Genomic DNA, 56,115 nt, shown 5'->3' on the forward strand with positions numbered 1-56,115 from the left:
TTGGTGATTGGCCACAGGGGAACTTCCGGTGCCCCTGCCAGACCCAGGAGGCACCAGTCACTGAGCCAAGTGGGCGGGGGGAGGGGGGGAAGGGCAGCACGCGTCCTGGCACACACGGAAGTGGACCAGAACTGCTTCCGGTCCACTTCCGAGTCTGCTGCTGAGCACGTTGGGGAGCTCCCCATGCTCCTGTGAGATACTCCATGCACCCCATCATCACAGCATTCACAAGCCCCTGCTACCTAGAGGTATGTAGAAAAAACATTTAAAGCTCTCTCTATGTCCAAATCTCTGAATCCTTCCTAATTTTTCTGAGTTGATTTGGAGGGTTCCAGTTCTATTTGGAGAGATTAAAGGGTCCTCTGATTCAATTCAGATTCGGAGATTTGGCCACTGAATAGAGCCGAATCTCTGCCAAATTGAACCAGGAACCAAAGCTTCTCACAGCCCTATAGTTCAGGACCTTCTTGGGTTGAAAGTTTAAAAAAAACCTCCACCAACCATTACTGGTATATTGGCAAAAAAATAATAAAACACAACAACAGGAAACATGTTAATTATACAAAAGCAACTTTATATTTACAGGATCTAAATCATAACTACTAAGGTTTATAACACTGCACAGTTGAGGACTGAACCCTTATAACCAAGCAGTTCAGGAGAAAGTTTTTGTACCAGCTATTTCATACAAGCACGTCTCAAAAATCCTTGTGTCTAATGTAGTAGTGTTGTACTACTAAACTACAACTGTAGTTGTGATGATCCAGGGAATATGCAAAAAACAAGGTTTGCTTGGTAATAACTTTTATTGAACCAGCTGTATAAGTGGGAGACCTGTTAGACAAGTTTTGGAGACGAAATACCCTTCTTCAGGTCTGGGAAAGAAGCAGATGCAGCTTAGGATATTTTTCTTTAACTAGGCATTTTTAATAAAAATGCTGCAATTGCTGGAAAAGTCGCTAGATGGCATGCAGTTGTGAAGTACATGGAGACTTTAGATTTCTCTGATTACTGTAGAGGAAATAAAGTGTTTTAAGAGTCTCAACTTTTTAAAACTTCAAGGCATCCTTCATTAGACTCAAGAGCCTTCAAAATGCCAGCTCTTAGCACTCAGTTTTTGACTATGGAAAAAAAAAGAATAGTTCTTCTCTTGCAAAGAACTCATAAAGACCACAACAGGTCAAAATGTTTTGAAACAATGGATTCCTATTTGAAATTACTGGGCTTATCCTTTAAATAATGTATAGAGGTGTCTACAAGAGTGCTAATATTAAAAGGTACCCTGCAACACCCTTAAAAGGACTTTGACAGGCTGCCACGATACCCTGGCTGGGAATCATTGCTTTAAAGACGACACTGAAACAAAGTAAGAGTTCAAACATTGCCATTCCTCTTTATTATGCTGTCTCAGTTGATTTAGAGCTACAGAAATACTGCACTTTTTTTATTAGTGTCCTTTTTCCAGGTTGCAAAGATTTTACATATTTCCTGGTCATGTTAAAATGGTTGCAAATAATGACACTTTTCCCTTCTCTTTCTGTGTTTATTGTCCTTTGTTCCTGGCTGTTATTGATTTCATTTGTATTATTTTCATAGTTCAAAGTTTAGAGAAAAGACAAAATATTAACACAGATATAAGAGCGAAGTGACATCCTTAACTACATCACTTGTCTTCTTGGAAACAAACACCTTCCAAATGTTTTCATTTTCTTACAATTTAATATATATTCCACTTCATGTCTAATATATTTTGAATGATATAAGCTTAGCTCCACAACTGGCATAAATCAGTAAAGGTGCTCTGACTTTATAACCCTCAGTTTGTGATTTCAGCAAATCTATGCTGACTTCAGTGGAAGATTTGGGCCAAATCTTATCATGCAGGAGTGCCTTATTATACAGAAGCTTGGTGATTTCATCTACTCAGACATCTGGTGGGATGAGCACTTAGCAAGATCTGATTGTTCACAAAGTTTCCTCACTTGCATTCTACCTGACCCAAGAAGTCTATGGGCCAACCAGAGGTAAGATATTCCTGGACTTGGTTCTGCCCAAAGGGGATGATCTAGTGAGCAACCTAAGGACTGAAGGGAAACTGGCAACAGTGACCATGAGATGATCACTTTCTCCATCCACCGTAAGACAGTGAAATCAGTCAGTAGGGTAGAAATCCTTGATTTTAGGAGGGATGACTTCCTCAAGCTTAGGAAATAGTTTATCAAGGTCCTGTGGGACCATCCGATTCAGAAGGGCATACAAGAAGAGTGTTAGTTCTTCGAGGAAGCAATCCTAGGAGCACAAATGAAGTCCATTCCTTTTCATCATGAACGACACGTGCCCCACTGGTGGCTGGGGGAACACAGTGGTGCTGGCAGCAGCGGGAGCATGGCGGCGGTAATTGGGGAGCACCTGCAGATGCTGCCAACAGCCAGGGGTGATAGCTGACCTCCCGCCCACAGACGCCGCTGGCAATATCAGTGGTGAGGGAAGGGGCAGAGGCAAGCAGCAACTGCCCTCAGGCAACCACCCACAGGCCCACAGGTACCTCCTGACATTGAAAAGAGAAGCTTATAAGGGATGGAAGTCAGAAATTACCACCAATGAAGAGTACACAGCAATAGCCCACACCTGAAGGGAGCAGATTAGAAAAGCAAAGACAGAAATAAAATTCAAATTGGCAACTGGAATCAAGGACAACAAAATGTCCTTCTTTAGTTATGTAGGAAGTTGGGGAAAAATAAAGGAAGCATAGGGGCCCCTGATAAATGAAATGGGACAGTTGATAACTATCTAATGCACCAAATGTCCTGATGAAAAATACATAGGGGAGACCTCCCCCTGTTCCCCACCTCCATCTCTCACCCATTGACTCCTCAATTTACATCTTCACTGACTGGCTTTCTTGCACACATACCAGCCTCTGTCTTCTTTACTATTCATTCCATCCAGGAAGAGCACACACCAACTGTAGATGTTTCCTCAGCCTGATGAAGGGTTTTTAAACCTGAAAGTTTGCGAAGAAAAATTTTTACAACTACTGTATTTGGCTGGTCTAATAAAAGATATCAGATTTACCCAAAGAACCTTGACAGCTGATAACCGACCCTGAAGAGAAAAACGAACTCCCAAATGAATACTTCGCATCAGTATTCCATCAGTCCAAGGTTGTTAGCCTGCTTGACAGGATACAAGATGATCAAGGTGGGGGTGATCACCCTCCCATAGTTGTTCTTGTAGGCGAACACTTAGAGAGGCTGGATATCTCCAAGTCAGCAGTATCGAATTAACTGCACCCAAGAGTGCTAAAAGAAATCGCCAATGTCATTGTGCAACCTATGGCAAAGCGATTTGAGGAATCGTGGCACTCAGGAGAGGTCCCATAAGAATGGAAGATGGCCAATGTGGTGCATATCTTCAAGGAAGGCGGAAAGGAAGACCCAGGGAATTACAGACCAATCAGTTTGACCTCAATCCCTGGTAAAATCCTGGAAAAAATGATCAAAGAATACAGGCTATCAGAAAACAATTTTCTAAAGGACACCCAACATGGCTTCACTGTGGGCAAGTCATGCCTGATCAACCTCTTTTCCTTCTATGATCAAGTAACTCGCCACCTGGATAAGGGAATTGAGGTTGATGTCATATACAGGGACTTCAGAAAGGCCTTTGATCTAGTCTCCCTTGATGTCCTTATGGTAAAATTGGAAAAATGTGGCCTCAGCTACTTTATGGTCTGGTGGCTAGGTAACTGGCTCCAAGGTAGGGCCTGGAGAGTATTAATAGACAGAACTGAGTCAACATGGCTCAAGGTGACCAGTGGCATCCCTCAGGGTTCAGTACTCGGACCAGTGCTTCAACATGTTCTTCAATGATTTGGAATCGGGTGTTAAAAGGGTACTGGCAAAGTTTGCAGATGACACCAAATTATGGGGGAGTGTGGTTACATTCGAGGACAGGCTGGGGATACAGGCTGATCTGGACAGTCTTGCGAGGTGGGAGGATCATAACTTGATGACGTTTAACCAGGAGAAATGTGAAGTGCTGGGGAGGAATAATATGGGGAGGCATAATCTGCAACATACTTACAGGCTTGCCAGACCACAATTGAAAGAAATCTGGGAGACATGTAAACCACAGAATGAACATGAGCCACCAATGCGATGTCGTAGCTAGCAGAGTGAATCAAACACTGGCATGCATCTACAGCATCTCAAGCAAGACTAAGGATGCAATCCTCCTGCTCTGCTTGGCCTTGTTGAGACCGCAGCTGAAGTACTGCATCCAGTTCTGGGTGCTGCACTTCAAGAAAGATGTGGAGAAGCTTGAGAGAGTCCAAAAGAGGGCCATGCAAATGATTAGAGGCCTGGAGAGCAGGTCATACAAGAAGAGGCTGAAGGTCTTGGAACTGTTCAGTCTGGAGAAGAGAAAACCTAGAGGGGACTCGGTGGCAGCCTATAAGTATATTAGGGGCATACATCAAGGCCTGGGGAAGTATCTGTTCACCAAGACACCCCAGTGGAAGACAAGAAACAATGGGCACAAACTGATTGAATATTGCTTCATATTGGACATAAGGAAAAACTTATTTACAATTCGTGTGCCAAGGTTTGGGAACAGACTCCCTCCAGAATTGGTATAGTCACCTATCCTGGCAATCTTCAAAAAGCGTCTTGACGCCCACCTTGCTGGGGTCATCTGACCCCATCAGTCTTTCCTGCCCAAGTGCAGGGGGACAGGACCTGATGATCTTGTAAGGCCCATTCCAGCTCCTAAAATCTATTAATCTATTAATCTATTGACTGCCTTAGATCACATAGTTACAAATGTGTCAATGTTTAAGGAACTGCTGACATCAAATATAATACTTTCTGAAATATTTCATTGAGAAACAAATGCATATACACAAAACCGTGTGCACATATTCCCTGTACTTTCCTGCTGTCTAGTTATTGATTTAACATGTAAAAGTACATTTATTGTTGTTGTAAAATGCTCAATATTTAAAGTATGTTGTGGTTAGAAATTAATCTTTTCTTGCAATTTATTCTTTAACCAAAATAATAATCCTAACCATCTGTGACTTCTAAGCTTTTACATGGATTATGATATTATAACTTATTTAACTTTCTTCATGCCTCTGTATAAAATATAACAAAGAGCAGAAAGATTTGGAAAAAACTTTACTGTTTTTAGACAAGTTTTATTCTTGTTATTTGTTGACGAGGCTTTCATTTCTTATGAAGTCCTGATACTCATTATTGCATAATGGATAACAAATGGATTGGTGACCTACAAAAATCTTAAGTAATTAAAATTTTGGTGGTAGATATTCCAAAATGAAATAACATATAAGAAGGACACCCTGGGATCCTAGAAATCTGAGGTTTATATTGGTATTTTGTTTGATAACAATGATATTTAATTAAAAGAAGTTAATCTAAACATGGTGTATGTTGCTAGTTGGCCCCTCTTACCAATGCCACAAAATCAGGGCTGTATCAACCAAGTTATGGATACCATAATCCAAAGGGTCCTGAATGCGAGAGAGAAGCCAGACTTGCTAGTGGCAATGCGGTCTCAGGATTGCCAGTGCCCGTAGCTAGGGCAACACAGATGCACCAGGTCTGCCAGAGGTAGACTGCATCATCCTTCTCCAGTGGATGGTGGCGGTCTTGGATGAGTGTACAGAGGATGCATGGGCCCAGGAGGCAGAGGATGTCACCCATGGGCATGGGATCAGGAGGAGCAGGATTTTCAGGCCAAGCTCCTGGCCCTGGAGTGTGAGAAGCTCTAGGTGCTGCAGGAGCAGAATACCATTTTGGGCCAGGCAGTACAGGCCATGGATGATGACCTCTGGGTGCTGGACACTGTTCTGGCCCTGGAGGTTCCGCTGCAGCAGGTCCCCACCAGGGCCTGGGAGGAAGTCCTGTTGTGCCTCAAGCCCCCAGGAGCCCATGGCCCAGCCCTTGCCCCAGGTCTGCTGCCACCCAGCCCCCCACCCCTCTGGCCTGGGCCCAGGCCCACCACTTGCCCAGCTTCATGTGGGTGGAGAGCCAGAGATGCCAGCAGCAGGGCTAGGACTGCATGCTGGCCCTGCTAGCCACAGGCAGTGCCTGGCAGAGGGAGAGCTGCCCATGCTGTGGGACCAGCGGTTACCATCACCCCTGAGCAAACCCCCACCTGCCACACTGGCGGCAATGTTCACACCTGCAGGGGGATACCCAGAGGCCAAGATGCTGGGCTCTGCCCCCTAGGTGCCCCCACTGCATGGCCCCACACTCTGGGGCACCACAAACATTTTGTAAATAGTTTGCACAGGTAAGAGGATTTTGTATTGTTGTTAGGTGGTGTGGGTGGTGGAGGGGCTCTGTTTGTTGTGGAGGGAGGGGAACTCTGTGTGTTGGGGAGGGATGTAGGAGGGAGGGCTTCTTTTGTTGAGGTTGGAATGGGCTCTGTTTGATGTGAGGGTAATAAAAACTTGTTCTTCTGACACATGTCTTCAGTGAACATCGTGGGCATGGGCAGGTAGGGTTGGGGGTCCATGGCCAGTGATACAGATGAGCTGGAGTGGGGAGTCCTACAGGAAGTGATTGGCCAGGGCCTCTTGTACCTGGTGCCTCAGCCACCACTGGCAGGTGCATGGCTGTCCTGGGGCCAAAGGTGGGGGGTGGGCATTGGGGCTAGCACCATGGCCAGTGGGAGTGCAGGGCACTGATTGTTGCTGCTTGGGCAGGGCTAGAGCAGCCTTGGCACAGGGAGGCAGAGTGGACAAGGAGAGCTGCCCCAGATGGGCACACTGCTCCTGGGCAGGGAAGGGGCTAGCCAGACAGCAGTGAGGGTGTGGCATCTCTAGTGGGTGTGGTGAATACTGTCCTGTTCCCCTTTACCTGAGTTCCCCCTCAACTCGCCTGCCATGACTTGCTGTTACTGGGTAAAAGGAAGAGTTCAGTGGTGCTCTTTCTCCTGGGTGACCCGGTGACAGAGACACTCACATTTTTGCCATGATATTCCTCGGGGCTCCGCCTCCCTTACACCCCGTCCACTCACCAACTGCTTGGGTGTTGCTTCCATTGTTCCACCATTCCCTGTTAGCCCTTTTACTAAGGAGTAAGGCATCAGCTTCAGTACTGGTTGGTTGCCTTGATGTTAGGGCAACTGGAGTCCCCAGACCTTGGTGCCAGAGGGCTGGGCTCCCATGATCTTGCATCTTTCTCTCTCTGAGAGAGAGAGACGCTCTTATGGAATCCAAAATTCAGGCAGCCAGGGATTGGTCTTCCCCAGCCTAATGCAAGGATGTTGCTCCCCCTGCCCCAAGTGCAGGCGCAGCGCCTGCAGCCACAGTCCTGCCAGTCTCAGGAGTCACCGCCTGCCTGGCATGCTCCCAGTTGGCTCTCTTTCCCTCTCCCCTCCACTGCCGGCTTCTGGCAGAGTTTTTAAGTTTCCCACGGCAGCGTCTCCAGCTGCCGTAATCGGCCCGGTGCTCCCCCGCCTCGGGAGCAGCTGATTAAAGAACCGGCATAATGCCGGCTCACATGGCCATGGCTCCGCCTTCAGCTGTGCTCTAAAAGGTAAGTTTTCTGAGGTGTGGGTGGCCTGTTTGTTCCCCCAACCTCCCTGGCACCTGTTGGGGCTTCTCACCGCCACAGAGGGGGCTGGCTTTTAATGGCTGCTGGGTGCTGGCAGCTGCAGCCTGGAGCCTGGAGCTCCCCCAAGTGATGGCAGGAGCCCATTGCAGGGTTGCAGGAAACTTGGTGCAAAAAACAGTAAATCTGCTCCCTAATCCTTGCATGTGTAGATGCCTGCCCAAAATTGCTTACTTCAAATTAGTTTACACCAGAGTAAATTTAGGCCAGATCAAATGCATCTTACTCACTATGTAAGATCTCTCTTCCTAGTACTGAGATAACACTTGTTTCATATCATTAAAGTGAGAAAGCAAATTTGACGAACTTATTATAACTTTAGAGTTGTGTAAATAATTCATGCCAAATAACCTGTCCTATGAATTTAGTCTTATTTTCTATCATGGAAATCTACAAGCCGATTGCAATTTCCATTAATTTGTTCAGTGTGTTAACATATTTGATGGGGGGGAGGGAGTAATTTTTTTCTCTACAAATGTTTCTTTGCTATCCGAACTATTTTGGATAGTTGTAATTGGTCAGATAAAGTGGTAGAGACAACAGTATACCTGACTGTGTATTCCCATAAGCCATGCTGAAATCAATTCTTATAATTACAATATCTGCTCAAGGGAGGGGGGAGGCCTTGGCTAGTGTTAACCAGCACGAAGCTAGTGGAGCTAGGCAAATTTATACCAGCTGAGTCTCTGAGTTCCTAGGTTTTTATTAATATTTGCATTATTAATACTAGAAATAACCAGATTTGAAAGTGAAGAAAGTGTGTGTAAAGGAGGGGGAGAGAACACAACTATATCAAATGAACTTACTGCAGTAAGATGATATAGATCTCCTTTGTATAGCACTTTTGGCCTATGCATGAAATGTGCTTCATAAGAGCTACTATTATTATTAATATTATTGACACATAAGTGGGTGTCATGCAAGAAATATTTTTGCTGCAATATCCAGCTCTGCTACTGAGGCATATCACATTGTGTGCTGCATGCACTCTTTTCTTGTCCAAGCAGAAAGAGGTGGGTGGAGAACTTAATCACATTTGCCTTAAAACATAGCCCATTGAAAAAAACAACAACCCTTAAATCTTAATCCAGAACAGCACATATTTGCAACTTAGGTTACACTAATAATGGAGTTTTGGGTGCAGTCTTGTGGTGGCAGAATATCTGTCTGGAGATCATTGGTCTGCTCAATCAAGAACCCACAAGATGGTTCAATGTAGCTCACCAGTCAACAAACTTCTCTGGCAGTGGCAGGTCTGAGGTAGGCCCCCACTCTCTGGGGTAGATCCAATAGTTTCCTGGGCTGGATTCAGCCAGGAGCCACAGGCTGCCAAGCTCTGAATGTGGCCTATAAAGTGGGGAAGGCTGGATAGGACACCGGGAGATAAAATGAGTCCACTTAATTTGCACCCTCATGTGCTGGCCAGTCTTCTATCGTGTCCAAGAAGGTAACTGCTAGACTGTCACCTGGTGGGTTGTTCCACTATCCAATGATAGGATTAAGGTCATCAAACAAAAGAGCTACAACAATGAAAAAGCCAATCAAGTACAAATAACCATTTAGAGGCTTTGCTCGTTTTGGCCATCCCACTCTCTCTCTCTCTCTCAATCTCTCTCTCTCTCTCTCTCTCTCTCTCTGTGTCTCAGAGCTGGTCTCCCTTCTTTTGTGTACCATGCCATGAGCAGCTGGATGACTACCTCAGACTTGTTAACCTCTTATCATCTTTAGTTCCTTTCCCTTCCCATGGTGCACTCAAGAGGAAATTGGAAATTATTAAAGCTCCATATAAAGCTTTAATATAAAATGGATGCATCCACATGGTGCACTATGGCAACATAGCAACACACTATGTGGCCATACAGTGAGCTATGGTGACGTAGTGATCACATGGGTTTACATGTAATCGGCAGCTACATTGCCATAGCAAGCAAAATCTAACCATGCACCATGTGCATGGCACAGGAACTACCTGTACTGTGCTGTACTTTAGTACGGGTGGTTACTGTGCCTTTTGGAAGTACTAAAGCATGGCACCATAGCAACATCGCCATACGGCAACGTAGAGGCACACAATATTTACTTAAGATGTTGTAACACAGCAAAAGAGACAGTTGTAATCATCTTTTGTAGCATGGGCTCTTACACTATTGCTAGCCCCATTTGTCACGTCAGTTCCCTCTTCCTGCTTCCCTTCACCAAATCATGCAATTGACATAAAAGTTTACGGAATTTTGTAATATTGCAGGTTGATGCTATCTTGTTCATTAAGGTTAGTTTTCAAGCTAGAAAGCTAAAAGCTAACTGTTTATAAACATAAAATGAGATTCTCTTTAACTACTGGACTCCAATTCAAAGCAACAGAAGCATCCAAGAGGTTTTTTCCCCCACAATTATGATAAATGAAACTTGGCATTATAGTAAACCTGCCAGAAATAGATCTGGCATTCCATAAAGGGCTGTAAAATGTAGGTGCAATGGATACTTGCTTAAGTTAAAGCTGAACTTATCATTCACTCCTGTCTGGAACACATGCTCCTGCATCACCAAGATTTAGGGTGCAGGCACATATGGAATACTCTCACTTTACTCCAGAGAAAAAGTAGAGCAGATATATGATGCACAGCATGTAGTCTGAATGAAATTCTGCCCTCTAGTGTAAAGCTATTTCTGAGGATGTTGCACATAAATTTTCTTTAGAGAATGTTACTCCTATACGTGGCGTGTCCACTACTACTGCTAATCTTACTTGAGGGTAGCTATATGCTCAATGCAAATTGACTCTTCTGCCTCCTGGCCAGACAGCTACTTTAGGAGAGCTGATCATCTGTCCACTCCTTATTACAGAGTAAATTTATTGCAGACTAAAATCCAGAATAAATTACTTTGGATTGGAGTAAACATATTGTGTGGGTAAGGCAGTGGGTTCCACCTCTTATGGGATTATGAGATTAACACTTGTTAATTTGTTGTTAATTTCATTCCAGGTGTATTACAGGCATATATTACCCTCTTCTTTCTTGGTGTATCAGAGGAATATTACAGTTTGAGACATTAACAATTTTATGAAATGGTACAATGGCACAATGTATTAAAAGCAGAGACCAAAGATAACAGGAATTTAATCTCTTTAACATAAATTTCCTGCCTCATCAATTCCATGATGCAGTGATAGCTTTGTATGTTGAGAATCATTTTTAGATCCCACTTTTGTGACTTGGAGCCATCTTACAGCAGTGGGGGACCCTTTTTTGGCCGGGGTGCTGCAAATTGTTATGTGTGATTCTGATCCCTGAGTGCCATTCTGGTCCCTTTCCCCTGACTGGCCTTCTGTTCCACTTTCTGCTCCTTGTCCTATGCTCCTAGTCCACTCGGTTGCTCTGTTTTCTGTTTCCTGTCCTGGGCTCCCTGCCTGATCCGATGCTCTGCTTTCTGCTCTCTGCTCTATCTGTTACTGTGCTGCCTGTCCCCTCTCCAGTCTGCCATGTGCCACACCCAGAGGCTTCCCATGCCACTTGTGACACCCACATCCAGAGCCAACCCTAGGAGTGTGCACGGCCTGGGGCAAATCAACCTGTGTGGGGCCTTAACACTGCACAGGGCTGTGGTACCCCTGCAAAAGGGGAGGGGTCTCCGTGTTTCTTCCGTGACATGGGGTTGAGCCTCCAGCTCCAGGTGGGCCATGTGGGAGGGGCTGCAGTTGCTCCACCCGGCTCCTCAGGGTCCCCACCCCAATTCAGCATACCCTAGGGACAGCTCTGTCCATGTCAAAGGCTAACCACTCCTGGCTTAAAGTATCAAAGAAAAAGACCCAGTCTTTTTGCTACATAACTATTTCTATATAGTTCCCCGATGTACTGCTTTTTGTATAAGCACCTCCTTTTGACACTGATCTCCCACATGTAAAGACTGGAATAAAGACAGCTAGGTTTCTTGCATAGTTGCTGCCTAACAGAAAATGCTTACTGAAGAATTTTATTGTTGTAAGATCAGGCATCTGTGCAGGATATTTAGAAGTGTCTCACTGCCACACTTTAATAGATTTTATGGATCATATGACAAATATGCACTTTTAGCTGTCTCTGACTTTCTGCGTGATATGTCTGTTTGGGAAATACAGTTCACTGTACAGGCTGTAACATAGGAACAGAGAGATTTCCAGCCCTTGACAGTACTAACATTTATTTCAGGGAGGCTGTTTCTCTGTTCTTTCCATATAAAGTAAAGCCAAAGAAGAGCAAGAGTAAGAAGCATAAATAATAATGGCAAGTTTATCTAATGAAGGCAGAAGGTAAGTGTCAGAACAGCAAAAAGGGGGAAATACTGAATTGCAGTGGTTCACCTAGAGTGCTTGTTATAGCCTCACAAAAGGAGACATTCAAATCCATTTGCTTCTTGGCAGTTCATCAGTTTGGACACATGACAATAAAAGGAGACTTTTTTTCTGCCTCCTCTCTTCTGAAGTTTGCTGCTGCAGAATGTGTGTGTGACAAAGCAAATATCCACTTCTTAATAATAACATCATACTATATTAATGCCTGTATGTCACTCAGACTGGGACAGCTGTTTGAATTAGGTCAGCAACTAATAAGAATGTATATTAAGAAAACTAAGATGAATCTAGCATGCGGCATTTCTTCCCCAAATGGTGACCTGACTGGAGGTAAAAACAGGATATGATGTTTGATAAAAATATAACAGAAATTTGAATCATTTGCACTTTGTTTCTTCAAGTGTGACTTGTTTTCAGATAGTCTTTCTTCCTTGGAAGGGAAAAAGTTCAGTGCAAGGATCATCACAGTCTTAGTGTTTTCTTTGAACCAATAGACAGATGATAAAGCAGCTGTATATAAAATATTATTGATCAATATGTTCTTTATACAGTAAGTTCACTTGTCATTGTGAAGTGAAAACGAAAATGAATGTGTGAGCTCAATTTAGGCCTCATGACCTGAGGGTCCTATAAATTAGACAGTCCATTGCAAAATGTGCCCTGCAATCTGGTCTCAGACATGACCTATGTCTAATCCAACATCAAGACTGTCTTGCCTCTCACAAAAAGACATCTCTTCAATGATGTTCTTTCTATGGTGTAGTGATCCATGAGTGCATCACTTTGGTCGGTGAGCATGTTGTTTTGGTCCGTGAGTGCATGGCTTTGATCCATTCCTGAATTAGTCCCACCTCCCCCTTTCGGCATGCACCACATCAGTCTGCCCCGCAGTATAACACAGTATAACAACAAAAGATGGTTATTTCTTTAACTTAAAGAAATTAACTAAAAACCAATTATTACACTTGGATTCAGCTGCAAGGCCAATAACTAGAAGTCGTCCCCGGGAAGAGCCCAGGCCCCTCCCAATGCATGCCAGATAGCTAAGTGAGGGCACATGGGTGGCCCCTGATGTTTGTGTGGGGTGAGGGTGGGCAGGTCTCCTGTTGAGTCTTACAGTGCCCACCCTGGATATCTAGAGACAGGTGAAGGCAACCTGGTGGCCTTCCATCTTCCACCCCATTCCCATCATCTTGAACTTGGAAGCAATGGGAAGATAAATGTTAACTTCCAAGTTTCTGCCCCTTGGGGAAGATGTTTACCTTGGTGCCCAGTTCTCCCTGAAATCCTGGAGGAAGGATAGGTCTCAAGCATGTACTTGGCAAATTCAGGGTCACATCTGTTCCCAAATTTGCAGGCTAGCCAAAGAAACCTTGCCTTAAATTTGCACACTGCATCAATGCCCTCTGCTCCACTCTTGCTGTGACCCCCATCTCCACACATCTTGACTCTTCTAGGGTCTCCTTAAAGCCGCACCATAAAGTCCAGTGCTCCTCAGTCACATAAATAGTGCAACCATGAAGCCTCTCATGCTCAACTGCACCTCAACAGTCTCTGCACATACTTCGACATTCCCTTGATGCAGCCTTTGAAAGCAGTGTGGCAGTGAAGAGGCACAAGGCATCAGGGCTCAGGGCAAAGCTTGCCCAAAGGGGTTGGGGAGCAGAGCAGTTCTCTGGAACTGGCAGAGCCCACGCGGTGCCCGGCTCTGGCCCAGTCCCCTGCCTTGGGGTGGAGCCGCTGCCTGCCCTGCACTGCTCTCCCTCCCCGTAGGGATGCCAGTGTGGTGAGGCGTGGAGCTGAGCAGAGTGGCCCCCCATGCAGCCGAGGTAACTTACCACCAGTAAGTGTCCTGCACTGGACCAAGTGCCTCTGCTCCAAGCTGCGCTCCATGAGCAGTGCCCAAAGCTTCCAGGAAGCCGCAGACCAGCTCCTCTCTGGGCAAATGCACAGCATTAAAATATTAGTGCGCAGAAAGACTTTTTATTGTGCACGGCCGTGCACACGTGCCGCTTAGAGAGAACCTTGTTCTTCAATTACTGTTGAGCATGGTAGAATTCTCAGTGCAGCTGGCTGCATCTTCCTGAAGCAAAAGACACAGAGCACCTCAGACTCCTCTGTTGCCAGTTCTTGAACTTTGATGATAATAAACATTTAGTGGAGGAGTTCCTTGCTGTCTCAGTGTTTCCTGTAAAGTAATTATGGTTATTATTAATAAAGAATAGTATCCAGGAACATATTAGTACCTGAAAGTAGCTAATCAGTGTTGTAACAAAATATAAAGGGAAAAACAAATTATATATGCCAGAGCATATGTCACAAAGGAGAATAAAGAGATGGGAAAGCCCGTTATACATGTGATGATATGCAAAATAAGGACAAAATATGACATACAACAGAAGACATTGATGAAACTCTAGCAAAGGCTATGGAGCTACCAACTGACACAAAGTAGAAGTTATCCTACTATGCACAAAAAGAGGTCTTCTGTTTTTTCTCTCTGGATTATATTTGTGGGCTCATCAGCAGGTCTGTTTCTACTGAATTAAATGTCAGGGCAGTCAAGAGGTAGGCCCAAAGAGATGGAGGGCACAGTTATAGTGTAGCTCAGTAGATACTACTGAGCTCAGTGGGTCATTGCTAAGTATGAAGCTCCTGGCTCCAGAGGGTAATTCAGTGTGACCGGATTAGGTACCAAGGGTCAATGAAGAGATTTCAGAGAGGCCTATGAGCAATTCAGATTTAGACATGCTACATAAAAGATGAGACACCACAGTAATGAGTTATTCAGAAAGCCCTGAAGTGGCCAACAAAAAAAATGTTAATTCATGTTTGTCTGAACTGTCTTCCATCTCAGGAGCACAGGCACCTGGCTCAAGTTGTTAATTAGGCATAGCGATTCACTCGTGATTGACAATACCTGGTTCCATATCTGAGATGGGGTACTGTGGTAGGGCCTGCATTCAGTCCAGGGCTTAATTAGAGAATTCACCCAGAACATGGATGGTCTGGATATTGTCACCTTCTTATGATAATAAAATAATGCATTTAAACATACATACAAGAGGACTAGAAAGGGCCTTTCAGTAAAGGCATACAATGTTACCCAGGGTTGGAATGATCTGCTTGTGAGTAAGTCAGAAATTCATTAGAATGATTTACTTGAATCAAAGTTACTTTTCTCCCAATAACTACCATGCCCACCAAATTCTACATACATATCATTTTTATCTACTATTATATCCAGTTAACTTGTAAAGATAATACTGTAAATCATTTCCAAAGAACTTGTTCATTAATCCAAGGGTGCCAGATCATGCATTCATTGAGCAACTAAAACTTGCAAAAAGTCCATAAGAATTTCAGGTACACAAGGAATGCAAGACTGGGTCCAAGATGAGAACTGGACTACATTTAATTGCTGATTTATTCTTGCTCACATAGATTGATAGATTTTTTTTTCCTGACAAGGTATGAGTTTGATTCCTGTTAATTATTTTGCAAACACCTAAAGCTGTGGCAGAAGTTTGGTTTCCTTGACTGCACTGAGTATTGAGAATGCAAAGAATAGTGGCTGGATGTCTGATTTTGGCAAGAAAAGTGAAGGACAATCCAAATTCCCAACCATTTCATTACAAACATTTATCTGCACTCCTAGTCCGAGAATTCTCAGTGCTGCCTAATGGAACTGAACATGCAAATCCCCGTCTCAAACTCTACAGATATAATCTATTAATGATTTGAGAGCTCCAGCAATGCAAAGCATCTATAAACCCAGCTTAGAGTATATAGCTGCTTTGTGTTGGTGACACAGTATAAAAGGTCATAAAGGTAGCTTACTGACTGGGGGCCCCTTCCAGTCCAATGTTCCTAAAGCAGTAGTAGGATGTTCCAAAGACTGAGTAGAGATTTGTGGAAGGGCTGAGGTTGCAGGTACTTAGCAATTGCTCAGCATAGAATTAGCTATTGCCATTTTCACTGGCTGTGTCTACATGAGGCACTTACTGCGCAGTAGCTCATTACTACTGCACAGTAGTGTTGCTGGGCAAGAACCACAATGCATTACAATTGTGCAGTAGTAATGATCTACTGTGCAGTAGTAATAAGCTACTGCACAATAAGCATCACTAAGCAACCATGCTGGGATGCTACTGAGCAGTAATGCCAGTTACTGCATAGTCATTTAGTACTTGGTTATCCAGGTACTAAATGACTACATAGTAACAACCAGGCAGTGGGCATCTTGTGTAGGCACACCCACTGTTATCTAGAGAAGGGAATATTCTATCCCTTACCAAATAGTTACTGTGGAAATTAAGTGCGAAGCTGCTATCCTGTCAAAGTGAGAAGCAAAAATACCAGTTTGGTTTATTGGAATAAGCTGGAAACAGCCCTTGGGTCTTTCTTCCTCTCATTAGAAGCATGTTTTGTTCATCTGAACTTTCTCCCTCCAAACAGAACAAAATGAAGTGGAGATGCCAGGTCTGACCCATTCCCTGCCATGCTGACACTACTGTGTAAAAAATACCAGTGAATAGTAACTAATTGATCAGAGCATCAATACAGCTAGTTAAAGAGAGGATGCATACTTTGCTTTCAATGCAAGTGATAAATAAAGGATATATCTATTGTACTTTGTCCATGATAGTTATTATACCACTGTGACAGCTGAATGCTGGTATAACAAGGTCACTGAAGTGTCACTAAATGCCACATATGGAGGGAGCTTGAAAAACGCCAGACTGAAATAAGAACCAAGCCTTGCAAAAAGAATTGCTGCCATGTGACACAAGAACATTCCCTCCTCCTCACTCCAGGAAATCTATTTTCTTTTTGATCATCTACCCAAAAAAAACCTCAAGCATACATAGCAAAGATGTGATGTAATCTGAAACAGCAACAATAAATACAGACAAACAACTGTGCCTATGATACAGATTCTTTATGTCAGGTCATCAAAGGAGGAAACATGGTGAGAAAAAGCTTAATTTTAGAGTAACAACACAAAATGAATGACACAAAAGTCCACACTTGAAGTACTTGTAGTTCCTCTGAAATCATAAACTACAGTCCTGATAAACTTTCCAAGCTGTCTGTAATGACCCATAAATAATGCATCCATTGTCAATACTGCTGCAAGTTAGTAGATGAACAATTTCCCATGTAGCTTTACTGTTGGTTATTTTATTTATTAATTAATCTATTTATTTACTTATTTGCATTTAGAGAGTATCAAATGTCAAAAGCCCCAGCTGAGTTAAAATAAATCCACTTTTAGAAAATGGCAAGGGAACAGGGTAAACAAAGCATGATGTGAGAAGATGCATCCAAAAAGTACATCTGGTCTAAGGTGAAAATTGTAGCAGTTAATTCCTCTGCTCTTTGTGGTGAGGGGGTGTGGAGTTAAACGGCTTCAAGTGGAGTGCTAGGAAGCAATGTGGCTCATAAAGACAAAATGAGACATCTGTAGCTGGGAAGAACCTTCTGAATCATTCTTTAGGACAGGGGTGTCAAACTCATCTGGAAACCCAGGCCAGATCTGGACCATGGGTCCTCTTGAAGGCCAGATTCCTAGACAGGAGGACTGCTACAATAGCTGCTACTGTGGTGGTGGTGGTAGCAGCAGTGGCAGTGGGTCTAACCATGGCACCGTCAGGTGGCAGATGAGGCCTAGTGGCAGCAGCAGCAACAAGCCATGCTTGCCCCCAGTGGCCATGCCTAGCAGAGCCAAAGTTCCCTGCATTCTGCAGAATGCCACGCTCCCCAGCTTCCAGTAGCCAACTGATAGCTCACTGAGCTGGATAGAGAGTTTCCATGAGCTAGATTCAGCCCTCAGGCAGTATGTTTGACACCTTTGCCTTAGCAGCATTTGGAGCCACAGATTCTAGGGATTTCTTACACATGATAGTGTTATAATCATTGTCATAGCTCCTCTGTATAGTCTTTCAGGCTCCACCATTGCAAGCCTTTAGTTAGTGTAACATAAAAAGTGCCTTGCACCATTTTCAAACTTGGATGTAGTTAGACTGCAACAACTCACCCCAGACCCTGTGTACACAAGCCTCTAGGCACTGTCCCTAATGCTGTGTGGATGTAATTTATAGAAGCTGTTTATGTCTGCAGAAGTTGCACACAGATTTCTGTTTTGAGGAGTCTCAAGAAGGGATGCTACCAGTGTCACAGTTATGATACTGCTGGAGACTGTGGGGTGGCAGAGACAGAAACATGCAGCCACAGTATAGGTTGTAATCTGGCTCTTCCCCAAAAATTGTCCAACCTTTATTAGTCTGCCTAGTATAGCCTGTCTAGTGGGTAGAGAAGGCCAAGACTCTGTGATCACTCTACAAATATACCGTGAAGGAGAAGGAACAAATGATTTGGGATTCCTCCTCTCCCCTGCTGTGTAACCTTGCTAAGGTGTTCTCAGCATTTCAAATACCATTCCTTGCAGTTATGGGTGAGGGTTTGAAGTGGTGATTTTGTTAACTATTGCCAGAGCATGCAGGGGACTGAACTCATCAGCCCAGGAGGCCCCTTCAGTTCGATGTTCCTCTTTGTATTAGGGCATTCCTACAAGAGCACTGTGTTTGTTTAAAACTGAATTGATTCAAGATGATATTTCTATGTATACATTGGCTAGAAGTTGGAGAGCAAAAGGGAAAGGCAGGAACCAAATAAATCCCAACTCTCAAAAAAGAGAACTCAGTCAAAACTTTCAAATGACACCCAGTTTTCTATCAAACTGGCATACTGACAATATTTGAATAGTTCTGATACAAAACCATAAAACTGCATGAATTTACTCAAGCCCAATCTGAGTTTCTTTAAAAAATATATGTCTAGGTTTCCTTTTGCAGAACATGGTCTGAGTTCAGTCTGTGCTAATGCATTCATTTAACTACGTTTCAGCATTCACTGCCAACATTTTGCATAGTTGTAGTTCTGACAATCATTTTACTGATGTCAATGAAGCAGAGTAAACAGGGAGAAGAGGGTTAGTAAAAGTTTCCATAGGCACCTTGGGCCTGATTCTCATTTAAATTAAGACCCTTAAATACTTCTACTAATGTATAGGGGCCATAGAACAAATGAGAATCAGACCCACATGTTTCAAGATCACTTGAAATGACATACCTTTCCTAGTAAGTGAAGCTTTTCTAGGATCTGATACTAAATTTAACTGTAATATTTAAAACTATTATGATTTTTTTCCCCAGAAAAGTTCATCAGCAAGATCCAAAATGTTTAACGCAATCCACAGACTGTAAATTTTATATAGAGCCTCCTGATACGTCGTTAGCTTGATAAAACAGTGTATTTGCCTGAAATGGTAGTTTGGGTTCCTCTAGATTTCTCAGCCATTCAAGTCATTTAGTGTAATGAAAATGTTGAACATGAACTGCTTTAAATTAGCCTAGTACACCCCTGCATTTATGCAAGATGATGACTTAATGCAAGGGTCTCAAACTTCTCTGGCCCTATGGCCCAGAGGAGTGGTGCAGGGCCAGTCCATGGGCTGGATGAGTGATACAGGACTGGCCCAGTAGGCTGACTGTGCCCTCAGCTTCCCCCACCCCGCAACATGCTGCATCAAGCGTATACAGCATCTTGGCTGGTCCAGGACCTGGTGGGAACAGGTCCCAAATTCCCCACCGTTAGCTGTGGCTGCAGGAAAAAACCGCAGTGCTGAGATTCTCTTCACAGTGTTCCTGGGCAGTTGGGCTTCAGTGCCATGACTCTTGCCAGCTTGGCTGCCAAGCTCCCAGGTAAGAGCAGTACCATTGGAGCTCTAGCAGCACCATGGGAGGAAGTGTGGCATCCCAGCGGCTTGGATGCTGCCACAGGAGGAACAAGCCAAGGTGCTTCTGGGGCTCGAGAAGCACAGGTCTGCACTCTAGCAGGCACTTGGTTGTCACCAGGTTAAAGATAACCTGGCTCTGTGGACTGGACCCAGCCTGCAGGCCATATGTTTGACATCCCTGGCTTAATGAGTTGAAAGAAGAGATGGCAAATGAGTATCACTGAATTTAAGCTCATCTGAGTGTTTGTAGCCCAGACCTTCAAGAAAGTCTGAAATGTTTCACATCTACGGCATTAGAGCTTCGAAAATTATCCACAAGAATGTTAGAACTTAGAAATGAATTAACTCCATCTGTGCTTATGCCCCTTTAGGGCCCACTTTCCATGAGCATTCAACTGATTGAGTTTTACTTGCAAGAATGCTCATCAAAAAAGCATGTGAAGATTTTGCCCTTTAATGTTCAGATGGACAGTGATACATGGTTTGGATGCTGCTTGATGCAGCAGGGGATAGGTCAGAACAGAGGCAATTAATAACCAAAGACCAGGATCTCCCCATTCCAAGGGAATGGGTTCCTCAACACAGAGGAGCTCATCCCAGGAGGTGGCCATGACACCCCGTGCTGGCTGTTCAGCCCTTGCCTAGTCTGCCTTTATTGGGTGCTCTCCTGTTCACGCACCATACCTTTGATGTTATTGCCTTTTAGAAAAAGGGACGCTGTCCCAGGGCTTCCCAAGTCAGACCTCCGCTCATAGATTTCATGGTTGGAAGGGACCGTGTCCAACCCCCTGCCCTAGGCAGGAAAGAGTGCTGGCTTCAGAAGACCCCAGCCGGGTGTTTGTCCAATCTCTTCTTAAATACCTCCAAGGAAGGGTACAGCACCACCTTCCTTGGAAGCTTATTCCATAAAACAGCAGCTACCAAGATGCAGCTTCTAGCCCCAAGCCCTACTGTTCCCCAAGCACTGGGCTCCCTAGCTGCACCTTGAGCCTACCTCTAGCAGGTCTCAAGATGATCATGTGGCCCTAGGGCACTAATGAGACCTCCAAGACCAGCCCCTCACAATCCCTTCCACAAATCACCAGTATGAACTGTAACAAAAACTTCACCTGCTCTAGGTATAGCCAATGACAGCAATAGCTAACTGTTTTGCAACCCAGCTTCTCCTTACCTGGGCTTGTGTTCCTTTTGCAAAGCGCCAATACTCAGCTGCCAGTTCTGAGAGCAGCCCTGAACATGGCCAACTGGTGCCTCCTGAGTCTGGAGGGGCACTCACAAAAGTTGCCAGCAGCATTGGTGGTAGGGATGCGCTGGCAAGCACCGGGAGAAGCTGTTGGCAGCAGGGACTGAGCTGGCAAGCACCCACAGAAGCTGCTGGCAGTGTTGGAAGTGAGGATGGAGCTGGCAAGCACCAGCAGAAGAAGCCAGTGGCATCAGCGGCAGGCACATGCTCCCCCCCATGTTCCCCCTACCAGTCACCTATGGCCCTGAAGTCAGCCTGACATTCCCTAGCAGACTCTCTGGCCTGGAACTCTTTATCCAGCCACTTACAAGGCAAGCCTGCCTGACTAGCTCAGCCCTGGGCTTATATGCCCCAAACCCAGCCCGCTTCTGGTCAGGTGGCTCCCTAACCACCTGCAGGTCTTCCACCTCAGGACTCAGGGCTGCCATGGTGACTTAGAGGGTGCAGCTCCCAGCTGTAACTCAGAATGGTTACTGCAAAGTGTTCTGAGTTGCAGCGTTACCCCAGACCAAACAGAAGTTCACTGTTGGTTTCAGAGGGGAGGGGAATTTAGCTGCAGCCTGAGAGTCTTTCTGCACCTTTACTGGGTGCATTCAGGTTCCCATATCAACAGTCAAGGTCCTCTGCCAGTGCTCACTCTTTTCAGAATGGGAGGGGGGGGAAAGGCAGTGGACAGAGCCTGTTCTTGGTGCTCCCCAGCTGGTGCTGAAGGGTGCAGTGGGTAAATTGGAACTCCTTTCCACCTTGAGGGGGGGGCGGGCTGAAAATCCCTCAGACTGAAGTCCCCTTTCCCCCCTTCCATTCTGAAAACAGCAATAGGCTGGAAGCTCTGCAGACACAAGTTACAAAAGACTTTGAAATATCTATCTGATACCTCATGCAATGAGGGGTCAGATTTTCCATGAATCAGCCATTTTTGAAGCTGTTTGCAGCCATGAACTTGTGTTTGATCACAGCTATAAACTGCTTTCTGTGACCAGATTGGCTGAAAACTGTCACTTCTATCTGCACCTACTCCAAGCAGCTTCCTTCCTGTTCCAGCTAGGTGTCGCCCTGTGAATTTATGATGGATTGCCAAGCCTGGCAGTCATGGCCTTTGGTCTCCAGCTGCCTATTACCATACAGCAAGCTCGATCTAGGCAGAGAGCCCCTGGCTGGCAGCAAATGCAACCCTTTACTTGCCTGGGCCTCCCACTTGCCTGGGCAGCAAGGTTTTGCCACTGCCTGGTCTCTCCAGCTGCAGTTTTTCTACTTAAAGTAACTCTGTCTGTCATAGTGCTACTAAGTCACTCTCCCTCTTGCTTATTCTTCATTTAGCCCAATGAATCTTGTACTCTTGGCTACCCAGCAACCTGAGTTCAACAGGAGAACTGCCTTACTAGACTTGGTACTGGCCACAGGGGATGACTTGGTGGGGGATCTGCAGGTGCAAGGTAACCTGAGGATAGTGACCACCTATTGATAGGGTTCACTATCTAGAGAAAGGTGGGGAAGACAACTAGCAGAAGTACTAGACTTTAGGAAGACCAACTTCAACAAGCTCAGGAGATTAGTTAGGGAGGGACTGACTGTTAAAAGCCTTGGAGAGATGGGAGTCAAGGAAGGGTGGGCATTTCTCAAGGGATTAATCCTGCAGGTACAGAAAAGGACCATCCCAATACACATAAAAGGGGGCAAAAAAGCAAAGAAACTCTCTTGGTGGAGCAGAAAAATCCAGGAGAGCCCATAGGGAAAAAAGAGGCCTACAGGCTATGGAAGCAGGGGGCTGCCACCAAGGAGGAGTATACTTGCTTTGGTCGAGCTTGCAGGGAAACAGTGAGGAGAGCCAAAGTGGAAATGGAGTTTAGACTGGTAGCAAAAGTTAAGGATAACAAAAAGTCTTTATTTTTTAAGTATATAGAAAGCAAATAGAAAGTGCAGGGTAACTTATGGCCCTTTCACGATGAACTACGGCAACTGGTAACATAGGATGGCCAAAGCGGAGCTTCTAAATGATTTCTTTGCATCCACATTCATGGACACAAATACAAATAGGCATCCCATTGGGACCTTAGATACCAATCCACCAACTGTTTGTGCTGACCTAGTAAAGGGGCATCTGGAGGGGTTGAATGTATTTAAGTCAACAGGACCTGATGATCTTCATCCTAGGGTACTTAGGGAATTAGCTGGAGTCACAGCAGAGCCGGTAGCACAACTGTTGGAACATTTGTGGTGCTCAGGACAGGTCCTGGAGGATTGGAAAAGGGCCAATGTGGTCCCTGTTTTCAAGAAGGGGAGGAAGGAGGAACTGGGTAACTATAGACCAGTTACTCTCACCTCTATCTTTGGCAAGACCTTTGAGAAAATTGTTAAGGATCACATTTGTGGGGGACCAGCGGGTTAAGTGATGCTAAGAGGCAATCAGCATGGGCTCATAGCAGGCAGATCCTGCCTGACTAACCTGGTTTCATTTTACGACCGGATCACAAAATGCTTGGATGAAGGAATAGAGGTGGATGTTATTTGCTTAGATTTTAAAAGGACTTTGACACAGCGTCATACCCAATTCTTATAAATAAACTAAACAGTTGCAACATAGATTATTACACAGTCCAGTAGGTAGAAAATTGGCTTATGGGATGCACCCATAGAGTGGTGGTGGATGGGTCAATTTCTACCTGGAGGAATGTGGGCAGCAGAGTCCCCCAAGTCTCTGTCCTGGGACCTGTACTGTTCAATATCTTCATTAGTGACTTGGACGAGGGAGTAGAAAGCACCGTGTCCAAGTTTGCTGATGACACCAAACTATGTGGGGATGTACACAAACTAGACAGCAGGGAGCAAATCCAGACTGATTTGCACAGGCTGGGGAAATGGGCCGAACAGAATAGGATGCAGTTTAACAAGGATAAGTGTCATGTGTTGCACCTGGGGAGGAAGAATCATCAACACTCCTATAGCCTGGGAGGTACCACTCTAAGCAGCACAACTATGAAAAGGGATCTCGGAGTCATAGTCAACTCCAAAATGAACATGAGTCACCAGTGTGATGAGGTAATAAGTAAAGCCAACTGCACCCTTTCTTGCATGAGTAGGTGCATCACGAGCAGGTCTAGGGAGGTGATACTTCCCCTCTATGCAGCATTGGTCAGGCTGCAGCTGGAGTACTGTGTCCAGTTTTGGGCACCACACTTCAGGAGGGGTATGGATGGCCTGGAGAGGGTTCAGAGGAGAGCCACTGAACTGGTTAAAGGCCTATGTGGACTGATTGGGAGACCTGAACCTTTTCAGCCTCCACAAAGGGAGACTGAGAGGTGATCTTGGGGCTGCCTACAAACATATTGGGAGGGGGTGGGCAGCAAGAAATAGAGGATACAGTGTTTACCAGGGTGCCTGCTGGGGTAACTAGAAATAATGGCAACAAACTGGAAGAAAGCAAATTTAGACTGGACATCAGGAAACAATTCTTTACAGTGAGGGCTGCCAAAATACGGAATAAGCTTCCAAGGGAGGTGGTGCTGTCCCCTTCCTTGGAGGTGTTTAAAAGGGGATTGGACAGGCACCTGGCTGGGGTCATCTGACCCCAGCACTCACTCCTGCCCAGGGCAGAGGGTCGGACTCAATGATCTAATAGGTCCCTTCTTACTCTAACATCTATGAAACTATGAAACTAGGAGAGGTAGCACATACTCCCTGCTCAGCCTATTCTATAGCTCTATCATTATGGCATTCTTCTAGGATGTAGAAAGAGAATGTGGGTGTGAGTCTCTTTAAGCCATCAATCTCTTTTTAATATGAGTTAGGAAATGGCTTTAGGCAACAGTCAAGACATAATGCAGCCAGCTGGTAGACTGTTAGTTATTCAGCAAAAGGCCACACTCGACTTATCAAAAATATCAGCTTCTAACCCTGTTAGTATTCATATATCTTTATGTGAATTAAAGCAAATTACGTGAGAAAAGAGCATCCCCCAAAGCCTATAATATATTAGAATTTCAGTACAGTTTTCATTTAGATTGTTAAACACCAGAAATGTGAGAGAGATGCAGAAGCTAGGAAGAAGGAGAGAAAAAAAAGGAGGGGGTAGAAGGCAGAAAACATATGTTAAAAGAGACAGATATTTTAAGCTAGTGTTATGCCAAAGATATACATGATGTTTGGTTAGGGGTCTTTTGACATTATTTTCATGGCTTCTAGTATTACTGTTATCCTTCATTGTATTTACAGCTTAACTATGTACAGCCTAAGGAAGACCATGTGCTTTCAGGGGCTGATCCAGTGAAGTGCTGTCTCCAGCTGAATTCAGCAACCTTCACAGCTTCTCCCGGAAGCTGGAATCCCAGGGCTGGTGAGGAAGATGTGGGGGAGGATGGGGAAGGGAGCAGGCACAGAAAGCATGGGCCTGTCCACTACTGTGGCTATCCCTGGCTACCCTGGGTGCAGGGGGAACCCCAGCGCTGCTCCTGCCCTGCTCCAGTGATGGGCTCTGGCTACGTGAGTTACTGGGTGCTGTGCTCAGCCAGGGACAAGAGCAGCAGCAGGCAGGTTTCTTCTTCCAACACCTGCTCCCTTCTGCAGCCCCCTCCCATGTTGCATACTACACAGAAGCAAACACAGGAAAAGGAAAACCTCCCCCCTACAATCACTGCTTTCCTGGCCCGATGCAGATACCCAGAGAAGCCACTCTTGCCTCTTTCCAGCTAGACAGCAGGGAACATCTGCGTATGATGCTAAGCTCAGACACAGACAGCGGTGGGTGGGCAGGTTCCCCTTCCATTATCTACTACCTGCCAGCAGGAGACCAGATCCTTTGTTGGATTTATGCTGCACCAATTTATGTATTCAGAAAAATCTGTCCCCAGATGTTTGCTAAATTATTTTACATTTGGCGAGTCTGGTAAATTTGGCTAAGAAGGAAATTGTGGTATATACCACTAGCAGATTAAAGAAAACACCCACATGATGGTGAAATGAATTAGTGTGGGAAGTGGAGGTTGTGGCTTGGTCTACAAGGCAAGGAAATAAAACATAACTCACAGAGCACTTAGGTGAAGCTGGGGTGCTCAGTCAATATGAATATCTGATGTTGTGCAATTGTTTTGCAGGCTGCCTGTTTGAACATAAATGCTACCAATGGAAGTACTCTTGCCATTAAAGAAAAGAAGCAGTGTTTTGGTGTGATGAAACACAGATATATCATTAAACTGTCATAGCTTCCTCAAGCTTTCATCTTTCCCTTCCCAGGGTCCACCCTATTTTTATGTGCTTACCCAGTGGAGCACACAGCTCACTATCACTTTACAAACTTCACACTCCAGGATGACTCTGTCCTACAAGGTCATTTACTTTAGACAACTTAAATGTCAACTGCCAGGAGTAAATACTATTATTTATATACTGTGGTCACACAAGGAAGTGGAGAAAACGATGCACTCAGCTTGCTCCTGTTTTAGTTAGCTCTGTGAGGAAAGCGTGCTGCCTTCCAGAAAGGAGATGTTGTCAAAGCCGAATCCTTTCTTCTCTACGTGCTCTCCACTGGCAATGCAAAATTATCGAAAGATGAACAGTTTAAAATTAATCAGGGAAGGCTCACAAAAGCACCTTCAGTGGTACTGCTCTGGAGTCTTTCATTCCTCCTTGTGTGAGTATCAGGTATGCCCCCGGAATAGATAGAGGTCATACTAACTGCATCAGTTTGAATCTGCTTGCATTTTTCAATTGCATATTCAAGCCCGATTGGAAGTAAGTCCTAAAGCACTGGAAGAAAGCTTGATCCATCTTCTCAGTTATAAGCTGCCTGTTCACACCAAGAAAAAAACTGATTCCAATCAATAGAGGGGCAGCAGCATCCCACAGGAAGACCAAACTACTTATATCCATGTGCTGTGGACATCTTCTCAAGAGGAAGGGTGATAATCAAACTTACTTTACTTGTCTTTTAATTGAATTGGAGTTTCTGACTGTCTTTTTGGAAAGTATGTAGAAATGTCTTCCTTTCTGTGATGCTATATACCAGGGCTATACTACCGATGGCCATCAAAACAAGGGACAGCTGTTCACTGTGGTGCAGTGGGGAAAAGCCCATGAATGGGGAGCTAAAGGTAGGGCCCTGGCACCTAGGCATGTGCACAGTACAGCAAGGGGGTAAGTGCCCATGTGCATGGTGCCATGAAGCTGAAAGCACCTTGGGGCCCTGTGACTTGTTCTGGTGCATCCTGCACAGCACATGGGGCCCAATGTTGTGACCCACAGGATGCATGGTCCCTGGCCAGTGAGAAGTTGGACAGACCTGCTATAGACTTTAACAGATTAGCATGGGATTCACTAGGCCAGATCAAGGAAGTAAAAGTATTTTATTTAGGGCAGTGGTGCTCAACCTTTGGCTACTGGGGCCAAATAAATGCTGCCAGACCAGTCTGCAAACTGTACTGGACCCCAACCACTAGGATTGGGCCTGAACATCCAAATCAAGCGCCATCCCATCCCTGCACACCAGGAATGAGTCCTGGGACCCCGTGCCACCGCCACCTGGCCCCACATGCTAGAATTGGGCTTTGGGACCTTAGGCTGCCCCCACTTGGTCCTGTGTGCCAGGATCAGTCTCTGGGACCCCATGCCACCTCCATCCAACCTCATGTGCTGAGACTGGGGCCATGGGGACCCGCACCACCTCCATCCATCCCTGTGTGCTGGGATTAGACCCTGCACCACCCAGTGCACCTGATCTATTGCACAGGGCCACAGCCCATTGAGAGGTGGCTCAAGGACTAAATAAGTACTGTGAGTATTCATCAGTACTCATGAGTACAGGTCCGGTACTCCAAATCAAAGTACTGTGTCTACTTTTGCCCCCTCCTCCTCTCCTTACTACAAAAAGGCTGTGGACAAGTTGGAGAGGCCAGCAGAGAGTAATGAAAATGGTTAGGGGGCTGGGGCACATGACTTACTTATGAAGAGAGGCTGTGGGAACTGGGTTTATTTAGTCTAGAGAAGAGAAGACTGAGGGGGGATTTAATAGCAGCCTTCAACTGCCTGAAACGGAGTTCAAAAGAGAGTGGAGCTAGACTGTTCTTGGCGGTGGCAGTCAACAGAACAAGGAGCAATGGTCTCAAGTTAAACCAAGGCAAGTTTAGATTGGATATTAGGAAAAACTCTCTCATTAGGAGCATGGTGAATCACTGGAACAGGTTACCCAGAGAGGTGGTGGAATCTCCATCCTTGGAGGTTTTTAAGGCCTGGCTCAACAAAGCCCTGGCTGGAATGATCTAGTGGGGGATAGACCTGCTTTGAGCAGGGAGTTAGACTACATGACCTCCTGAGGTCCTTTCCAACCCAAATTTTCTATGATTCTATGACTCTGCACCAGGAACTGGATCTAGCCCACAGCTCCAGGGGTGAGCACCCCTGATTTAGGAGATTACTGTGTTGTAATCTAGGACCTCAGCTGTCATTTAAGAAAATAATTATGTCTCCAGCATTCAGCTTGCAAGGACCTAACATTCAAAACAGGGAACTGTGTAAGCCAGTGTGGTGATGTCTACTTACATCTCATCAGCCTGAAACAATAATTGTAAGAACTGCTACATGGTTGCAAATGCTGCATGGACTAAGTGTCAGTGTGCTTAACTCTCTCACTGATGATCAAAGTACGGAAGAACATAGAAGAACAGTGGTGAGCTAATGTCACTGCATTAAAAACAAAGGAATAGGAAAAATGTGGGTATCTCACGTTACTCAGAATTATAACATCTTGTGAATGATGTTCTGTTTTGATACCTTAAACAAATAGATTTTTTTCTGTGGAAAGAAGGCTAGCTTTGGGAGAGTACCTATATATACAGAGACTATAATGAAGCATCCCACTGTTCATTAAATTCATTATCTTGTTTTATTCTGCATACTTACCCATATGGGAAAAACAAATGCCTGTAAATTACTAATAAGACTTTCTTTAGCAGGTTATGCTCAAATTTGATCTTCTAGTGAAATGGTAACTAGATCAGAAATTTTCCCAGTTTAAGAGAGAAAATATTTTTACACAGTTGTTTGCTAATATAACATATGTGTGCACACATATAAATAGGTAGCGCTATAAAAATTATATCCTGCCAAGTGTTCAAATAGGTTATTGTTGACACAACTCCACAGTTCTGTGTGTGCTACTATATTTCTGAGTGCACAACTTTAGGTACGTTCCTATTTGGGGATGCAAAAAGTGACACTAAGTATCACTTTTGTGTTTCTCTACACTTCTCTGGTTTTCCTTCATAAAGTCATGATTTTTTAAGGACCCTAGCAACTACATTCATGGCCTTTCTGGCTGTGTGCAGAAGAAAAGTGCAGCAATAGTCCCAGAGCTGTTATGAAAAACAAAATAACACAGACACCTGATTTCAATTAGTGCCCTTCTAGCCCTCTCTTTCAATTTTTTATCTTATTGACATTGCCCATTTTGACCTAGGTGTACTGCTCAGAGCTCATATACTGTTAAACAATAAAGCCACTTTATAATCTGCAGGCCTAGCAAAGCACACTCAGTCTGCAGAAAGACTGAAACAGAACTGTATAAACACAGATAACATGCTCCACTTTGCTCAAAAATATTTCATCTACACCCTTCTATTTAGATACCTATATTTCACTGAAATCGAGGGGAGTTAGGTACCTTAATATCTTTGAATGTCTGGGCTTTTGTAACCATGTATGTTGCCTCCCTGCTACTTCGAAAACATTGCCAAGGAAATTAGCTATGCTTATTTGCTCCTGCTCTGTATATATCCAGGTCCAAGGGTGGAGCAACATGAATGGCAGAGTTGTGTAGAGTGTGCAGGCTATAAAGACAGACTTAGGTTTTTCCTGGGAGCAACAACAGAGACCGTGCTCAGGATGGCATAAGCCATAAAACCTACTTAATTGCCAAACGGAGGCATGTCCAAAGCTTTAGTGAGTGGAAGGGGCTAATTATGTCAATGGTAATCCTAGGTTTGGTGGGAGGCAATCTAGACATGGCCAGTGTCTCCAGCTGTTTTATACATGACATAGCAGAAAGGAATCATCTGGCCTCCCTTATCAGAAAGGTGATGCAACATGTAACTCTGTTAAAATACAAGGAGGAGCAATTAGAGGAAGTTAAGAAGAGGAAAATTCAGGCCTACACTTAGGAAAGATTTCCTGACCATCAGGTCTGTTGTTCCTGGGACTTCAAACTGAAAGCATCAGATGTTATGGTGTTGGGATCAAGAATACCATATTCATATTGCAATATTTGTTCCAAGTAATTCAAACACGTGGAAAGACTCAGATCCACTTCCAGGGCTTGGAAATAAGACCCCAGTCAGGGCCACCAGCCACCACTGATCTTTTTCACACACACTATTTCCATCATCTAAGTATAAGTACAAAGAGCAGGGAAGAGCTGAGTGGTGAGTGTGATACCACCTTTTTCCAGACCTCCCTTGGGGCCTCCAATACTCTTTTATTGCTTCTTTAAGGAGTTTTTGACCACCACATCACACAAGGATTTTCTGAGATTTAATAGGCTGCTTGACATACAGATCTATTTTCCTGGTTGCACTCTACCTGGGGCCAGAGGAACCATTACAGTTACTGCAGTTAAAATGAAAATCCACTCTGTGATTGGAATTCAGATAAAAAATCCTGCATTGAATTCAAGCTTTTACAATCTATGGATCCAGAACTAGATGTTGCTGGGTCTTTTATTTTAGTTCCTAAAGGACATGAGGAAAATTTAATGGTCTTAAATTTTAAATCAAGCTGAGCACAGCATAGAAGAACACTATAGAAAATGCGTCATTGCCCATGGGAGAAGTAAACAACTTAATAGATATTTTCTGCCTATAACCCTCCCTATCTCTAGGTTCTGTGATTTCTGAACTCAAAGCTCTGATGAAACAGACTGGTTGTTTTTTTATGCCTTGTACCCCCTAAAGCTGCTACCTATTCTATTTTTATTTTATTGATGTGTTCAGCTGTTCTTTTTCACTTGGCCTGCTTTATGGTTCAATCTACAAAATCAAGGACAAAAAACACCCTGACAATAGCATGCCAAATAATTTCACAGGCACCTCAAATTATTGTAAAGGCAAAGTCCTCTCAAAGAATACTGCCATGTACTTTTTTGGAAGAGAATTGAGTGTTTCTTCCCCCCGCTAATTCTAGTTGTTTTTTAGGGGCCCTGTTTCCAAGCCCATGGAAAAGATTGACTGAAAAGATTGACTGAATGCAATCATGAGGACTTACACATTTAATTTTCTCCTGCCATTTGTGGCCTTTTGTATTTGGTGCACATTATTTTTTCCTGGACACCCCCCCCCCCCGGGTTGGTGCATTTGGCCACAGGGGACCACCCCCCCCGTTGCTGCCTGGTCACTGGGGTGAGGGGGTATGTGCCACCCTACCCCTGATTAAGGCAGCACCAGTTGCCCATGTCTCCAGCTTTCCAGCCACCCAAACAAGCCCTCTACTGATGCCCCAGAACAGGTGGAAAGATGAGACAACCATTCCCTCAGCATTATTACTCACCCATCATAAGGTTTAATCCTCTTTTCCCATGCACTCTTCCTCTCTTTCTCTCACATATTGACAGATGTGCTTTTCCTATTCATTCCCTGCTTAACTTCTGCATTGCCTTCTACTCCACTTCCCTACTCTCCTTCAAACCTGGCTATGCATGGATCTAAATAAAACAGCTGAGAACAAAGTACAGAAAAAACCAAAGCAGTTAGACATGAAATTAAAGACCTTCCACTACCACAACTTTGAATACACTCATTGCTTTTTCAGCTGTTGCATCTCAAGAACAGGCTGAAACCCAAAAGAGTGTACAAAAAACATGGTGCAGAAAAGTAATTCCCATTTCATCCTTTTGGCCCTTGTTAATTTCCCTTTCATTTTTTTTAATGAGAGTGCATGTCCATACTGCAGACTTACATGGATTTTGCTTATCATGTGTTAAGTTCTCTTCCAGTTAACACACACGATATTCATATGCACGTTTAATAGGCCTAGGTATTATGCCCCTGCACTCAACTGTTTTAGCAGCAATGACCTCTGGGCAAACATCCCAGAATTCTTGGCACCTTTCTAAATAGCAGTGTATTGTGGATAATTGTTCATGGCCATTATGTGCACCAGGGGGTTGTGTTAGGGGAGATCAGTCTCTTAACTCTTTTGTGATGTCCCCTGCAAAATCCCATAATTCTTCCAGCATTCAGAAATCTGTTACTGTTTCCCAGCGCACCAATGCACCAAACCCCAATAATATCAGCAGAGTACCAAGCCTAATATAGGTGAATTAGATATTGCAGAAGAGGAGTTCAGAGACGGCACCACTTGTGAGTCCTGGAAAATGGTTTGTAGTTTAAAGACATAACAAAAAGCAACTTACAGATTGTTTTTAAAGGAAAGAAAATATAGTAAATATTTAGGAGCTGGGGATAGGTGGGGCTTCATCTCATTCATTATTTTCAGATTGCTCAGCATGTAGAGTTATTTAAAAAATCCCCTTTAATAATAGTGATGAATCCAAGGAGGATGCATACACACCTTTCCACAGAAATGATGGAATCCTGCTCTATTTTAAAATAAAACAATGTGTGTGTTGCAATCAACTGTGCTTAAGACTGGGTTAGCCTTAAATTGTTTCCAGCTGTTTCAGATATCCCAACACATCTATTACAGTCAAAATACTTTTGAGTATGGTTTCAAAATAGTCCAAGAAAAGCAAGCCAGGCATACAGAGTTTGCAATCCTCCCTTCTCATTTCCTTATCCATGAATGTTTCTGATATATTATTTACACTCCTTTGATTCTACAATGAAGCATAAAGCTAAGAAGAAAGTAAATGGCCTTGCTAAAAGGGTTTCTGCTTCTCCACACCCTTTCCACCAGCTTCTTTAGTACAGTTGCTACCAGGCATGTGGAGCCCATCTTATTTCTCTAGCTTTATACTTTTTTCCCTTGCCAACATTGAAAGCTTAAAAGGCTATGAGCATTTCCTACTAACTATGAAACTATGGTATCCTCTTACTCCATCTCAGACAAAAGAGAGCTGGCAATCACACAAACACAGGGTTTGGAGGGACCTCAAGGGTCACTTTGTCCAACACCCCGGACAGATGCAGAATAGTTCCATACTCTAGTATGATTCATTTCCATAGTGCAAGCCAGGTCTCTGTGTGAAAAGTGTAATTTGCCTGATTTATATGATATTATCCGAACCTCAACGTAAGCAATTGGTTTAGCCTATGGATGCTATGGGCTAAACAAGCTCTGTGCTAATTCAGGAGTAGTAAAAGCCTAAGAAAAAGTCTGGGATAGTGGCAGGCCTAAACCCCAGTCCAGCAAAAAATGAAAACACCTATGATGTTAAACCCATTGGTGATCCATTCATGTCTGTATGGTGCATCTGGAGAAGTTGTAGCAGTGGAATGCTGCCACATTTTTTTGCCTTGACAAATTCTATATCACAACTGGAAGTGCTTGAAAGTAAGAAAGTTGGAAGAAGGCTAAGGAATATTAGAAACTGGGAAATTCTATGATACCTCACTATCATAATACAAACGGTTGCTGAAAAATAACCAAATGAACTTAGGACTTAGATGCATAATATACTTACGGTGCTGTTATTGGAATTACAGAGGTATAAGAATAAAGTAGAGAGAAGACACTCCCTGAACAGAGGTAAATTTGACCTGTGGCAAATACCCCTAAAAGGAACAGGGTAAAACTTGACTAATGTAAGTTTTCCTGGTTTAGATATCAGCCTGCATTCTTCTGGGGCCTCAAGGCAAATAAGATATGTATTCCTCTCCTGCCCCCTACTGGTGGGTTACAGCAATAGCCCCCTTCTGCAAGTAGCTACCCCAGGATAGCTCCTTGTCTGTTTGCTCAGCCCATTATAATATATTGGTGAAGAAAACCACTGTAAATTGAACCAGGGTAAGTGAACATCTGTTCTCAGCCACAGTTACCAGACTAGAAAAACACACACCTATGCAGAACACAGCAGGTTTACTTATTTCACAACATAATGACGTCAAGACCATTGAATCTGAAATCAGGTCTGGTAAGGTGAAAGCTCAAGTGGTAAGGTTGACTGATCTTTCATTGATTTACATTATTTTCTTCATGTCCAGAGGTACTCAGCAGGCAGGAATCTTATTAAAGTTGGTTGCAAGTACTTAGCATCTCTGAAAACCAGGCAACTCTTTCACCCTGTATTGATGTACATCTGTTGGCCTATGCATACTACCATCAGGATCTGGATCTGTGAAGAGAGATTACAGCATGTGCATGCTAATGTTTGTGTACGGTCAGTATGCTGTCAGTAGTGTTATTTTTAATGCAGTGCTATAACCAGATTGTTTCTCATCATTGCTTAAATTATTAAGGGAAGACCTAAAAGAATGGATGATACTATTGGCAGGTTAATTTAAGGCCTAATAACATTGTTATTAAATAAGCAACACTATTTTTCAATCATTAAACAGAAGGGATTTAGAAGATCCAAACACACACAGATTTCATTGCTCAGAAACTGAAGTTCTTCCCTCTGCTTCCCCCTCCCCACTTACTAATTTTGCTACTCTTCCATTATTGATTCAATTCTTTTTAAACGGGTTTTGCTATAGGTCTGGTCTTCTACAGTCTGCAACTATAGCCAGTACACTGTTTAGAGACCAATACAAGTGCACACTGGTTCTATACCTTGCTAAATATAGGCCAATGAGGTTTAGCTGTGTCATTAAGACATGAATCTCAGTATTGTAGCTATAGTATCAAGTCAACAGCATGCTCTAAATGCTGAACAGGAATTATCTGCTAAATCTGTGAATGCTATCGTTTCAATGCACTTTTAATATAGAACAACAGTTCCTTAGCAGTAGAGCCCAGTTTGCTGGACTGATGCCTGTGAGCAATTTGCGCCATGTGACAGAAGTCAGCTGACTCTACCATCTGTTGACTTCATTTATTCTGGGGCATCATAAACAGCCTATGCCCAGCAGCCCTAAAATATGATTGGTATTGCTAGCAGTATGCCTCTTTGTTTACCATTAGGAAACATTCAATACAATGATTAGGACAAATGGTTCTGAATGTACCAGGATGAGGCGGGTTTTGCCTGCATTGTGATCAAACAACCGTGTCATCTGTTTTTTGTTATATGTATAATAATATTACACAAACTGATATTTTCTATTCCATTTCAACATTTTCCTATGAATTTCAGCTAAGTATTTCTGTAGGGAGTGTCTGAGGAACTGAACTAATCCTCCATAGAAAGTGCCACAAATGAGCCTCTCTCTTTTATTTGACCTTTCTTTTTCCTGCTCCATTCACAGGCTAAATTATGAATTAATCTTTTGAAGATTAAATGCCCAGAGCTTAAACCATGTTAAAGATTAAAACCAAAGACAAAATGGCATTACCGGAACTTGTAAAACCCACACAAGCAAGAACATTCAAAAGGAAGTTTCCATTTCCAATCTCAGTTTCCCCATTATGTTTAGTTCTTATAACTTCCTGAATGTAATGTCATCAGAGCCTGTTCCTTGAGACTCTTACAATACCTCAAAAGGCAACAGAGTAACTTGGTTGCCTTGAATTCTAAAGTCCCTTATTTTATTCAGACTTCTGAGTTAGGAGGAGCCAAATAGGAGTCTTAGCATTTTGGAAACTGATAAGTCCCTAGTGGATGTCACCTAGAAGTAGATTAGTTTATGTACAAATGGAAGTTGGACTCTCCCTGGCAAAGAGGGTAGAAGCAGCAGTTTCTAGCCACTGCGAGGCAAGACGGGTCATGTCTTTAATGCAGACAGTGCAAGTCTCACCCAGCTCACTCCCCCTGCCCCCCACCTTTTTCCCCCTAAGAACCATCTCTTTCCCCATCATCACCTTCAGGGAGGTGACTGGAACAGGCTGTTTGGCTGGGGATATAGAAGGAAGTGACATAGAGCATCCACATGCAAGGGGGTTAGGATGCTGGCAGAAAGGGAGTCACTGGGAAACATGAGGCTATCAGCCCAATGGGAAACTGGTCCAGGAAGCATTCAACAGAGGGGCTAGGGAGGAGAAGGCAGTAGGTAAGAGAAAGAGCTTTTGGGGCGTGGAAAACTGATGCTGACAACTGTGCCTGGTGCAAACAATTTAATAAAAAAATGCTAGCTTTTGTTGGAGAATATCTAGATTTAAATTTTTACAGTCAGCTGCACTGACAACAAGGATGTTCCTGTATCGCACCGCAGTGCAGAACACAGAGGAGGACCATGCTCTGTTTCACCAATCTGACCATTCATTTGGAAAAAGCCTGCATACAAATATTAGTCAGAGGCCCTGACTCCCAGAATCTTCCCATAATGCCTCACTGGAGCATTCTTGTCATTGAATCACTTCAGTGATTCATTTCACATATCCTGTCACACTCTCTCATAAATACAATTCTGCCTTCCCCTACCAACAATTGTTGGGCAGCTGTCCCTGCTAATCCAGTTGGTCAGGTTGCTGAACTCACCATATGTTTTGTTCTTACGGAGAATGCACTTTAGTTTGATTCAAAGTGAACCACAGGCCCAGTTGATAAAGTACAGGTGTTTGTTACCATATTTGTGACAAGGCACACTTGCTTCTCTCTACCATAATACATTGCAATTTAGCTTTTTCTATCTTCATTTTTTTGAAACTTTGGTATCAAAGTTTAATAAACACCTGCATATATAAGAAAAACTATCAGTGCTTCTGGTCACTTGTAATGTCACAAAGACTGAAGTTGAAAAAGAGATTGTCTAGCTCCAAGGGCCTGGTCCAAAATAGCTTTGATATTAAGCTTTGGTTTCGGCCCTAAATACATTGACCTATGCCCCACTTCACATAAAGGAAACATCTTAATTTGATATTAGTAGTGTAGGGTCTCTGAGAGTTTCAATGCCAGCTAGTAGAGGGCAAAAATATAAATACACAATAACCAGCTCATTACTATAGTAAATGCCTCTTCTGCCCCACTGACAGTTATTAAAAACATAGTAGAAAGTGTTTTTAAAAAATGGCATTGACAATGATATGGACATGTGGTTGTAGTTAGTGCAGTTGTGGACAAGTCCATTATTATCCTTTCCACGCATCTGCCATGTGTTCCAGGAAACACACCATTTTTCAAGCATTTTGTTTCATTATTATTGGAGGAAACTTTCCTAGGAGTAGGTTGGTCTTATGCAGAGCACCACTGCTCCTGAGAGCATGTGGTAATATGAGTAAGCATATAATCTAACCTCAAAAAGCTGTGTGCATTTTCTTTTTCATTCTTTATCTCTCTCTTCTTCCCTCCCACACTTCTGGCCTGTAAGCAATTTCCTCTTATTCCTGTCTCTGCACTTCTATTATTCCCTTATTCCCTGGTTTTTCTTCCCCTGTGTCTTGTCCTTCTTCATACTTCGCGTTTCCCTGTCACTATTTCTCTCTCTTCAATCTTGCTTGTCTCCAGTGCATCTGGTGCCCCCAAACTATCACTACCCTTTGACTTATTTCCCTGAATAGCTTGCCATCTGGCCATTTGTTGTCACAGACCCCTGTCCTCCTTTCCCTCCTCATCTAATTCTCCCCATCTCTGTATCTGTGTTTTTCTTCCTGTAGATTCAGTCACTTCCTCCCCTTCTTTCTCTCTTCTCCTTTCTAGGACATACCTTTTCTGTCCTCCTATCCCTGGATCCCTAAAATCCCTCCCAACATCCCAGCTAACATTGCGTGGCACTGTGCAGCACCCTTGAAAGATCTCAAGGCAACCCAGCATGCTGCAGCTTGCTGATGGAAAATCACTGGGCTAAATCATACTCCTGCCATACTTGTAACATGGAGTATGTAAGTCTGATCATTTTGATGTTGGTATTATTTCCACCTTTGTTCTGCACTGTGGAGAAGCTGTCAACACCAGCAGGAACAGAACAGAGTAGACTCCAATGTTCTGCAAGACACTTGTTTTAGGTGAAAATAATACTGCTGGATTACAGGAAGTCACCTGTTCCAACGAATACATTTCAGTATCAGATCTGGAAAAGTGGCAAGAGGTACACACCTAATAGGAGCTTTTTGAACTTCTCAGTTATTAGCCCAACACTAGAGGGCACTGCATTCCATTCAACCTCCCTTTTCTGTATACTCAGTCCAAAAATAATACTTTACACATGCCTTCCAAGTGCTGTACAGACACTAAAGAATTAATTCTCATTAATTCTGTGCAAGCCTCCAGCCCCTGGTGCTGCTGCCACCACCAGCTCTGTGGTGAGTGTTCACTCAAACCTGTACCGGGGACTTGGCTGGCCAGCAGGCCCTAGAGTTTGCTCCTTCTTCTCAGTAATGGGGCAGGGGCCCCGTTTCACTTTTCTATTTTGATTATTTTCATTTTTCAAAAACTGAATCAAAAACTGAAAATACATACAATGGACTTGGTTGAGAAGACATGCTTCAATAGAGAAGTTGTTTCTCTCTTTCCTTCACGTCAGCAGAGGTATGTGACACACACACACACACACACACACACACACACACACACACTTAGATTCCTCCCTCTAAAAACTGAAACAAATATATGCCATATATCCCCAGCCCTGGAACGATCTGAATCAATAGTTAATTCACAGACAAACAACATTTTTCATATTTTTTTACCTTGTTCTTTAGGTACCTCTGCATGACACTGCATTGTGCTGTAGCACCTGCATTAAGTTTGAGTGAGCTAGTTTGGCAGTCAGGATCAACATAATCATGTTAATGTGGTGCTCAGCGCAGGCTAATATATCCTACTTCTAAGTGCTACAGCCACGGGAACTTTACAAGTATACAAAAAGTGGCAGCAGTGCCTCTGCCAGGCACTTTGAAAGAAAGCAGCCAGAGTGGCATTTTGTGAGGGGTCTACAGAAGTTTAAGGACAAATTGAGGCAGCTGTTGAGGGGCAGAAGGAAGGACATTGACACCTAACATTCATCCAACTCCTGTTTTCAGGGCCTTTTTGGATCTGACTCTTACCAGCTAGAACCATGTTTAGATGGTGGTCTTATGTCATTGCTACTCTCTGTAGATCCATTTGCAAACAAATCTTAAAACTCTCAACAAATGTTCTGACCCTTTCAAAGGAGTGAAGCTATCCCTAGAAAAATGTACTATTGTGCAGAAAAGTGATAATGCATTAGGTGAGTCTTGGATCCAAAGACCATCACAGACCATAGCCAATGGGCATGCCAAGCATGTTTCCCAGTTCAGAAGGTATAATTATAAATCTGTAACATATCATGCCAGAGTTTATTGCTCCTGGACACCATGTTTACATGTGCACCTGGGACTGCGGCACATTGAGTCAGACTGGAGCAGCCCCAGCTGGTAGGGGCCCAGGGGGTCAGCTTGCCAGCCAAGGGCTGATCCGCCCCAACTCAACGTGCTGCAGAGGGGCTAGCTAGGGCACAAGAGTGCTCCCGTGTGGGGCTAGTTAGCAGGCAGCTCCACACTAAAGCACCCTCATGCCCTAGCCAGCCCTATCAAGTGTTTACATGTGCATTGCTGTGGAGTAAAGTAATCTGCTGCAGGACAGTATTTGCATTTACTCTGGCTTAATAGTATTGCACACGTAGATGCTGAGACTTGACTATGGAGGTAATTAGTCAGCTCTGCATTAAATGGCTTGTGTAGATGCTCCCTTTATATAGTAAAAACATGTGATGGGTGCAACCAGTGAAAGCAACCAGCTGCATGATGACTGAGAGTTAAGCCATACTGAGTAATTTCATTGCTTGCAAGCATAAAGGCTAAAATATGTGTTAAAGGCTGTGTGTGAGAGAGAGAAAACCAGGAAAGAATGTTATGTGGCTCTAAGAAGCAGCACAAAGACTGGGATTCATGGGATCAGAGCTTGCTGGAGTGGCAGACTTGGGAACTTCTGAACAAGGAAACTGTCTCCTGTTATTTCTACAGTGTTCAGGGTAACAGGGATTTGCACGTTTTTGATAAATAAACAGGATTACACCAGAAACTGTACTTGATGCATGTTACTAATTTTGCCTTTAATGTAAATAATCCTGAAAGATCTTGCATGTTGACTAACTCTGGGTCTTTTCTTTCAACACCTTGGTCACCTCCTCCCATTCATGAACCAAACCAAGAAAGTCTAAGGAAGTAACATTATTTTGTCCTGAAACATGCTTTAAATGTTCTGTCCCAAATTCATAATGAAACACCCTGGGGGTTTTGTTGACGATCAAAAAGTAGATTTTTCACAAATATTTTAATATTTATACAATTGTTTTATTAGACAACACTATGTCATTTAACAACTAGGACTTTATAATTGTGTGATGACATAATGTTGAGACAGATCACAGCTTTTTCTTTGAATGAATTGTAGCTCTTTGGCTATGAAGGCTGGGATCCTAGATTATTAGGAGGATAAAGGATGAACACCCAAATAAAGTGTTACTTTGCCACCGAGCAACAGCCTAGTAAAACTACAGCTGGGAGAAATACTATAGGCCAGGGATGTCAAATGCACCTGGCCCTGTGAGCCAGACACGTGGTGCAGAATAGGTCCCTGGGCCAGATGAATGAAGTGGGACTGGCTCACAAGCCAGATTGGGCCCATGGACCTCTTCCCCTCCCCCTCCCACATGCCGTATCCAGTGCCCATGGTGCTTACTTTGGCCAGATCAGGATATAAGCTGCACATGGCATCCACTCCAGCCAGTCTAGGGCAGGTGCCACATGCAGTGCTGGTCCCCAACCTTCTGGAGTGAGTAGTGCATGCAGTGCAGCCCTAAACTGACCAGAGCAGGCACTGGATCCAGCACACAGGTGGATCCAAAGATCTCACTTTCTGCAATCTGGATCCAGTACCTGCTCTGGTTGGTCCGGGGCTGCACTGCATGTAGCACCCACTCCAGAACCTACGGTGCACATGGTGCCCAGCTGGAGTGGGCATCACATGAGGCTTGCATCTCAGATTAGCCAGAGTGGTTACTGCATGTGGCATAGTCCCAGACCAGCCAAAGTGGGCACTGGATCCAAATGCAGGGAAATATCAGACTGGTCCTGCTCATGTGCTGTGTGTAACACAGGTCCTGGAGTGGGCACTACATAAGCTGTGTCCTAGGCCCTTCATACACTGTATGTGGGTCACCGGGAGACCCAAGGCCAGAACTGAAAGCTAGATAATGTGGCTTGGCAGGCTGGATCTGGCCTTCAGGCTGGATCGTTGACTCCCATGCTGTAGGCCAACATATCCTTCCAGTTAGACCAGCAATAAATTTAGAATAACTCAGTTAAGGTCACTGGAGCTGCTCCAGATACATAGTGGTGCTCATGAGAGCAGTGTCTGTCCATGTATGGATGTCTGTGTGTTTGCTTTCTTACAGCACCATGTATCTTGCTCTACAAAGAAAGAAAACTATAAAGCAAACTGGCATACACAGGTTATTTTTGTCCTAACTTGGCAATTTTTCCTGGGGTTGCTGCCACTATTGAATTTTTCCCTTCGCTGCTCCAGCATCGGAGACCACCCTTAGCCCCACCTGGGATATGTTTGGCAGCTGCAGTAACATGTATGCCAATTGGACTATGTTTTATATCAGCGGCAGCATCTGGAACAGTGTCCAACTTTGGCTGCCTCCCTGCATGATCTGAGCCTCTGCTCAAGTTCTAGTGCTTGTTCGCCTGTTTGCTTAGGACACCAGTCAGCCAGCAGTTCAACTGACAAATCCTGTTCTGTTGCCTTCCAAAGAGATAACAATTATCCTTGTCTTTTTCACATGGGTTTGTGCACTGTGAAAAGTTTCCTTCCTGATAGGGACTCAATCATGTTCCTATTGAACCCAATGGAAGTTTTGCCTTTAGTATCAATTATTACAGGCTTGGATCCAATGTAAGATTATTACATCTGTTTTTGCTCAAGACATGCTCTAACATGGTTTGAGGTCTAGTTGGCCATGACCCCAGAGATAACTGAAGTCTCTGCACAGGAACTGCTCCTCTGATGAATCCTCAACTGAATATTGCTTCAAACAAGGCAGGAAGAAATTGTGGCCACAATCTCATTTCCTCTATACAGGCTGCTCCATATCGGTGCAGTCCCTCACTGAGCTCACCCTGGAGTAGGACAGGTCCAGGCCAACAAGTCAATGACAACCAGTATCTTTAATCTACTACTTTATTTTTAAAAAAATCCTCCATTCCTTTCCTTCCAATATATTTGCTGTGGGAATGTGTGCATTGTCTAATTCCTCCTCCCACAAGCATGCATAGACAGCAAGCCTGTTATACTTCTCTCTATGACTCAGAAACAATATGCATGCTTTGCTCTGACTCATTCTTTTTCCTTGGCCCTGGAGCCCTCCTCACAGCCAGAAGCTCATAATGCAACATGATCATTGAAAACCTACAGTGAAAACTCCAGTTAGTGGGAAGGCAAAAACACAGCACATCAGAGACTGGCCCTGGTCACAGATGTGATGGAGAACACTGGGGCAATAATGCCTGTGCCTGGTCTGCCTAACAGGTAAAACTGAGCAATGTGTCTGACCTGCAGACTGGAACACATGGGCCATGTCCAGATGAGCAGGAATGTGTGGTCTGTGGCACCACAAACCTCTTTGTGGTGCCACAGACCACACACAAGGGATGTTAAAGTGTGGGGCCAAAAACTGCTACCAGGAAAACCTGGTAGCCAAAAAAAAGCTCCAGGAAAAAATGTGGCACAGTGCATGCAACCGAAGCATGCCTCCGAAAACATGGAGGCATGGTCATTCAGAGAGATGCTCTGTCTGCTGGCCAGATCATCTCCACCCCTTCAGTTGTGCCCCAGCTCCTCCAGCATCCCAGGAGCAGGAAGAAGCTGGTCAAGGGCAGTTTGCTCAAAGCAGGACAGTTTGTCTCTATATAAAGTGCACATGTAGGGACATGCACTGCAGCAAAAAGTATTTTTGCTGCTGCAAGCACGCACCTCTGCACATCTGGATGTGGCCATGGGGTCTAATTCTCATTTGTACTGGCAATGCAAAAAGGCCTTACAGTGGGTCTACATGATATTTCAGGGTGTTTTGCAGCCAGAACTGTTTTACTGTAAATGAGTATCAGATTCCAAATTTCTGAGACAGCACTACAAATAGATGAATATCTTTTTACACAGCACCATGGGCTGAAGGTTACCTCAAGGATTCCCACCCAAATGCAGACACCTGTAAAGTAAATCACATTCCTTTAGGACACAGGCATGTTACAGCACAGGTGAAGTAACAGAAAATAGGGGCATGCAAAATTGGCCATATTCAATTTGGATTCAGCTCAAATTGGGGACCGTGATTTGATTTGTTGATTCGGATCACTGTCCTGATTCAATTCAGCTGTTTCCTAATCTGAAGATCTGATGCTGATTCAGCAAATCAGCACTTTGGCCATAGACACAACTTTAATTATTTTTTTTATATAGCTCAAGGTACCAGACATGACTCGTGAATGCTGCAGTGGTGGTGGGGGTCCCACAGGAGTGTGATGGGGGCTCCATGCATGTTTGGCGGCAAACCCAGAAGTGGACCCCCCCCATGCCCCTCCAGTTTGGCAATTGGCTGTGTGGGGGGGACCCCAGGTGCTCCCCCAGACCCAGGAGGCACCAGTGGCCAAGCTGGGGGGTGGGCGGAGGTCCCCTGAGCACTCCCTGGCACTGGAAGTGCTTCTGGTCCTCTTCCAGGTCTGCTGTTGAGTGCGCTGGAGACCCCTCCACATTCCCATAGGATGCTTTATCCGCCCCACCATCACAGCATTCATGAGCCACCTGGTACCTTCAGGTATGAAGAAAAAACATTTAAAGCTGTGTCTATGTCCGAATCATCAAATCTTTCACAATCTCTCCGAATTGATTCAGAGGGTTCCAATTTGATTCAGAGAGATTAAAGGGTGCCCTGATTCTATTTGGATTTAGAGATTCAGCCACTGAGTCAGGCCAAATCTCTGCCAAATCAAATCAGTGACCGGAGCTTTGCACAGCTCTAACAGAAAACACTTTCTAAGCTGAGGGACTTAGAAGGTTTCTTAACTGTTTCTAGCACTGTGCAAACTTTTTGGTTGAGAGGTTTTCTGACATCACGTGTTCCACTCTTTGGCCTCCATTCAGCAAAGCACTTAAGTACAATGTATAACTTCAAGCAGTTAATCATGTGCTTAAATGCTTTGCAGAATTGGGACCTTAATTCTTGGTTACCCCCACATCTCTATGAAAGGCTCTGTGTTATAGTAACTGTCTCTCTAAACCTCCCCGAGGACATATCAAGCTACTTAAATCATTAGCTAAAAGAGATTTGCTGGACAGCATTACAAGCTGCTCTCCCTTCCCAGGTCCAAGTATACTGCCATGGCATCACTCCTGGTTATTGTCTCTTCTGGGTTTCTCTCAATTTTATGCACTTGTCATGTCAAATGGTATCTGGATCACAGGCACAGTGCCATGTTGTGTTGCCACAAACCTACTGTAATGACTTAGGTGAGGAGGCTTTATAACTGGAGCACTTGAATCAAGACCTAGGTATATCAATTTATCTATGTTCTTTCGTGCAATTGAAATGCATTAGGATAAGCTAAATGACCAATTATGAACCACATTTCAATATTCACAATATTTAACTGGCATGTGTTTTTCTACTTTCTTGTAATGGCTAAATATGAAAGTGTTAGGCCAAAGCACAGACTTTTTTTCCTCTTTACATATATTTCAGACACACTCCTTTTAGGTCTGCAGGTTCATTATGTTTCTGGAGGGGAAACTGCAGAGCTGGGCACAAAGCCACATCTACAAGGAGAAAAGACTCATCTAGTGGCATCTGCCCTAAAAATGTCTTTGTCAAGATGGAAATATGTAACATATATTAAGAATGAAACACTCACATAAAAAACTGGCACCCACAATAAAGCCTTTGTTGCTTTGTGACTCATTTGGATTGATTAGATTCTTTCAGAAATGCTCTTTATTTGCTAAATTCCCTAAATGTTTTTATTTCTTGCCACTTAGAGACAAACACTAGTGTACTTACTAAAACATATATTTAACAATGTGTTCACAATTGCACGAATGAGTTAAGAAAGCCTGTAAGTTGAGGACTGCCTGTAAATCAGTGGCAGAGATAAGAGAACCCAGGTGCCCTGATTCCCAGGCTGTTACAGCCTGCAGCCTGTGTCCCTTGCAGTTTAACTGAGGCTGTTAGCCTATGCCATCCAATGAATACTTTTTAGATGTGCATTTGTAAAGTAATCCTCTGCAAAATGTGCTCGGTCTTCAGTTTTCAAATGCTCACTATTTTGATGAATCAAAAATCAAGTAAGTGCATTAGTTATTAGAGAGGAACATGTCTACGCCAAGCATGTATGTGAGTGGTGTTGCAGGTATGATCTGTGCTGCAATGAATGGGAGCTCAGGCCTCTGAAGTGCCAGCTCTTCAGATTGGACACCTTGACCCTCAGCATGTCTCACTCACTGAAATTGACCTTCCTTTCATCTGCCACGCCTTGATCTTGGATACTGCTGTGAAGGTTTCTGGTCAACAGTTGGAGTTTGTGTTGATTGCATATGAGGGCACTGCATGGGGCTCCACCTCCCTTTCTACCTCTTCCACATGCCAACCAAGCATAAAGAAGTTGCTTAATGTCCTTCCCACAAAATGGTACAACTCTGATGTTAGCTCACTGTATGTTATTAATATGATTCCAGTGAGGGCGTTTTGGGGCTTCCTCTCCCCACCACTTCTCTAAGGGCTTGGGTAACTGCTGTCGGGTATTCCTTCAAACTCCTGGACCATGGAGGTTCTTCCCTTGTCAGTTCTATTGGAATTTGCCTGATTCTTACAGCTGTGTGAACCTATGTGCCATCTTCCCATCACTCTCTCTCCTCCCTTTGCCTGGTTATATAGCTGGCTCCTGGGTGTTCTCCAATATGGATAGAGCAACAGCTTACAAATGGCTCCTGGTTTTCCTGTCATTCAGCCACTGCCACCATCCCTGTAAGGATGCAGAAAGACTCTCCAGCCCTTAACAGGCAGGTCCTGGGGGGAAATTTCTAGGAGCTCCTACTCTCCGGTTCCCCTGCTTCCACAGTGTATTTTCAATCTTCAACCATTGTCTCCATAACCCCCCTTATAAAGCTATAGTCAGAATTTTAGTCTTTCTTCTAAAATGGTTTGAAGGAATTGGCTCAAGCATGAAAAGAAAAAAAAAATCACCTACATTCAGAGACCAGTCGTAAATTGGAAACATACAGAAGCTGTAACTCAGTGAGTGAAATGAGGATGTTGATGATTTTTATATATTCCTTTGCATAGCACTTTCTAGATATCTAATTATTGCAGATCACCTGGCATTACTGACATTCTGTGAGGCCCACTTGTTGGTAGACTGGAATATATTTAATGTTACAGGAAAACATGACCATCTGTGTGATGGTTGCCTATGGTAACTAGTGGTACATGAAGACAAAAGAAACCTCAAAGTGACAAATCTCTAAATACTGATCTTGCCTTTATCCTAACTCCTTTATTCACTACAGGGTAAAGCGAAGAAAAATAAAGAGAAAAAAGGTGGGATTCTGAGAGTAAAAAGCATAAAGAGGAGTCAAAGATGGAAAAAGGTCATTTGCCTCCTAGGGATTGTCAGCCTTTGGATAAGAGCATATCAACTACAGCATTGACCTGTAACCATCATAAACTAGGGCCTGTCAATATGTCCTAGCAGAGTGCTAGCAGGATTAAATAAAAAACGTGTATGTTTCCTTTTGAGCAATAGGGGACTAGCACGTTGGTATGCCATGTTTTAAAGTGGAAAATGTATGGAAGTGCTGCAACTCCCTGATCCATGCTACCCTGGGGGTCATTGCAACATCTGGAGCCTATATTCTATAGTATCTACATACTTTTGGGACCAGAATCAGATTTTGTGCTAGTGCAGCCATACTGTAGAGCCAGAAACTGATTTTTTGCTATAGAGAACTCTTGGTAATAGTTACACAGTTATGAGTGCTGAATATTGCAATGCACACACTGTCATACAACAGATATTTTCATATCAGCTAATATTCATTGGGCACTTCTACACATGAATTTATATGTGTCTAAACTTAATGCACATTACCCTAAGGTGCATTAAGGCAATTTAAGCACATGTCTACACATGCACACCTTAAGGTGCCTTAAAGCCGTTAACTGTGTGAATGTGTTTACAGCCTGCCCTGGGCAGCACCCAAGTCAGTCAGCACACCAACAGGTACCACTGCTGTCAGAACCTCCAGCTCTAGCATGTGTACCTCAGAGAATAGCAACCGCCGCTTCTTCTTGGTGGTGCCCAGTTGCACCACAGGGCCTCATAGGCTTGGCTCCAGCCCACTCAGTCGACACAGCAGTGCCTTAAGACATCTATACGCCCCTTAAGATGCCTTAACTATTCATGCCTAAATTTGATATCTGCTTTATGCTGGTATAAAATTTAGGCATGATTAGGCTAAAAATCACCATTTTTAAGGCACTGTGACAGGGTGCCACTTTCAGAGCCTCTCCAGACATGTGGCTCCACCCCCCCGTAATGGGCCAATCGCCCGCCTACTCTCGTCTGCCATGCCTTGATCTTATTTATAAACGATGGATAATTGGAATTAGCGGGAAGCTGCCCATTTGTGTGCGACCCGATGACGGGGGGTGCTGTCTGCGGGTCCTTTTCCCCCCCGCACCGCAGCCCAAGCCTCACCAAAGGTGCTGATGTAATCTATCCTGGGCCATGTTATTATGACACGGCCCGTTGTCTGCCTTCGGGGTCTCTTGCCACCCCTTCTCCATCTCGGGGCTCCTCATGGCCCTCCTCATCCTGAGCTCCTCACTGCCCCCCTAACTCCGGGGCTCCTCGCTGCCCCCTGGCTCCGGGGCTCCTCGTTGGTGCCCCTTTCCGGCGCCTCTGGGCTTGCCACGCAACCTGCGCCCCTTTACCGGTGCCTCTGGGCTGGTCATGCACCTGGCAGCGCCCCCCCACTGGGCCCTGTCTTGCCCTCTCTGGGGCCTCTCGCCCCCTCTGGGCCTATGCTGCTCCTCTCGCGCTTGTGCCACGCGCCCTCTGGGCCTGCACCGCGCTTCCTGCACTTCTCGCCCCCTCTGAGGCCTGTGTCGCACTTCTCATGCTTGTGCCGCGCTTCCCACGCTCCCTCGCCCTCTCGGGGCCTATGCCGCGCTTCTCGCACTTCTCGCCCTCTCGGGCCTATATAACGCCTCTTGCGCTCCCTCGCCCTCTCAGGGCCTATGCCGTGCTTCCCGCACTGCACTGCGCCTCTCGTGCTCAGGGCTCAGGTGGCCCATAGCCGTGCCTGGCCCCCTGGCCCTTCCTCTGGGTCGTGCGCCCTACTGGGCAACCGCCCTTGTGGGCTGGGGTCCCAAGCACACACACCGAGCACTTCTCCGGCGCTCTCCCGCCGTGCCCACTGTGGCACCAAACACCGTGCCACCCTGACACCGCTTGCTGTGCCCCTAATGGGCACCAGGAACCCCCAAACTACTGGGTTGCCCTCGTGAGGCCTCCTCACACCCCTACAGCCTCATCCGGTCCTCCGGTATAACCATAACTAAACCATGAGCCAAACGGCTATAACACAAACACAAGAAGCCTCCTGGCTTGTAACCCAAAGTCCGCACTCACTCAGCTCTTCACCAGAACCCATCTCATCATGTGGCCAGTCAGGGTAGCCAGGCTGTAACCCTGGACTCTGTCTGACAAGCTCTCCCGTCGAGCTCCTACTCCTGCAGCTGCCAGGAGGGAACTGCCTCTGGCCTTAGCCTTCTCTGCTTATAAAGGCCCTGCCCCCTGGTGGTCAGCTGACCCACTCTGTTACCATGGTAACTCTCACCTGCTGCCCTGCTGAGTGGCAGCTGAGCCCATTCACTACCATTCAGTAGCAGGCACCCTAGTGCCTTGCTACAGGCACATTAAGGGCACACACATGTAAATCCATGCCCTTAATGTACCTTAAAAATGGCTAAAGTGCCTTAAATCAGCACACGTGCTCACGCACATTAAGTAACATGTCCTTAACATTTTTACAGTACTTCAAAAATCTAAAATGCCATGCAAGTGTCAAGTATTACAATGTATCAGTGCCATAGCATAGCAATAAATAATAAGTATTTATTGGCTCTATGAACTCTGGATGTATGTGCAGTGCTCATGTCTCCATGGGTAAATAATATCACCAGAGAATAATATCACCAGAGTAAATATGTCAATCACACTGTTAGGAGGTGGTGACACATGGCATGCTCAATACCATCCTATATGATTTAGTCATTAAGGCATAACATACTGCTGATCTCTTGAACTTGTTAGCTCTCAGAACTCCTTTGAAACAAATTTAATGTCACTGTGGATCAAGGTGTTTCTTAGTTATTTGTCTGCCTATAGGTAGAAAAAGACCAGGACATGTAATTCTTTTTGGTGCAATACATATGCCATAGTGTTTGGAGAAGCATTAATTCTCTCTCTCTCTCTCTATAGATAAATAGATAGATAGATAGAGAGAGAGATCTATATAGATATATATATAGTCATCTATCTATCTAGATATAAATATAGACTAGCAAATTGCCCATCAAGCATGTTGGGGATCTGGCAGGGATAGAGCCCAGCCTCTGGTCCTCCACCCCTGCTCCCCCCAAGTTCATCCAGTCCCACCCCCATTGCTTCGGGCCTGATCCCATTCCCTCCGAGCAGTCTGGGTCTGGGTCCACTTCCCTCTGTCCCTTCCTACCCACTGCTGCAGGCCCAACCCCATTCCCCGTCCCCCAACAGCAGCATGGCCTGACCCAGTTCCCTGCTCCCCCCACCACAGAGGCCCAACCCCATTCCCCCCTCTGGCGCAGCAGACCCACCCCTGTTCCTGCCCTTGGCACAGTGGGCCCAAACCCATCCCCCGCCGGTGGCCTGACCCGGTTCCCCCTCAACATGGCAGGCCCAACCCCATTCTCACCTCCTGGTGAGGCAGACCCATCCCCATTCCCCCACCTGCTACAAACCCCGACCTGATTTCCCCCCTGACTGCAGTGGCCTGACCCGGTTTCCCCCACAGTGCAGCAGGTCTGACCTTGTTCCCCCCCGACACAGCGGACCCAACCCCATTCCCCCTCGGCCTCTCTCCACCGTGGCAGGTATGACCTCGTTCCCCACCCCCCCCAATAGTGCTGCTGCCTCCATCCCCCTTGGCCAGCACCCTGTACTACCATTGACTCCAGGGAGCAGGGTTGGCAGGGGGCGAGGCCAGCAGTGGAGGCCTCAGCTCCCCTCCTTCTCCATCCCTTCTGTCCTCGGTGTCATGGTGGTGCTCTGCTGTGCAGCATTAACGAGTCCACTGTGCGATACATTAAGAAAAAAGTCTGCCTCCACCCTCCTTCCCCCGCCACCAACGGTGCCACCAGCAACTGCGGGAGCTCCCAGCTTACCACCACTGCATTCCTGCAGCCACTGCCATGCTCCTACTGTTGATCCTAGTATTCACAGATTTCCCCATTCACAGGGATCTCTAGAACATCATATCCCCCGCAAATGGTGAGGGTCTCCTGTATTTCATTGAGATAGACAGACAAAAAATGAATAAAGGAATTCATTATACAATAGCTCCTTGAGTTGGGGGAGTGTTTCCCTTCATGTTTTTCAATGCTTGCTGTTGATCCTGGTTCAGGTCTCTGGGTGCTATTTCAATATAAATGTTAAATTATAATAATAAGCAGTATGTTAATGCAGTTTTGTAAATAATGTGTTATTAATGATAATTAGATTTTGACTGCTTGCTCTATTTTCTTTAGAGTATTGTTAAAAGTGTTTTTTTGATGGGTTTAGATTTCTAAAGGCTTAATTTAGCACCCTACCAAGATGATCCATGTATATGCATGCTTTGCTAAAGCAAGAACAGGATCCTCAGTACCTCACTAGATTGAGACCTAAGTATATAGCTCCTGAGTATACTGCACTTCTATATTTTGTTTAATGTATTGTATAACATAATGTATCACAAGCATAGGTGCTGACTCCATGGGTGCTTCGGGGCTCAGGCACCCACCGAAAAATTTATCAGGTGCTCAGCTCCCATTGGGCTGCTTCTAGACCTTAAAAAAAGTGCATTACCGAAAGACAGCACATTACTTCAGTCTGCCTTTGCAGTGTCTGTAAAGGTCTGGTACTTCAGCAGGGCTTTTTGGCAGTTTTAGCTAAAGCCAAGTCAATCAGCTATTAGATAAAAGCTCCAAGAAAGCCCCACTAAAGTGCCTGATCTTTACAGATGTCAGGCAAGCCAGGCTGAAGTAATATGCTACCCCTTCTCAGCATGCATGGGAATTCACCATTTTGGGGTGGGTTTTTTACATCTGCAAGCACACACCAGCAAAAACCAAAGTTGGTGCCTATGATCACAAGCACTCACTCAGTTAAAAAGAATTTAGCCAGTTCCAGATACATTATAAGTATAGTTGCTTGTTTACTTTTTGGAGACTTTTTTTTAAGTCTGACTTTCAGATGTATTTTCTTCACAAATTTTGTAATGCTTGTTCCTATCGCTTACAGTGCTTCTACTAGTGATTGGCAAAATTCTTGTGGACTTCAGTGGGGAGCTGAATTAGGCTATAGAAAGAGATATATTATTTAACCTACATACTGGTTCAAAGCTTTTCACTCGGTGTCTGCTGATATACAAAGTGAAACAACAAGCTTGTTTAAGAAACAACCTGCTCATTTGCACAAATATTTCCCAACTATAGAAATAATGCATAACTACAGTAATATTGCTCCTTGTTAAATGAGTTACCAGTGGAATAAATGTAAAAGCTAAGTGGTTTATAGTGAGAATTTTACAATGAGGAATGCACTGCCAGTGCTGACAAGCTTCCACAAAACCTTCAGGGCTTGATAACAAGGACCCAGGTGTTGATCACACAACTATGCCATGCTAAAACGAGTCAGCAACAGAAACAAAATGATATCAGGGTACCTAACAATCTTGTTCATCATACCTATCAGTGCTGCTAATACATACTTTGCTGAATTACTTTGCAATAGGGATTTCTCCAGGGATTTCTCCAGAGATAGATGAAAAATACAGTGCAAGTGTAAAGTGCATGGTATAGCTTACAATCACAATGGCATTCACATGAGAGACAGGGTCATGTAAATTGTTATGGACTTACATAGGGGGCATTAGATTCAAGAAGGGAATTAGGCACAGCAACACTGAGGCCTTGTCTGCATCACCTCTGTATCAGTGTGAATCCCGCTCACTTCTGCTTTATGTATACCAAATGCCAAAAATGAGTCAATGTTGCCACCTTAAAGCAGCTCTGAGTGTAGATTAATAAGCATGCTTAAGAAATGGACCTCACAGTAGTGTGGGGTCCCAGGCTCAGGGCTGTTTCAAGGAAACTATATTGCTTCATTTCTGGAATTTGAAGCATTTAGTGCAGGAGAGAGCAGGCAAGGTATGCTTCACGGCACTGCTCCCAGGTTTGGCAAAGAGCAGGCAAGGGTGGCTACTTTGTGTGATGCATGCCACAGGTGTCACAAGTAGCCTCTGCAGGGAGCACAGGGCAGGAATCAGAAAGCAGAACATCAGATTGGACGGAGGAAGGGGATTGGAGTGGCACTTGAGTAGGGTGTGGGAATAATTTGTGGCACAAATGTCAAAAAGGTTGGTCCCCACTGGTGCAGAGAAGCCTTGAGTATTACATGAATATGAGTCGCCAATGCAATGAAGCAATAGGCAGAGCCAACTGCATCCTGTCATGCATCAACAGGAGTATCACTAACAGGTCCAGAGAGGTCTTGCTCCCCCTCTATGCGTCGCTAGTCAGGCCATAGCTGGAGTACTGTGTCCAGTTCTGAGCGCCACACTTCAGGAGGGACGTGGGGAACCTGGAGAGGGTCCAGAGGAGGGCCACTCATATGGCTGACGGCCTCCATGGCCAGCCCTATGAGGAGAGGCTGAGGAACTTGAATCTCTTCAGTCTCCGCAACAGGAGACTGAGGGGGGATCTTGTGGCTGCCTACAACCTTATCAGGGGCCACCAGCAGGGACTCGGGGAAAGTTTGTTCACCAGGGCCCCCCTTGGAGTCACCAGGAACAATGGCCACAAGCTGAGGGAGGATAGGTTTAGGTTAGATATTATGAAGAACTACTTCACTGTAAGGGTGGCCAGAGCCTGGAATGGGCTTCCCAGAGAGGTGATGCTCTCACCTTCTCTGGAAATCTTCAAGAGGAGACTGGATAGGCACCTGGCTGGGGTCTTATGACCCCTCCCATCCCCAGTGTCATTCCTGCCCATGGCGGGGGGGTCGGACTAGATGATCTGTCTAGGTCCCTTCCGACTCATTGATTCCATGATACTATCATTCAAGACCGGGGTGAAACCAGAGGGGATGTAGCAGCATGGTCACACCTCCCTTTGGTAGCATCATGTGTGCACTCTTGGCCCAGGGTCTGCTCTGTGTGGCCCTGAAGTCCACAGGAGAATTCCTGCCATCTCTGCTTTTCCCCTCCGTTTCCCTGATGCTAAATTTATTGGAGAAGGGAAGGGATTCCAGTTAGACCCTGCTCCCATTCTCTGGCATGTTCAGAGCTCGCTGCTCATGTGCAATTCCAGAGGAGCCTGTGCTGACCAGGCTGTGAGCTTAGAGCACACTGTGCATATGTGGAACAGTCAAAGTATGTGCGTGGGGGGTGTTGCACTTGCTTTCCCCTCTATTTCTGGATGCACTACAGTACAAGGCCTAACTCTGAGATTCCCCACAGTAAATCCAGAGTCCTGTGTCAGCTCAGCTCCCTATATATATATGGAGAAAGTTAGTTGTCTTAGACTGGGATCTACAAAAGGTAGCATGCTGAGTAGGGAGCAGCCAAATATCACTGGACATCTTTACACATGGGGTTGGGTGGGGTGCTTTAAATAGGGTGGCTCTTGGGAACCACTCAAATTACAGTGCCTTCAGCATCTCATGTATTCTGTTTCCAGCACTTCAAAGGGGCAGTGGTTGCGCTTTAGCTAAATCTTGTTCAACAAGCTTCAGTAAAAGAGCCCCCACCACCATTTGAAGCATGGGAATGCTGAATATATGTGAGGCTGAGGCTACTGGAGTGTGTTAATTATCATGCTCCAGCAGACTTGATTAATTGAGAGTACTCTGATGTGCTAATTAGCACATTGGAGCAGGCATCAGGCATGTATGCAGGTGCCCATTATGCTTAGTGAAGAACTGCACAGAGCCAGCCAACAGTGAATACTGAGGGCAGGGCTGAGTCAATCTCATCCTCTCATAGCCTTAGATGCTTTACTCATCTCAACTGGGAGACATTTCCTTCCAGAAACAATTCACAGCTTGGAAGTCAGACATCTAATCTCAAAAGGCTGAACAGGGAGACTTAGCTAGCAGAGTTATCGGTGGGGGGGGTGGGTCCTGGGTTCTGCCCCCTGGTCCCAGAGATGTTGAAGCATTCTCTCCAGTAATGTAATATGCTGAAACAGTCCTTAGTGCAGGCATCACCATTGTTTGTTCCTCGTCATCCTCCTTTAGCTAAGCCCCAAATGACAAGGGCAGCTGCCACTGCATCTTGAACAGAACCCAGCCTGTTAGACGTGCTCTACCCAGCTTGTTAGACATGCTCTGAGAATGCCTGCTAGATCAAACCTCTCAGGGAACAGAGGCTGAGGACTGCCTATTCTGGATCTCATTTGGGCTTTGGTTAAAATTGGAATCAAGCTACTTAGTCCTTGACAAGCTAAGGCACTTCTGGCCTTGACCAGTGTGACTATTCACCACTGCCCACTTCTACTGGCCTTGTGGTCCCCATACCAAGTCAGTCCTTCTCTCATTCCCAGTTTCCCCACCTCCCTCAGCTGTCATGCCTTGATGTTCTATCTGTGGGCAGGTCCCCGGGTGCTGTGGGCCTCGGGTGACCACCTGTCCCTAATTGGGTGGGACAGTCCCAAAACAGGAACATCAAGTCCTGGGCTGAATGACTCTGGGACAGCATTTGTTCCAGGTTTCCAGTATAATGCAGGGATCCAGATTTTCTATTCACCATGGAAAAATGTGAGAAACTACAAGTGTCCACTTGCAGGTGGGCAGAGTTCCAGCCTGCTAGGGGCTGCTTGGGGCTGGGGGGAGCAGGGCGTGGGGGTGAAATGTGCACATATGTCTGTGGATACATGCACGTGGCTAGCAATACAGCTTGGCAGTGGTGGAGAGCAGCTCCCTGAAGGTAAGTCAATGGGGGGAGGGGGCAAAAAAGGGTTGGAGGGGTGCAGATTGAGGCTCCCATGGTGAGGGAGGGAGTGGAGCAGGGGCTGGGGATGGGAGCACTGCCCAGTTGGGGCAGCAAGCAGGGCTTAGAGCCAGGGTGGGAATGCATGGCCACAGGGTCCAGCCAGGGAGTGGGACAAAGACATGGGTGGCTTGTCTGGAGGATGGTGGAGGAGCTGTCACCCCACTGCTGTGTGCACTCCAGGAGAGGGGGGAAATGGTGACATGTGGCCCCCCGTAATTTATGCGTGGGGCAGGGGAGGATGCGGGCTGCCTGCTGCAGGCTCAGGGTTCCTTGGCCTGATGCCTTCCCCCTGGGGGCTCTGGAGGAGAGGCTCAGTTCTGCCGCTGCTGAATTTTCCACATGGCCATGGCAAGGTACCCCCTGCCTGCCTGGAAGCAGCAGGGATAGCAGGACAGGCACCTCACCATGGTGGCACATCTGGCATAGGCTCCTGGGAAGATGGCACTATGGCAGAGAGCCCAGAGCCCACAGCAGGCAGCCTGCATGCTCCCCTCCATGCCCCCAGTGGATCCCCCCAGCGGGGGAGCGTAGGGGGCGGAACTGCCGGCAGGCACTTCCGGGTAGACCGTGGCGCCTGATTGGCCGTTAGAGCGGGGGCGGGTAATTCAAACCACAGGTTCAAAGCAGCAGGGTGACGTAGTTCCCTCACTCGGGAAGCAGCAGCGGGAAGGAGAGGAGTTAGGCACACGTGTGTCCCGCACGCACGTGTGCCCCATAACTAACTTTTGACCCGAGGCAGCGGCGGCAGCGGCA

General features: G+C 45.0%; 1 long non-coding RNA gene across 1 annotated transcript; it reads left to right on the forward strand.

The window, feature by feature from the left end:
- The first annotated feature begins 3,126 nt into the window (after positions 1-3,126).
- LOC109312001 lies at positions 3,127-25,052 on the forward strand. Its single transcript, XR_002101681.1, has 4 exons — positions 3,127-3,227; positions 14,530-14,533; positions 17,309-17,316; positions 25,043-25,052. It is a non-coding gene; the product is annotated as an uncharacterized LOC109312001 (long non-coding RNA).
- Positions 25,053-56,115: the final 31,063 nt, after the last annotated feature.

Source organism: Crocodylus porosus, unplaced genomic scaffold (assembly GCF_001723895.1).
Source record: "Crocodylus porosus isolate Cpor-Errol unplaced genomic scaffold, CroPor_comp1, whole genome shotgun sequence".
In the NCBI taxonomy this organism is placed as follows: domain Eukaryota; kingdom Metazoa; phylum Chordata; order Crocodylia; family Crocodylidae; genus Crocodylus; species Crocodylus porosus.